This window comes from Bombus pascuorum, chromosome 4, assembly GCF_905332965.1.
Source record: "Bombus pascuorum chromosome 4, iyBomPasc1.1, whole genome shotgun sequence".
NCBI classification, from domain to species: Eukaryota; Metazoa; Arthropoda; class Insecta; order Hymenoptera; family Apidae; genus Bombus; species Bombus pascuorum.
Genome location: NC_083491.1, coordinates 14,635,346 through 14,707,434, shown reverse-complemented (window position 1 = coordinate 14,707,434; position 72,089 = coordinate 14,635,346).

The window sequence follows — 72,089 nt, the reverse complement described above, 5'->3', positions numbered from 1 at the left end:
CGTAATGACGAGTAACGTTATATACTATTACGTACTAACGTATAACGTTATAAACTAATACGTACTAACGTATAACGTTGTATACTATTACGTACTAACGTATAACGTTATATACTATTACGTAATGACGTATAACGCTATATACTATTACGTACTAACGTATAACATTATAAACTAATACGTAATGACGAATAACGTTATATACTATTACGTACTAACGTATAACGTTATATACTATTACGCAATGACGTATAACGTTATATACTATTACGCACTAACGTATAACGTTATATACTAATACGTACTAACGTATAACGTTATATACTATTACGTGCTAACGTATAACGTTATAAACTAATACGTAATGACGTATAACGTTATATACTATTACGTACTAACGTACAACGTTATATACTATTACGTAATGACGTATAACGCTATATACTATTACGTACTAACGTATAACGTTATAAACTAATACGTAATGACGAATAACGTTATATACTATTACGTACTAACGTATAACGTTATAAACTATTACGCAATGACGTATAACGTTATATACTATTACGCAATGACGTATAACGCTATATACTATTACGTACTAACGTATAACGTTATAAATTAATACGTAATGACGTATAACGTTATGTACTATTACGTACTAACGTATAACGTTATAAACTAATACGTACTAACGTATAACGTTATTGAGTATTACCTTATAGCGTATAACGTTATATACTAATACGTAATAACTTAAAACGTTATATACTATTACGTAATAACGTATAACGTTATATACTATTACGTAATGCCGTATAACGTTATACACTATTACGTAAAGACGTATAACGTTATATACTAATACGTAATAACGTATAACGTTGTATACTATTACGTACTAACGTATAACGTTATATACTATTACGTAATGACGTATAACGTTATATACTAATACGTAATGACGTATATCGTTATATACTATTACGTACTAACGTATAACGTTATATACTATTTCGTGCTAACGTGTAACGTTATATACTATTACGTAATGACGTATAACGTTATAAACTAATACGTAATGACATATAACGCTATATACTATTACGTACTAACGCATAACGTTATAAACTAATACGTAATGACGAATAACGTTATATACTATTACGTACTAACGTATAACGTTATATACTATTACGCAATGACGTATAACGTTATAAACTAATACGTAATGACGAATAACGTTATATACTATTACGTACTAACGTATAACGCTATATACTATTACGCAATGACGTATAACGTTATATACTATTACGCACTAACGTATAACGTTATAAACTAATACGTACTAACGTATAACGTTATATACTATTACGTGCTAACGTATAACGTTATATACTATTTCGTGCTAACGTGTAACGTTATATACTATTACGTAATGACGTATAACGTTATAAACTAATACGTAATGACGTATAACGCTATATACTATTACGTACTAACGCATAACGTTATAAACTAATACGTAATGACGAATAACGTTATATACTATTACGTACTAACGTATAACGTTATATACTATTACGCAATGACGTATAACGTTATATACTATTACGCACTAACGTATAACGTTATAAACTAATACGTACTAACGTATAACGTTATATACTATTACGTACTAACGTATAACGTTATATACTAGTACGTAATAACGTATAACGTTGTATAATATTACGCACTAACGTATAACGTTATATACTATTACGTAATGACGTATAACGCTATATACTATTACGTACTAACGTATAACGTTATAAACTAATACGTAATGACGAATAATGTTATATAGTATTACGTACTAACGTATAACGTTATAAACTAATACGTAATGACGAATAACGTTATATACTATTACGTAGTAACGTATAACGTTATAAACTAATACGTAATGACGTATAACGTTATAAACTAATACGTAATGACGTATAACGTTATATACTATTACGTACTAACGTACAACGTTATACACTATTACGTAATGACGTATAACGCTATATACTATTACGTACTAACGTATAACGTTATAAACTAATACGTAATGACGAATAACGTTATATACTATTACGTACTAACGTATAACGTTATAAACTATTACGCAATGACGTATAACGTTATATACTATTACGCAATGACGTATAACGCTATATACTATTACGTACTAACGTATAACGTTATAAACTAATACGTAATGACGTATAACGTTATATACATACTATTACGTACTAACGTATAACGTTATAAACTAATACGTACTAACGAATAACGTTATATACTATTACGTACTAACGTGTAACGTTATATAGTATTACCTGATGACGTATAACGTTATATACTATTACGTACTAACGTATAACGTTATGTACTATTACGTACTAACGTATAACGTTATAAACTAATACGTACTAACGTATAACGTTATTGAGTATTACCTTATAGCGTATAACGTTATATACTAATACGTAGTAACGTAAAACGTTATATACTATTACGTAATAACGTATAACGTTATATACTATTACGTAATGACGTATAACGTTATACACTATTACGTAAAGACGTATAACGTTATATACTAATACGTAATAACGTATAACGTTATATCGTATTACGTGCTAACGTATAACGTTATATACTATTACGTACTAACGTGTAACGTTATATAGTATTACCTGATGACGTATAACGTTATATACTATTACGTACTAACGTATAACGTTATGTACTATTACGTACTAACGTATAACGTTATAAACTAATACGTACTAACGTATAACGTTATTGAGTATTACCTTATAGCGTATAACGTTATATACTAATACGTAATAACGTAAAACGCTATATACTATTACGTAATAACGTATAACGTTATATACTATTACGTAATGACGTATAACGTTATACAGTATTACGTAAAGACGTATAACGTTATATACTAATACGTAATAACGTATAACGTTGTATACTATTACGTACGAACGTATAACGTTATGTACTATTACGTAATGACGTATAACGTTGTATACTAATACGTAATGACGTATATCGTTATATACTATTACGTACTAACGTATAACGTTATATACTATTACGTAATGACGTATAACGCTATATACTATTACGTACTAACGTATAACGTTATAAACTAATACGTAATGACGAATAACGTTATAAACTAATACGTAATGACGAATAATGTTATATAGTATTACGTACTAACGTATAACGTTATAAACTAATACGTAATGACGAATAACGTTATATACTATTACGTAGTAACGTATAACGTTATAAACTAATACGTAATGACGTATAACGTTATAAACTAATACGTAATGACGAGTAACGTTATAAACTAATACGTAATGACGAATAACGTTATATACTATTACGTACTAACGTATATCGTCATATACTATTACGCAATGACGTATAACGTTATATACTATTGCGCACTAACGTATAACGTTATAAACTAATACGTACTAACGTATAACGTTATATACTATTACGTGCTAACGTATAACGTTATAAACTAATACGTAATGACGTATAACGTAATATACTATTACGTACTAACGTACAACGTTATATACTATTACGTAATGACGTATAACGATATATACTATTACGTACTAACGTATAACGTTATAAACTAATACGTAATGACGAATAACGTTATATACTATTACGTACTAACGTATAACGTTATATACTATTACGCAAAGGCGTATAACGTTATATACTATTACGCACTGACGTATAACGTTATAAACTATTTCGTGCTAACGTGTAACGTTATACACTATTACGTAAAGACGTATAACGTTATATACTAATACGTAATAACGTATAACGTTATATACTATTACGTACTAACGTATAACGTTATATATTATTACGTAATGACGTATAACGCTATATACTATTACGTACTAACGTATAACGTTATAAACTAATACGTAATGACGAATAACGTTATATACTATTACGTACTAACGTATAACGTTATATACTATTACGCAATGACGAATAACGTTATATAATATTACGCAATGACGTATAACGCTATATACTATTACGTACTAACGTATAACGTTATAAACTATTACGCAATGACGTATAACGTTATATACTATTACGCAATGACGTATAACGCTATATACTATTACGTACTAACTTATAACATTATAAACTAATACGTAATGACGTATAACGTTATATACTATTACGTACTAACGTATAACGTTATAAACTAATACGTATTAACGAATAACGTTATATACTATTACGTACTAACGTATAATGTCATAAACTAATACGTAATGACGTATAGCGTTATATACTATTACGTAATAACGTGTAACGTTATATACTAATACGTAATAACGTAAAACGTTATATACTATTACGTAATAACGTATAACGTTATATACTATTACGTAATGACGTATAACGTTATATACTAATACGTAATAACGTATAACGTTATATCGTATTACGTGCTAACGTATAACGTTATATACTATTACGTACTAACGTGTAACGTTATATAGTATTACCTGATGACGTATAACGTTATATACTATTACGTACTAACGTATAACGTTATGTACTATTACGTACTAACGTATAACGTTATAAACTAATACGTACTAACGTATGACGTTATTGAGTTTTACCTTATAGCGTATAACGTTATATACTAATACGTAATAACGTAAAACGTTATATACTATTACGTAATAACGTATAACGTTATATACTATTACGTAATGACGTATAACGTTATACACTATTACGTAAAGACGTATAACGTTATATACTAATACGTAATAACGTATAACGTTGTATACTATTACGTACTAACGTATAACGTTATATACTATTACGTAATGACGAATAACGTTATATACTATTACGTAGTAACGTATAACGTTATAAACTAATACGTAATGACGTATAACGTTATAAACTAATACGTAATGACGAGTAACGTTATAAACTAATACGTAATGACGAATAACGTTATATACTATTACGTACTAACGTATAACGTTATATACTATTACGCAATGACGTATAACGTTATATACTATTACGCACTAACGTATAACGTTATAAACTAATACGTACTAACGTATAACGTTATATACTATTACGTGCTAACGTATAACGTTATAAACTAATACGTAATGACGTATAACGTTATATACTATTACGTACTAACGTACAACGTTATATACTATTACGTAATGACGTATAACGCTATATACTATTACGTACTAACGTATAACGTTATAAACTAATACGTAATGACGAATAACGTTATATACTATTACGTACTAACGTATAACGTTATATACTATTACGCAAAGGCGTATAACGTTATATACTATTACGCACTGACGTATAACGTTATAAACTAATACATACTAACGTATAACGTTATATACTATTACGTGCTAACGTATAAAGTTATATACTATTTCGTGCTAACGTGTAACGTTATATACTATTACGTAATGACGTATAACGCTATATACTATTACGTACTAACGTGTAACGTTATATAGTATTACGTACTAACGTATAACGTTATACACTATTACGTAAAGACGTATAACGTTATATACTAATACGTAATAACGTATAACGTTGTATACTATTACGTACTAACGTAGAACGTTATATACTATTACGTAATGACGTATAACGTTATATACTAATACGTAATGACGTATATCGTTATATACTATTACGTACTAACGTATAACGTTATAAACTAATACGTAATGACGAATAATGTTATATAGTATTACGTACTAACGTATAACGTTATAAACTAATACGTAATGACGAATAACGTTATATACTAATACGTAATAACGTATAACGTTATATCGTATTACGTGCTAACGTATAACGTTATATACTATTACGTACTAACGTGTAACGTTATATAGTATTACCTGATGACGTATAACGTTATATACTATTACGTACTAACGTATAACGTTATGTACTATTACGTACTAACGTATAACGTTAGAAACTAATACGTAATGACGAATAAGGTTATATACTATTACGTAATAACGTATAACGTTATATACTATTACGCAAAGGCGTATAACGTTATATACTATTACGCACTAACGTATAACGTTATAAACTAATACATACTAACGTATAACGTTATGTACTATTACGTACTAACGTATAACGTTATAAACTAATACGTACTAACGTATAACGTTATTGAGTATTACCTTATAGCGTATAACGTTATATACTAATACGTAATAACGTAAAACGTTATATACTATTACGTAATAACGTATAACGTTATATACTATTACGTAATGACGTATAACGTTATACAGTATTACGTAAAGACGTATAACGTTATATACTAATACGTAATAACGTATAACGTTGTATACTATTACGTACGAATGTATAACGTTATGTACTATTACGTAATGACGTATAACGTTATATACTAATACGTAATGACGTATATCGTTATATACTATTACGTACTAACGTATAACGTTATATACTATTACGTAATGACGTATAACGCTATATACTATTACGTACCAACGTATAACGTTATAAACTAATACGTAATGACGAATAACGTTATAAACTAATACGTAATGACGAATAATGTTATATACTATTACGTACTAACGTATAACGTTATAAACTAATACGTACTAACGTATAACGTTGTATACTATGACGTACTAACGTATAACGTTATATATTTTTACGTAATGACGTATAACGCTATAAACTATTACGTACTAACGTATAACGTTATAAACTAATACGTAATGACGAATAACGTTATATACTATTACGTACTAACGTATAACGTTATATACTATTACGCAATGACGTATAACGTTATATACTATTACGCACTAACGTATAAAGTTATAAACTAATACGTACTAACGTATAACGTTATATACTATTACGTGCTAACTTATAACGTTATAAACTAATACGTAATGACGTATAACGTTATATACTATTACGTACTAACGTACAACGTTATATACTATTACGTAATGACGTATAACGCTATATACTATTACGTACTAACGTATAACGTTATAAACTAATACGTAATGACGAATAACGTTATATACTATTACGTACTAACGTATAACGTTATATACTATTACGCAAAGGCGTATAACGTTATATACTATTACGCACTGACGTATAACGTTATAAACTAATACATACTAACGTATAACGTTATATACTATTACGTGCTAACGTATAAAGTTATATACTATTTCGTGCTAACGTGTAACGTTATATACTATTACGTAATGACGTATAACGCTATATACTATTACGTACTAACGTGTAACGTTATATAGTATTACGTACTAACGTATAACGTTATACACTATTACGTAAAGACGTATAACGTTATATACTAATACGTAATAACGTATAACGTTGTATACTATTACGTACTAACGTAGAACGTTATATACTATTACGTAATGACGTATAACGTTATATACTAATACGTAATGACGTATATCGTTATATACTATTACGTACTAACGTATAACGTTATAAACTAATACGTAATGACGAATAATGTTATATAGTATTACGTACTAACGTATAACGTTATAAACTAATACGTAATGACGAATAACGTTATATACTAATACGTAATAACGTATAACGTTATATCGTATTACGTGCTAACGTATAACGTTATATACTATTACGTACTAACGTGTAACGTTATATAGTATTACCTGATGACGTATAACGTTATATACTATTACGTACTAACGTATAACGTTATGTACTCTTACGTACTAACGTATAACGTTAGAAACTAATACGTAATGACGAATAAGGTTATATACTATTACGTAATAACGTATAACGTTATATACTATTACGCAAAGGCGTATAACGTTATATACTATTACGCACTAACGTATAACGTTATAAACTAATACATACTAACGTATAACGTTATGTACTATTACGTACTAACGTATAACGTTATAAACTAATACGTACTAACGTATAACGTTATTGAGTATTACCTTATAGCGTATAACGTTATATACTAATACGTAATAACGTAAAACGTTATATACTATTACGTAATAACGTATAACGTTATATACTATTACGTAATGACGTATAACGTTATACAGTATTACGTAAAGACGTATAACGTTATATACTAATACGTAATAACGTATAACGTTGTATACTATTACGTACGAATGTATAACGTTATGTACTATTACGTAATGACGTATAACGTTATATACTAATACGTAATGACGTATATCGTTATATACTATTACGTACTAACGTATAACGTTATATACTATTACGTAATGACGTATAACGCTATATACTATTACGTACCAACGTATAACGTTATAAACTAATACGTAATGACGAATAACGTTATAAACTAATACGTAATGACGAATAATGTTATATACTATTACGTACTAACGTATAACGTTATAAACTAATACGTACTAACGTATAACGTTGTATACTATGACGTACTAACGTATAACGTTATATATTTTTACGTAATGACGTATAACGCTATAAACTATTACGTACTAACGTATAACGTTATAAACTAATACGTAATGACGAATAACGTTATATACTATTACGTACTAACGTATAACGTTATATACTATTACGCAATGACGTATAACGTTATATACTATTACGCACTAACGTATAAAGTTATAAACTAATACGTACTAACGTATAACGTTATATACTATTACGTGCTAACTTATAACGTTATAAACTAATACGTAATGACGTATAACGTTATATACTATTACGTACTAACGTACAACGTTATATACTATTACGTAATGACGTATAACGCTATATACTATTACGTACTAACGTATAACGTTATAAACTAATACGTAATGACGAATAACGTTATATACTATTACGTACTAACGTAGAACGTTATATACTATTACGCAAAGGCGTATAACGTTATATACTATTACGCACTAACGTATAACGTTATAAACTAATACATACTAACGTATAACGTTATATACTATTACGTGCTAACGTATAACGTTATATACTATTTCGTGCTAACGTGTAACGTTATATACTATTACGTAATGACGTATAACGCTATATACTATTACGTACTAACGTGTAACGTTATATAGTATTACGTACTAACGTATAACGTTATACACTATTACGTAAAGACGTATAACGTTATATACTATTACGCAAAGGCGTATAACGTTATATACTATTACGCACTAACGTATAACGTTATAAACTAATACATACTAACGTATAACGTTATATACTATTACGTGCTAACGTATAACGTTATATACTATTTCGTGCTAACGTGTAACGTTATATACTATTACGTAATGACGTATAACGCTATATACTATTACGTACTAACGTGTAACGTTATATAGTATTACGTACTAACGTATAACGTTATACACTATTACGTAAAGACGTATAACGTTATATACTATTACGCAATGACGAATAACGTTATATACAGTAGCGGACAAAAGTTTAAGACGAAATGGAAGAAATAAATAATTGATTTACTTTCCATAAAAAATATAAATACGGTGTTCTACTTTTGGTATTAACTAATTGTACATTTGTTTGTACACTTAGAAAAAAAATTTCATTTTGATATTTTGCTCAATAGCTAAGTTATAAAAAAGGAACGAAATCTGTATAATATTTCGTCGGTCAAAAGTTTAAGACTATACAAAAAATATTAATTTTTGGTTAAAAAATATACACAATTTTTGTTTAAATTCAATATTTTGTTCAATATCCGTTATTTCTTATCCCTTCGGTACATCTTCTTGGCATAGAATCTATTAATTTTTTATATTAATCTACCGTAATATTATTCCAGGCTGTTTCAATCGTAGAGTAAAGTTCATTTAAATTTTTCGGTTTATAACCTTGTACTGTCTTTTTTATGATGCTTCACAAATTCTCGATTGGGTTAATGTCTGGTGATTGCGACGGCCACGGCAGCACGGTGATATTTTCTTCTTGAAAAAACTGTTTCACAACCCGAGCCGTGTGCTTCGGATCATTATCATTTTGAAAAATAAAATCATCACTCATATTGTTGCGTGCAAAAGGTAACATTGTGTTCTTGAGTATGTCCTTGTATTGAAAACGGTCCATAATTCCATTGATACGACATATCGGACCAGGGCCGCTTCGAGAAAAACACGCCCACACCATAACGTTGCCACCACCATGTTTAAGAGTTTTTAAAACGCACTGTGTTTTCAAACTTTCGCCAATTCGACGTCTAACGTACCGTATCCCGTCAGAACAGACGCGATTGAATTTCGATTCGTCAGAAAACAATACCTTTTGCCAATCTTCACTTGTCCAATGCTTATGAGCTTTAGCAAATGCAAGTCGTCTTTTTCGATTCCTAGAACTCAGCAGTGGTTTCTTTTGGGGTTTTCGTCCTCTTAAGTTAAAGTCTTCTAATCTTCTCCTAACAGTTCTAGCACTAATTTGTGTATCGTTTTCATAGTTTATCTCCGCAGCAATATTATTTGCACTACGAAAACGATCCTTTTCGCTCAATCGATGAATCCGGCGATCCATTTTCGGTGTTGTTTTCCGTGGTCTTCCGTTTTTCGGTTGATCGCAATACATGCCTGTCTTTAAAAATTTATACCAAGCTTGTTTACAAGCTGTTTCTGACCTGTTCACTATATTTGCTATTTCGGTGAAGGTTTTACTTTGCTTTCGCAGCCTTACGATTTGTTCCCTTTCGTTTTCAAGTAAATTCTTTGATTTACCCATAGTCTGTTCCTACCTAAATGAATTTTAAGCAATAAAAGGTACACTAAACAATGATTTTGACATTCCAGAATCAAAATGTTCAAAAACTGTACTCGTACTCACGTTTTACACAGATCGTCTTAAACTAATGTCCACTGTTTCCAAGTGCTAGGCGGTAACTAACTGTTGTAACTCCTACATTGTTTGTATTTAACAACTGACTGTCTGAGGTTACGAAGGTCAAACATACAGCTACGTTATTCCAAAGAGACAAACCGAATAGAAGAACAATATGCGTATAAGATGTTTGTAATCCGGTTTACAAATCGTCGTCTTAAACTTTTGTCCGCTACTGTAATATTACGCAATAACGTATAACGTTGTATACTATTACGAACTAACGTATAACGTTATATACTATTACGTAATGACGTATAACGTTATATACTAATACGTAATGACGTATATCGTTATATACTATTACGTACTAACGTATAACGTTATATACTATTACGTAATGACGTATAACGCTATATACTATTACTTACTAACGTATAACGTTATAAACTAATACGTAATGACGAATAACGTTATATACTATTACGTACTAACGTATAACGTTATATACTATTACGCAGTGACGTATAACGATATATACTATTACGCACTAACGTATAACGTTATAAACTAATACGTACTAACGTATAACGTTATATACTATTACGTGCTAACGTATAACGTTATATACTATTTCGTGCTAACGTGTAACGTTATATACTATTACGTAATGACGTATAACGTTATAAACTAATACGTAATGACGTATAACGCTATATACTATTACGTACTAACGTATAACGTTATAAACTAATACGTAATGACGAATAACGTTATATACTATTACGTACTAACGTATAACGTTATATACTATTACGCAATGACGTATAACGTTATATACTATTACGCACTAACGTATAACGTTATAAACTAATACGTACTAACGTATAACGTTATATACTATTACGTGCTAACGTATAACGTTATGAACTAATACGTAATGACGTATAACGCTATATACTATTACGTAATGACGTATAACGCTATATACTATTACGTACTAACGTGTAACGTTATATAGTATTACGTACTAACGTATAACGTTATACACTATTACGTAAAGACGTATAACGTTATATACTATTACGCAAAGGCGTATAACGTTATATACTATTACGCACTAACGTATAACGTTATAAACTAATACATACTAACGTATAACGTTATATACTATTACGTGCTAACGTATAACGTTATATACTATTTCGTGCTAACGTGTAACGTTATATACTATTACGTAATGACGTATAACGTTATAAACTAATACGTAATGACGTATAACGCTATATACTATTACGTACTAACGTATAACGTTATAAACTAATACGTAATGACGAATAACGTTATATACTATTACGTACTAACGTAGAACGTTATATACTATTACGCAAAGGCGTATAACGTTATATACTATTACGCACTAACGTATAACGTTATAAACTAATACATACTAACGTATAACGTTATATACTATTACGTGCTAACGTATAACGTTATATACTATTTCGTGCTAACGTGTAACGTTATATACTATTACGTAATGACGTATAACGCTATATACTATTACGTACTAACGTGTAACGTTATATAGTATTACGTACTAACGTATAACGTTATACACTATTACGTAAAGACGTATAACGTTATATACTATTACGCAAAGGCGTATAACGTTATATACTATTACGCACTAACGTATAACGTTATAAACTAATACATACTAACGTATAACGTTATATACTATTACGTGCTAACGTATAACGTTATATACTATTTCGTGCTAACGTGTAACGTTATATACTATTACGTAATGACGTATAACGCTATATACTATTACGTACTAACGTGTAACGTTATATAGTATTACGTACTAACGTATAACGTTATACACTATTACGTAAAGACGTATAACGTTATATACTATTACGCAATGACGAATAACGTTATATAATATTACGCAATAACGTATAACGTTGTATACTATTACGAACTAACGTATAACGTTATATACTATTACGTAATGACGTATAACGTTATATACTAATACGTAATGACGTATATCGTTATATACTATTACGTACTAACGTATAACGTTATATACTATTACGTAATGACGTATAACGCTATATACTATTACTTACTAACGTATAACGTTATAAACTAATACGTAATGACGAATAACGTTATATACTATTACGTACTAACGTATAACGTTATATACTATTACGCAATGACGTATAACGTTATATACTATTACGCACTAACGTATAACGTTATAAACTAATACGTACTAACGTATAACGTTATATACTATTACGTGCTAACGTATAACGTTATATACTATTTCGTGCTAACGTGTAACGTTATATACTATTACGTAATGACGTATAACGTTATAAACTAATACGTAATGACGTATAACGCTATATACTATTACGTACTAACGTATAACGTTATAAACTAATACGTAATGACGAATAACGTTATATACTATTACGTACTAACGTATAACGTTATATACTATTACGCAATGACGTATAACGTTATATACTATTACGCACTAACGTATAACGTTATAAACTAATACGTACTAACGTATAACGTTATATACTATTACGTGCTAACGTATAACGTTATGAACTAATACGTAATGACGTATAACGCTATATACTATTACGTACTAACGTATAACGTTATAAACTAATACGTAATGACGAATAACGTTATATACTATTACGTACTAACGTATAACGCTATATACTATTACGTACTAACGTATAACGTTATAAACTAATACGTAATGACGAATAACGTTATATACTATTACGTACTAACGTATAACGTTATATACTATTACGTAATGACGTATAACGCTATATACTATTACGTACTAACGTATAACGTTATAAACTAATACGTAATGACGAATAACGTTATAAACTAATACGTAATGACGAATAATGTTATATAGTATTACGTACTAACGTATAACGTTATAAACTAATACGTAATGACGAATTACGTTATATACTATTACGTACTAACGTATAACGTTATATACTATTACGCAATGACGTATAACGTTATATACTATTACGCACTAACGTATAACGTTATAAACTAATACGTACTAACGTATAACGTTATATACTATTACGTGTGAACGTATAAAGTTATATACTATTTCGTGCTAACGTGTAACGTTATATACTATTACGTAATGACGTATAACGTTATAAACTAATACGTATTGACGAGTAACGTTATATACTATTACGTAGTAACGTATAACGTTATAAACTAATACGTACTAACGTATAACGTTATAAACTAATACGTACTAATGTGTAACGTTTTATAGTATTACCTGATGACGTATAACGTTGTATACTATTACGTAATAACGTGTAACGTAATATAGTATTACCTGATGACGTATAACGTTATATACTATTACGTACTAACGTATAACGTTATATACTATTACGCAATGACGTATAACGTTATATACTATTACGCACTAACGTATAACGTTATAAACTAATACGTACTAACGTATAACGTTATATACTATTACGTGCTAACGTATAACGTTATGAACTAATACGTAATGACGTATAACGCTATATACTATTACGTACTAACGTATAACGTTATAAACTAATACGTAATGACGAATAACGTTATATACTATTACGTACTAACGTATAACGCTATATACTATTACGTACTAACGTATAACGTTATAAACTAATACGTAATGACGAATAACGTTATATACTATTACGTACTAACGTATAACGTTATATACTATTACGTAATGACGTATAACGCTATATACTATTACGTACTAACGTATAACGTTATAAACTAATACGTAATGACGAATAACGTTATAAACTAATACGTAATGACGAATAATGTTATATAGTATTACGTACTAACGTATAACGTTATAAACTAATACGTAATGACGAATTACGTTATATACTATTACGTACTAACGTATAACGTTATATACTATTACGCAATGACGTATAACGTTATATACTATTACGCACTAACGTATAACGTTATAAACTAATACGTACTAACGTATAACGTTATATACTATTACGTGTGAACGTATAAAGTTATATACTATTTCGTGCTAACGTGTAACGTTATATACTATTACGTAATGACGTATAACGTTATAAACTAATACGTATTGACGAGTAACGTTATATACTATTACGTAGTAACGTATAACGTTATAAACTAATACGTACTAACGTATAACGTTATAAACTAATACGTACTAATGTGTAACGTTTTATAGTATTACCTGATGACGTATAACGTTGTATACTATTACGTAATAACGTGTAACGTAATATAGTATTACCTGATGACGTATAACGTTATATACTATTACGTACTAACGTATAACGTTATATACTATTACGCAATGACGTATAACGTTATATACTATTACGCAATGACGTATAACGCTATATACTATTACGTACTAAAGTATAACGTTATAAACTAATACGTAATGACGAATAACGTTATATACTATTACGTACTAACGTATAACGTTATAAACTAATACGTAATGACATATAACGTTATAAACTAATACGTAATTACGAGTAACGTTATATACTATTACGTACTAACGTATAACGTTATAAACTAATACGTACTAACGTATAACGTTATAAACTAATACGTACTAATGTGTAACGTTATATAGTATTACCTGATGACGTATAACGTTGTATACTATTACGTAATAACGTGTAACGTAATATAGTATTACCTGATGACGTATAACGTTATATACTATTACGTACTAACGTATAACGTTATATACTATTACGTAAAGACGTATAACGTTATATACTAATACGTAATAACGTACAACGTTATATCGTATTACGTGCTAACGTATTACGTTATATACTATTTCGTGCTAACGTGTAACGTTATATACTATTACGTAATGACGTATAACGTTATACACTATTACGTGAAGACGTATAACGTTATATACTAATACGTAATGACGTATATCGTTATATACTATTACGTACTAACGTATAACGTTATATTATATTACGTAATGACGTATAACGTTATAAACTAATACGTAATGACGAATAACGTTATATACTATTACGTACTAACGTATAACGTTATATACTATTACGCAATGACGTATAACGTTATATACTATTACGCACTAACGTATAACGTTATAAACTAATACGTACTAACGTATAACGTTATATACTATTACGTGCTAACGTATAACGTTATAAACTAATACGTAATGACGAATAACGTTATATACTATTACGTACTAACGTATAACGTTATATACTATTACGCAATGACGTATAACGTTATATACTATTACGCACTAACGTATAACGTTATAAACTAATACGTACTAACGTATAACGTTATATACTATTACGTGCTAACGTATAACGTTATAAACTAATACGTAATGACGTATAACGCTATATACTATTACGTACTAACGTATAACGTTATAAACTAATACGTAATGACGAATAACGTTATATACTATTACGTACTAACGTATAACGCTATATACTATTACGTACTAACGTATAACGTTATAAACTAATACGTAATGACGAATAACGTTATATACTATTACGTACTAACGTATAACGTTATATACTATTACGTAATGACGTATAACGCTATATACTATTACGCACTAACGTATAACGTTATAAACTAATACGTACTAACGTATAACGTTATATACTATTACGTGCGAACGTATAAAGTTATATACTATTTCGTGCTAACGTGTAACGTTATATACTATTACGTAATGACGTATAACGTTATAAACTAATACGTATTGACGAGTAACGTTATATACTATTACGTACTAACGTATAACGTTATAAACTAATACGTACTAACGTATAACGTTATAAACTAAGACGTACTAATGTGTAACGTTATATAGTATTACCTGATGACGTATAACGTTGTATACTATTACGTAATAACGTGTAACGTAATATAGTATTACCTGATGACGTATAACGTTATATACTATTACGTACTAACGTATAACGTTATATACTATTACGCAATGACGTATAACGTTATATACTATTACGCAATGACGTATAACGCTATATACTATTACGTACTAAAGTATAACGTTATAAACTAATACGTAATGACGAATAACGTTATAAACTAATACGTAATTACGAGTAACGTTATATACTATTACGTACTAACGTATAACGTTATAAACTAATACGTACTAACGTATAACGTTATAAACTAATACGTACTAATGTGTAACGTTATATAGTATTACCTGATGACGTATAACGTTGTATACTATTACGTAATAACGTGTAACGTAATATAGTATTACCTGATGACGTATAACGTTATATACTATTACGTACTAACGTATAACGTTATATACTATTACGTAAAGACGTATAACGTTATATACTAATACGTAATAACGTACAACGTTATATCGTATTACGTGCTAACGTATTACGTTATATACTATTTCGTGCTAACGTGTAACGTTATATGCTATTACGTAATGACGTATAACGTTATACACTATTACGTGAAGACGTATAACGTTATATACTAATACGTAATGACGTATATCGTTATATACTATTACGTACTAACGTATAACGTTATATTATATTACGTAATGACGTATAACGCTATATACTATAACGTACTAACGTATAACGTTATAAACTAATACGTACTAATGTGTAACGTTATATAGTATTACCTGATGACGTATAACGTTGTATACTATTACGTAATAACGTGTAACGTAATATAGTATTACCTGATGACGTATAACGTTATATACTATTACGTACTAACGTATAACGTTATATACTATTACGCAATGACGTATAAAGTTATATACTATTACGCAATGACGTATAACGCTATATACTATTACGTACTAACGTATAACGTTATAAACTAATACGTAATGACGAATAACGTTATATACTATTACGTACTAACGTATAACGTTATATACTATTACGCAATGACGTATAACGTTATATACTATTACGCACTAACGTATAACGTTATAAACTAATACGTACTAACGTATAACGTTATATACTATTACGTGCTAACGTATAACGTTATAAACTAATACGTAATGACGTATAACGCTATATACTATTACGTACTAACGTATAACGTTATAAACTAATACGTAATGACGAATAACGTTATATACTATTACGTACTAACGTATAACGCTATATACTATTACGTACTAACGTATAACGTTATAAACTAATACGTAATGACGAATAACGTTATATACTATTACGTACTAACGTATAACGTTATATACTATTACGTAATGACGTATAACGCTATATACTATTACGTACTAACGTATAACGTTATAAACTAATACGTAATGACGAATAACGTTATAAACTAATACGTAATGACGAATAATGTTATATAGTATTACGTACTAACGTATAACGTTATAAACTAATACGTAAGGACGAATTACGTTATATACTATTACGTACTAACGTATAACGTTATATACTATTACGCAATGACGTATAACGTTATATACTATTTCGTGCTAACGTGTAACGTTATATACTATTACGTAATGACGTATAACGTTATAAACTAATACGTATTGACGAGTAACGTTATATACTATTACGTACTAACGTATAACGTTATAAACTAATACGTACTAACGTATAACGTTATAAACTAATACGTACTAATGTGTAACGTTATATAGTATTACCTGATGACGTATAACGTTATAAACTAATACGTACTAATGTGTAACGTTATATAGTATTACCTGATGACGTATAACGTTATATACTATTACGTACTAACGTATAACGTTATGTACTATTACGTACTAACGTATAACGTTATAAACTAATACGTACTAACGTATAACGTTATTGAGTATTACCTTATAGCGTATAACGTTATATACTAATACGTAGTAACGTAAAACGTTATATACTATTACGTAATAACGTATAACGTTATATACTATTACGTAATGACGTATAACGTTATACACTATTACGTAAAGACGTATAACGTTATATACTAATACGTAATAACGTATAACGTTATATCGTATTACGTGCTAACGTATAACGTTATATACTATTACGTACTAACGTGTAACGTTATATAGTATTACCTGATGACGTATAACGTTATATACTATTACGTACTAACGTATAACGTTATGTACTATTACGTACTAACGTATAACGTTATAAACTAATACGTACTAACGTATAACGTTATTGAGTATTACCTTATAGCGTATAACGTTATATACTAATACGTAATAACGTAAAACGCTATATACTATTACGTAATAACGTATAACGTTATATACTATTACGTAATGACGTATAACGTTATACAGTATTACGTAAAGACGTATAACGTTATATACTAATACGTAATAACGTATAACGTTGTATACTATTACGTACGAACGTATAACGTTATGTACTATTACGTAATGACGTATAACGTTGTATACTAATACGTAATGACGTATATCGTTATATACTATTACGTACTAACGTATAACGTTATATACTATTACGTAATGACGTATAACGCTATATACTATTACGTACTAACGTATAACGTTATAAACTAATACGTAATGACGAATAACGTTATAAACTAATACGTAATGACGAATAATGTTATATAGTATTACGTACTAACGTATAACGTTATAAACTAATACGTAATGACGAATAACGTTATATACTATTACGTAGTAACGTATAACGTTATAAACTAATACGTAATGACGTATAACGTTATAAACTAATACGTAATGACGAGTAACGTTATAAACTAATACGTAATGACGAATAACGTTATATACTATTACGTACTAACGTATAACGTTATATACTATTACGCAATGACGTATAACGTTATATACTATTACGCACTAACGTATAACGTTATAAACTAATACGTACTAACGTATAACGTTATATACTATTACGTGCTAACGTATAACGTTATAAACTAATACGTAATGACGTATAACGTTATATACTATTACGTACTAACGTACAACGTTATATACTATTACGTAATGACGTATAACGCTATATACTATTACGTACTAACGTATAACGTTATAAACTAATACGTAATGACGAATAACGTTATATACTATTACGTACTAACGTATAACGTTATATACTATTACGCAAAGGCGTATAACGTTATATACTATTACGCACTGACGTATAACGTTATAAACTAATACATACTAACGTATAACGTTATACACTATTACGTGCTAACGTATAAAGTTATATACTATTTCGTGCTAACGTGTAACGTTATATACTATTACGTAATGACGTATAACGCTATATACTATTACGTACTAACGTGTAACGTTATATAGTATTACGTACTAACGTATAACGTTATACACTATTACGTAAAGACGTATAACGTTATATACTAATACGTAATAACGTATAACGTTATATACTATTACGTACTAACGTATAACGTTATATATTATTACGTAATGACGTATAACGCTATATACTATTACGTACTAACGTATAACGTTATAAACTAATACGTAATGACGAATAACGTTATATACTATTACGTACTAACGTATAACGTTATATACTATTACGCAATGACGAATAACGTTATATAATATTACGCAATGACGTATAACGCTATATACTATTACGTACTAACGTATAACGTTATAAACTATTACGCAATGACGTATAACGTTATATACTATTACGCAATGACGTATAACGCTATATACTATTACGTACTAACGTATAACATTATAAACTAATACGTAATGACGTATAACGTTATATACTATTACGTACTAACGTATAACGTTATAAACTAATACGTAATGACGAATAACGTTATATACTATTACGTAGTAACGTATAACGTTATAAACTAATACGTAATGACGTTTAACGTTATAAACTAATACGTAATGACGAGTAACGTTATAAACTAATACGTAATGACGAATAACGTTATATACTATTACGTACTAACGTATATCGTCATATACTATTACGCAATGACGTATAACGTTATATACTATTGCGCACTAACGTATAACGTTATAAACTAATACGTACTAACGTATAACGTTATATACTATTACGTGCTAACGTATAACGTTATAAACTAATACGTAATGACGTATAACGTAATATACTATTACGTACTAACGTACAACGTTATATACTATTACGTAATGACGTATAACGCTATATACTATTACGTACTAACGTATAACGTTATAAACTAATACGTAATGACGAATAACGTTATATACTATTACGTACTAACGTATAACGTTATATACTATTACGCAAAGGCGTATAACGTTATATACTATTACGCACTGACGTATAACGTTATAAACTATTTCGTGCTAACGTGTAACGTTATATACTATTACGTAATGACGTATAACGCTATATACTATTACGTACTAACCTGTAACGTTATATAGTATTACGTACTAACGTATAACGTTATACACTATTACGTAAAGACGTATAACGTTATATACTAATACGTAATAACGTATAACGTTATATACTATTACGTACTAACGTATAACGTTATATATTATTACGTAATGACGTATAACGCTATATACTATTACGTACTAACGTATAACGTTATAAACTAATACGTAATGACGAATAACGTTATATACTATTACGTACTAACGTATAACGTTATATACTATTACGCAATGACGAATAACGTTATATAATATTACGCAATGACGTATAACGCTATATACTATTACGTACTAACGTATAACGTTATAAACTATTACGCAATGACGTATAACGTTATATACTATTACGCAATGACGTATAACGCTATATACTATTACGTACTAACGTATAACATTATAAACTAATACGTAATGACGTATAACGTTATATACTATTACGTACTAACGTATAACGTTATAAACTAATACGTATTAACGAATAACGTTATATACTATTACGTACTAACGTATAATGTCATAAACTAATACGTAATGACGTATAGCGTTATATACTATTACGTAATAACGTGTAACGTTATATACTAATACGTAATAACGTAAAACGTTATATACTACTACGTAATAACGTATAACGTTATATACTATTACGTAATGACGTATAACGTTATATACTAATACGTAATAACGTATAACGTTATATCGTATTACGTGCTAACGTATAACGTTATATACTATTACGTACTAACGTGTAACGTTATATAGTATTACCTGATGACGTATAACGTTATATACTATTACGTGCTAACGTATAACGTTATGTACTATTACGTACTAACGTATAACGTTATAAACTAATACGTACTAACGTATGACGCTATTGAGTTTTACCTTATAGCGTATAACGTTATATACTAATACGTAATAACGTAAAACGTTATATACTATTACGTAATAACGTATAACGTTATATACTAATACGTAATAACGTATAACGTTGTATACTATTACGTACTAACGTATAACGTTATATACTATTACGTAATGACGAATAACGTTATATACTATTACGTAGTAACGTATAACGTTATAAACTAATACGTAATGACGTATAACGTTATAAACTAATACGTAATGACGAGTAACGTTATAAACTAATACGTAATGACGAATAACGTTATATACTATTACGTACTAACGTATAACGTTATATACTATTACGCAATGACGTATAACGTTATATACTATTACGCACTAACGTATAACGTTATAAACTAATACGTACTAACGTATAACGTTATATACTATTACGTGCTAACGTATAACGTTATAAACTAATACGTAATGACGTATAACGTTATATACTATTACGTACTAACGTACAACGTTATATACTATTACGTAATGACGTATAACGCTATATACTATTACGTACTAACGTATAACGTTATAAACTAATACGTAATGACGAATAACGTTATATACTATTACGTACTAACGTATAACGTTATATACTATTACGCAAAGGCGTATAACGTTATATACTATTACGCACTGACGTATAACGTTATAAACTAATACATACTAACGTATAACGTTATACACTATTACGTGCTAACGTATAAAGTTATATACTATTTCGTGCTAACGTGTAACGTTATATACTATTACGTAATGACGTATAACGCTATATACTATTACGTACTAACGTGTAACGTTATATAGTATTACGTACTAACGTATAACGTTATACACTATTACGTAAAGACGTATAACGTTATATACTAATACGTAATAACGTATAACGTTATATACTATTACGTACTAACGTATAACGTTATATATTATTACGTAATGACGTATAACGCTATATACTATTACGTACTAACGTATAACGTTATAAACTAATACGTAATGACGAATAACGTTATATACTATTACGTACTAACGTATAACGTTATATACTATTACGCAATGACGAATAACGTTATATAATATTACGCAATGACGTATAACGCTATATACTATTACGTACTAACGTATAACGTTATAAACTATTACGCAATGACGTATAACGTTATATACTATTACGCAATGACGTATAACGCTATATACTATTACGTACTAACGTATAACATTATAAACTAATACGTAATGACGTATAACGTTATATACTATTACGTACTAACGTATAACGTTATAAACTAATACGTATTAACGAATAACGTTATATACTATTACGTACTAACGTATAATGTTATAAACTAATACGTAATGACGTATAGCGTTATATACTATTACGTAATAACGTGTGACGTTATATACTATTACGTAATGACGTATAACGCTATATACTATTACGTACTAACGTATAACGTTATAAACTAATACGTAATGACGAATAACGTTATAAACTAATACGTAATGACGAATAATGTTATATAGTATTACGTACTAACGTATAACGTTATAAACTAATACGTAATGACGAATAACGTTATATACTATTACGTAGTAACGTATAACGTTATAAACTAATACGTAATGACGTATAACGTTATAAACTAATACGTAATGACGAGTAACGTTATAAACTAATACGTAATGACGAATAACGTTATATACTATTACGTACTAACGTATATCGTCATATACTATTACGCAATGACGTATAACGTTATATACTATTGCGCACTAACGTATAACGTTATAAACTAATACGTACTAACGTATAACGTTATATACTATTACGTGCTAACGTATAACGTTATAAACTAATACGTAATGACGTATAACGTAATATACTATTACGTACTAACGTACAACGTTATATACTATTACGTAATGACGTATAACGCTATATACTATTACGTACTAACGTATAACGTTATAAACTAATACGTAATGACGAATAACGTTATATACTATTACGTACTAACGTATAACGTTATATACTATTACGCAAAGGCGTATAACGTTATATACTATTACGCACTGACGTATAACGTTATAAACTATTTCGTGCTAACGTGTAACGTTATATACTATTACGTAATGACGTATAACGCTATATACTATTACGTACTAACCTGTAACGTTATATAGTATTACGTACTAACGTATAACGTTATACACTATTACGTAAAGACGTATAACGTTATATACTAATACGTAGTAACGTATAACGTTATAAACTAATACGTAATGACGAATAACGTTATATACTATTACGTAGTAACGTATAACGTTATAAACTAATACGTAATGACGTATAACGTTATAAACTAATACGTAATGACGAGTAACGTTATAAACTAATACGTAATGACGAATAACGTTATATACTATTACGTACTAACGTATAACGTTATATACTATTACGCAATGACGTATAACGTTATATACTATTACGCACTAACGTATAACGTTATAAACTAATACGTACTAACGTATAACGTTATATACTATTACGTGCTAACGTATAACGTTATAAACTAATACGTAATGACGTATAACGTTATATACTATTACGTACTAACGTACAACGTTATATACTATTACGTAATGACGTATAACGCTATATACTATTACGTACTAACGTATAACGTTATAAACTAATACGTAATGACGAATAACGTTATATACTATTACGTACAAACGTATAACGTTATATACTATTACGCAAAGGCGTATAACGTTATATACTATTACGCACTGACGTATAACGTTATAAACTAATACATACTAACGTATAAGGTTATACACTATTACGTGCTAACGTATAAAGTTATATACTATTTCGTGCTAACGTGTAACGTTATATACTATTACGTAATGACGTATAACGCTATATACTATTACGTACTAACGTATAACGTTATAAACTAATACGTAATGACGAATAACGTTATATACTATTACGTACTAACGTATAACGTTATATACTATTACGCAATGACGAATAACGTTATATACTATTACGTACTAACGTATAACGTTATATATTATTACGTAATGACGTATAACGCTATATACTATTACGTACTAACGTATAACGTTATAAACTAATACGTAATGACGAATAACGTTATATACTATTACGTACTAACGTATAACGTTATATACTATTACGCAATGACGAATAACGTTATATAATATTACGCAATGACGTATAACGCTATATACTATTACGTACTAACGTATAACGTTATAAACTATTACGCAATGACGTATAACGTTATATACTATTACGCAATGACGTATAACGCTATATACTATTACGTACTAACGTATAACATTATAAACTAATACGTAATGACGTATAACGTTATATACTATTACGTACTAACGTATAACGTTATAAACTAATACGTAATGACGAATAACGTTATATACTATTACGTAGTAACGTATAACGTTATAAACTAATACGTAATGACGTATAACGTTATAAACTAATACGTAATGACGAGTAACGTTATAAACTAATACGTAATGACGAATAACGTTATATACTATTACGTACTAACGTATATCGTCATATACTATTACGCAATGACGTATAACGTTATATACTATTGCGCACTAACGTATAACGTTATAAACTAATACGTACTAACGTATAACGTTATATACTATTACGTGCTAACGTATAACGTTATAAACTAATACGTAATGACGTATAACGTAATATACTATTACGTACTAACGTACAACGTTATATACTATTACGTAATGACGTATAACGCTATATACTATTACGTACTAACGTATAACGTTATAAACTAATACGTAATGACGAATAACGTTATATACTATTACGTACTAACGTATAACGTTATATACTATTACGCAAAGGCGTATAACGTTATATACTATTACGCACTGACGTATAACGTTATAAACTATTTCGTGCTAACGTGTAACGTTATATACTATTACGTAATGACGTATAACGCTATATACTATTACGTACTAACCTGTAACGTTATATATTATTACGTAATGACGTATAACGCTATATACTATTACGTACTAACGTATAACGTTATATACTATTACGTAATGACGTATAACGCTATATACTATTACGTACTAACGTATAACGTTATAAACTAATACGTAATGACGAATAACGTTATATACTATTACGTACTAACGTATAACGTTATATACTATTACGCAATGACGAATAACGTTATATACTATTACGTACTAACGTATAACGTTATATATTATTACGTAATGACGTATAACGCTATATACTATTACGTACTAACGTATAACGTTATAAACTAATACGTAATGACGAGTAACGTTATATACTAATACGTAATAACGTATAACGTTATATACTATTACGTACTAACGTATAACGTTATATATTATTACGTAATGACGTATAACGCTATATACTATTACGTACTAACGTATAACGTTATAAACTAATACGTAATGACGAATAACGTTATATACTATTACGTACTAACGTATAACGTTATATACTATTACGCAATGACGAATAACGTTATATAATATTACGCAATGACGTATAACGCTATATACTATTACGTACTAACGTATAACGTTATAAACTATTACGCAATGACGTATAACGTTATATACTATTACGCAATGACGTATAACGCTATATACTATTACGTACTAACGTATAACATTATAAACTAATACGTAATGACGTATAACGTTATATACTATTACGTACTAACGTATAACGTTATAAACTAATACGTATTAACGAATAACGTTATATACTATTACGTACTAACGTATAATGTCATAAACTAATACGTAATGACGTATAGCGTTATATACTATTACGTAATAACGTGTAACGTTATATACTAATACGTAATAACGTAAAACGTTATATACTATTACGTAATAACGTATAACGTTATATACTATTACGTAATGACGTATAACGTTATATACTAATACGTAATAACGTATAACGTTATATCGTATTACGTGCTAACGTATAACGTTATATACTATTACGTACTAACGTGTAACGTTATATAGTATTACCTGATGACGTATAACGTTATATACTATTACGTACTAACGTATAACGTTATGTACTATTACGTACTAACGTATAACGTTATAAACTAATACGTACTAACGTATGACGCTATTGAGTTTTACCTTATAGCGTATAACGTTATATACTAATACGTAATAACGTAAAACGTTATATACTATTACGTAATAACGTATAACGTTATATACTAATACGTAATAACGTATAACGTTGTATACTATTACGTACTAACGTATAACGTTATATACTATTACGTAATGACGAATAACGTTATATACTATTACGTAGTAACGTATAACGTTATAAACTAATACGTAATGACGTATAACGTTATAAACTAATACGTAATGACGAGTAACGTTATAAACTAATACGTAATGACGAATAACGTTATATACTATTACGTACTAACGTATAACGTTATATACTATTACGCAATGACGTATAACGTTATATACTATTACGCACTAACGTATAACGTTATAAACTAATACGTACTAACGTATAACGTTATATACTATTACGTGCTAACGTATAACGTTATAAACTAATACGTAATGACGTATAACGTTATATACTATTACGTACTAACGTACAACGTTATATACTATTACGTAATGACGTATAACGCTATATACTATTACGTACTAACGTATAACGTTATAAACTAATACGTAATGACGAATAACGTTATATACTATTACGTACTAACGTATAACGTTATATACTATTACGCAAAGGCGTATAACGTTATATACTATTACGCACTGACGTATAACGTTATAAACTAATACATACTAACGTATAACGTTATACACTATTACGTGCTAACGTATAAAGTTATATACTATTTCGTGCTAACGTGTAACGTTATATACTATTACGTAATGACGTATAACGCTATATACTATTACGTACTAACGTGTAACGTTATATAGTATTTCGTACTAACGTATAACGTTATACACTATTACGTAAAGACGTATAACGTTATATACTAATACGTAATAACGTATAACGTTATATACTATTACGTACTAACGTATAACGTTATATATTATTACGTAATGACGTATAACGCTATATACTATTACGTACTAACGTATAACGTTATAAACTAATACGTAATGACGAATAACGTTATATACTATTACGTACTAACGTATAACGTTATATACTATTACGCAATGACGAATAACGTTATATAATATTACGCAATGACGTATAACGCTATATACTATTACGTACTAACGTATAACGTTATAAACTATTACGCAATGACGTATAACGTTATATACTATTACGCAATGACGTATAACGCTATATACTATTACGTACTAACGTATAACATTATAAACTAATACGTAATGACGTATAACGTTATATACTATTACGTACTAACGTATAACGTTATAAACTAATACGTATTAACGAATAACGTTATATACTATTACGTACTAACGTATAATGTTATAAACTAATACGTAATGACGTATAGCGTTATATACTATTACGTAAAAACGTGTGACGTTATATACTATTACGTAATGACGTATAACGCTATATACTATTACGTACTAACGTATAACGTTATAAACTAATACGTAATGACGAATAACGTTATAAACTAATACGTAATGACGAATAATGTTATATAGTATTACGTACTAACGTATAACGTTATAAACTAATACGTAATGACGAATAACGTTATATACTATTACGTAGTAACGTATAACGTTATAAACTAATACGTAATGACGTATAACGTTATAAACTAATACGTAATGACGAGTAACGTTATAAACTAATACGTAATGACGAATAACGTTATATACTATTACGTACTAACGTATATCGTCATATACTATTACGCAATGACGTATAACGTTATATACTATTGCGCACTAACGTATAACGTTATAAACTAATACGTACTAACGTATAACGTTATATACTATTACGTGCTAACGTATAACGTTATAAACTAATACGTAATGACGTATAACGTAATATACTATTACGTACTAACGTACAACGTTATATACTATTACGTAATGACGTATAACGCTATATACTATTACGTACTAACGTATAACGTTATAAACTAATACGTAATGACGAATAACGTTATATACTATTACGTACTAACGTATAACGTTAAATACTATTACGCAAAGGCGTATAACGTTATATACTATTACGCACTGACGTATAACGTTATAAACTATTTCGTGCTAACGTGTAACGTTATATACTATTACGTAATGACGTATAACGCTATATACTATTACGTACTAACCTGTAACGTTATATAGTATTACGTACTAACGTATAACGTTATACACTATTACGTAAAGACGTATAACGTTATATACTAATACGTAATAACGTATAACGTTATATACTATTACGTACTAACGTATAACGTTATATATTATTACGTAATGACGTATAACGCTATATACTATTACGTACTAACGTATAACGTTATAAACTAATACGTAATGACGAATAACGTTATATACTATTACGTACTAACGTATAACGTTATATACTATTACGCAATGACGAATAACGTTATATAACATTACGCAATGACGTATAACGCTATATACTATTACGTACTAACGTATAACGTTATAAACTATTACGCAATGACGTATAACGTTATATACTATTACGCAATGACGTATAACGCTATATACTATTACGTACTAACGTATAACATTATAAACTAATACGTAATGACGTATAACGTTATATACTATTACGTACTAACGTATAACGTTATAAACTAATACGTATTAACGAATAACGTTATATACTATTACGTACTAACGTATAATGTCATAAACTAATACGTAATGACGTATAGCGTTATATACTATTACGTAATAACGTGTAACGTTATATACTAATACGTAATAACGTAAAACGTTATATACTATTACGTAATAACGTATAACGTTATATACTATTACGTAATGACGTATAACGTTATATACTAATACGTAATAACCTATAACGTTATATCGTATTACGTGCTAACGTATAACGTTATATACTATTACGTACTAACGTGTAACGTTATATAGTATTACCTGATGACGTATAACGTTATATACTATTACGTACTAACGTATAACGTTATGTACTATTACGTACTAACGTATAACGTTATAAACTAATACGTACTAACGTATGACGCTATTGAGTTTTACCTTATAGCGTATAACGTTATATACTAATACGTAATAACGTAAAACGTTATATACTATTACGTAATAACGTATAACGTTATATACTAATACGTAATAACGTATAACGTTGTATACTATTACGTACTAACGTATAACGTTATATACTATTACGTAATGACGAATAACGTTATATACTATTACGTAGTAACGTATAACGTTATAAACTAATACGTAATGACGTATAACGTTATAAACTAATACGTAATGACGAGTAACGTTATAAACTAATACGTAATGACGAATAACGTTATATACTATTACGTACTAACGTATAACGTTATATACTATTACGCAATGACGTATAACGTTATATACTATTACGCACTAACGTATAACGTTATAAACTAATACGTACTAACGTATAACGTTATATACTATTACGTGCTAACGTATAACGTTATAAACTAATACGTAATGACGTATAACGTTATATACTATTACGTACTAACGTACAACGTTATATACTATTACGTAATGACGTATAACGCTATATACTATTACGTACTAACGTATAACGTTATAAACTAATACGTAATGACGAATAACGTTATATAGTATTACGTACAAACGTATAACGTTATATACTATTACGCAAAGGCGTATAACGTTATATACTATTACGCACTGACGTATAACGTTATAAACTAATACATACTAACGTATAACGTTATACACTATTACGTGCTAACGTATAAAGTTATATACTATTTCGTGCTAACGTGTAACGTTATATACTATTACGTAATGACGTATAACGCTATATACTATTACGTGCTAACGTGTAACGTTATATAGTATTACGTACTAACGTATAACGTTATACACTATTACGTAAAGACGTATAACGTTATATACTAATACGTAATAACGTATAACGTTATATACTATTACGTACTAACGTATAACGTTATATATTATTACGTAATGACGTATAACGCTATATACTATTACGTACTAACGTATAACGTTATAAACTAATACGTAATGACGAATAACGTTATATACTATTACGTACTAACGTATAACGTTATATACTATTACGCAATGACGAATAACGTTATATAATATTACGCAATGACGTATAACGCTATATACTATTACGTACTAACGTATAACGTTATAAACTATTACGCAATGACGTATAACGTTATATACTATTACGCAATGACGTATAACGCTATATACTATTACGTACTAACGTATAACATTATAAACTAATACGTAATGACGTATAACGTTATATACTATTACGTACTAACGTATAACGTTATAAACTAATACGTATTAACGAATAACGTTATATACTATTACGTACTAACGTATAATGTTATAAACTAATACGTAATGACGTATAGCGTTATATACTATTACGTAATAACGTGTGACGTTATATACTAATACGTAATAACGTAAAACGTTATATACTATTACGTAATAACGTATAACGTTATATACTATTACGTAATGACGTATAACGTTATATACTAATACGTAATAACGTATAACGTTATATCGTATTACGTGCTAACGTATAACGTTATATACTATTACGTACTAACGTGTAACGTTATATAGTATTACCTGATGACGTATAACGTTATATACTATTACGTACTAACGTATAACGTTATGTACTATTACGTACTAACGTATAACGTTATAAACTAATACGTACTAACGTATGACGTTATTGAGTATTACCTTATAGCGTATAACGTTATATACTAATACGTAATAACGTAAAACGTTATATACTATTACGTAATAACGTATAACGTTATATACTATTACGTAATGACGTATAACGTTATACACTATTACGTAAAGACGTATAACGTTATATACTAATACGTAATAACGTATAACGTTGTATACTATTACGTACTAACGTAGAATGTTATATACTATTACGTAATGACGTATAACGTTATATACTAATACGTAATGACGTATATCGTTATATACTATTACGTACTAACGTATAACGTTATAAACTAATACGTAATGACGAATAATGTTATATAGTATTACGTACTAACGTATAACGTTATAAACTAATACGTAATGACGAATAACGTTATATACTAATACGTAATAACGTATAACGTTATATCGTATTACGTGCTAACGTATAACGTTATATACTATTACGTACTAACGTGTAACGTTATATAGTATTACCTGATGACGTATAACGTTATATACTATTACGTACTAACGTATAACGTTATGTACTATTACGTACTAACGTATAACGTTAGAAACTAATACGTAATGACGAATAAGGTTATATACTATTACGTAATAACGTATAACGTTATATACTATTACGCAAAGGCGTATAACGTTATATACTATTACGCACTAACGTATAACGTTATAAACTAATACATACTAACGTATAACGTTATGTACTATTACGTACTAACGTATAACGTTATAAACTAATACGTACTAACGTATAACGTTATTGAGTATTACCTTATAGCGTATAACGTTATATACTAATACGTAATAACGTAAAACGTTATATACTATTACGTAATAACGTATAACGTTATATACTATTACGTAATGACGTATAACGTTATACAGTATTACGTAAAGACGTATAACGTTATATACTAATACGTAATAACGTATAACGTTGTATACTATTACGTACGAATGTATAACGTTATGTACTATTACGTAATGACGTATAACGTTATATACTAATACGTAATGACGTATATCGTTATATACTATTACGTACTAACGTATAACGTTATATACTATTACGTAATGACGTATAACGCTATATACTATTACGTACTAACGTATAACGTTATAAACTAATACGTAATGACGAATAACGTTATAAACTAATACGTAATGACGAATAATGTTATATACTATTACGTACTAACGTATAACGTTATAAACTAATACGTACTAACGTATAACGTTGTATACTATGACGTACTAACGTATAACGTTATATACTATTACGTAATGACGTATAACGCTATATACTATTACGTACTAACGTATAACGTTATAAACTAATACGTAATGACGAATAACGTTATATACTATTACGTACTAACGTATAACGTTATATACTATTACGCAATGACGTATAACGTTATATACTATTACGCACTAACGTATAAAGTTATAAACTAATACGTACTAACGTATAACGTTATATACTATTACGTGCTAACTTATAACGTTATAAACTAATACGTAATGACGTATAACGTTATATACTATTACGTACTAACGTACAACGTTATATACTATTACGTAATGACGTATAACGCTATATACTATTACGTACTAACGTATAACGTTATAAACTAATACGTTATGACGAATAACGTTATATACTATTACGTACTAACGTAGAACGTTATATACTATTACGCAAAGGCGTATAACGTTATATACTATTACGCACTAACGTATAACGTTATAAACTAATACATACTAACGTATAACGTTATATACTATTACGCAATGACGTATAACGTTATATACTATTACGCACTAACGTATAAAGTTATAAACTAATACGTACTAACGTATAACGTTATATACTATTACGTGCTAACTTATAACGTTATAAACTAATACGTAATGACGTATAACGTTATATACTATTACGTACTAACGTACAACGTTATATACTATTACGTAATGACGTATAACGCTATATACTATTACGTACTAACGTATAACGTTATAAACTAATACGTTATGACGAATAACGTTATATACTATTACGTACTAACGTAGAACGTTATATACTATTACGCAAAGGCGTATAACGTTATATACTATTACGCACTAACGTATAACGTTATAAACTAATACATACTAACGTATAACGTTATATACTATTACGTGCTAACGTATAACGTTATATACTATTTCGTGCTAACGTGTAACGTTATATACTATTACGTAATGACGTATAACGCTATATACTATTACGTACTAACGTGTAACGTTATATAGTATTACGTACTAACGTATAACGTTATACACTATTACGTAAAGACGTATAACGTTATATACTATTACGCAAAGGCGTATAACGTTATATACTATTACGCACTAACGTATAACGTTATAAACTAATACATACTAACGTATAACGTTATATACTATTACGTGCTAACGTATAACGTTATATACTATTTCGTGCTAACGTGTAACGTTATATACTATTACGTAATGACGTATAACGCTATATACTATTACGTACTAACGTGTAACGTTATATAGTATTACGTACTAACGTATAACGTTATACACTATTACGTAAAGACGTATAACGTTATATACTATTACGCAATGACGAATAACGTTATATAATATTACGCAATAACGTATAACGTTGTATACTATTACGAACTAACGTATAACGTTATATACTATTACGTAATGACGTATAACGTTATATACTAATACGTAATGACGTATATCGTTATATACTATTACGTACTAACGTATAACGTTATAAACTAATACGTAATGACGTATAACGTTATATACTATTACGTACTAACGTATAACGTTATATACTATTACGCAATGACGTATAACGTTATATACTATTACGCACTAACGTATAACGTTATAAACTAATACGTACTAACGTATAACGTTATATACTATTACGTGCTAACGTATAACGTTATGAACTAATACGTAATGACGTATAACGCTATATACTATTACGTACTAACGTATAACGTTATAAACTAATACGTAATGACGAATAACGTTATATACTATTACGTACTAACGTATAACACTATATACTATTACGTACTAACGTATAACGTTATAAACTAATACGTAATGACGAATAACGTTATATACTATTACGTACTAACGTATAACGTTATATACTATTACGTAATGACGTATAACGCTATATACTATTACGTACTAACGTATAACGTTATAAACTAATACGTAATGACGAATAACGTTATAAACTAATACGTAATGACGAATAATGTTATATAGTATTACGTACTAACGTATAACGTTATAAACTAATACGTAATGACGAATTACGTTATATACTACAACGTACTAACGTATAACGTTATATACTATTACGCAATGACGTATAACGTTATATACTATTACGCACTAACGTATAACGTTATAAACTAATACGTACTAACGTATAACGTTATATACTATTACGTGCGAACGTATAAAGTTATATACTATTTCGTGCTAACGTGTAACGTTATATACTATTACGTAATGACGTATAACGTTATAAACTAATACGTATTGACGAGTAACGTTATATACTATTACGTACTAACGTATAACGTTATAAACTAATACGTACTAACGTATAACGTTATATACTATTACGTGCGAACGTATAAAGTTATATACTATTTCGTGCTAACGTGTAACGTTATATACTATTACGTACTAACGTATAACGTTATAAACTAATACGTTATGACGAATAACGTTATATACTATTACGTACTAACGTAGAACGTTATATACTATTACGCAAAGGCGTCTAACGTTATATACTATTACGCACTAACGTATAACGTTATAAACTAATACATACTAACGTATAACGTTATATACTATTACGTGCTAACGTATAACGTTATATACTATTTCGTGCTAACGTGTAACGTTATATACTATTACGTAATGACGTATAACGCTATATACTATTACGTACTAACGTGTAACGTTATATAGTATTACGTACTAACGTATAACGTTATACACTATTACGTAAAGACGTATAACGTTATATACTATTACGCAAAGGCGTATAACGCTATATACTATTACGTACTAACGTATAACGTTATAAACTAATACGTAATGACGAATAACGTTATAAACTAATACGTAATGACGAATAATGTTATATACTATTACGTACTAACGTATAACGTTATAAACTAATACGTACTAACGTATAACGTTGTATACTATGACGTACTAACGTATAACGTTATATACTATTACGTAATGACGTATAACGCTATATACTATTACGTACTAACGTATAACGTTATAAACTAATACGTAATGACGAATAACGTTATATACTATTACGTACTAACGTATAACGTTATATACTATTACGCAATGACGTATAACGTTATATACTATTACGCACTAACGTATAAAGTTATAAACTAATACGTACTAACGTATAACGTTATATACTATTACGTGCTAACTTATAACGTTATAAACTAATACGTAATGACGTATAACGTTATATACTATTACGTACTAACGTACAACGTTATATACTATTACGTAATGACGTATAACGCTATATACTATTACGTACTAACGTATAACGTTATAAACTAATACGTTATGACGAATAACGTTATATACTATTACGTACTAACGTAGAACGTTATATACTATTACGCAAAGGCGTATAACGTTATATACTATTACGCACTAACGTATAACGTTATAAACTAATACATACTAACGTATAACGTTATATACTATTACGTGCTAACGTATAACGTTATATACTATTTCGTGCTAACGTGTAACGTTATATACTATTACGTAATGACGTATAACGCTATATACTATTACGTACTAACGTGTAACGTTATATAGTATTACGTACTAACGTATAACGTTATACACTATTACGTAAAGACGTATAACGTTATATACTATTACGCAAAGGCGTATAACGTTATATACTATTACGCACTAACGTATAACGTTATAAACTAATACATACTAACGTATAACGTTATATACTATTACGTGCTAACGTATAACGTTATATACTATTTCGTTCTAACGTGTAACGTTATATACTATTACGTAATGACGTATAACGCTATATACTATTACGTACTAACGTGTAACGTTATATAGTATTACGTACTAACGTATAACGTTATACACTATTACGTAAAGACGTATAACGTTATATACTATTACGCAATGACGAATAACGTTATATAATATTACGCAATAACGTATAACGTTGTATACTATTACGAACTAACGTATAACGTTATATACTATTACGTAATGACGTATAACGTTATATACTAATACGTAATGACGTATATCGTTATATACTATTACGTACTAACGTATAACGTTATAAACTAATACGTAATGACGTATAACGTTATATACTATTACGTACTAACGTATAACGTTATATACTATTACGCAATGACGTATAACGTTATATACTATTACGCACTAACGTATAACGTTATAAACTAATACGTACTAACGTATAACGTTATATACTATTACGTGCTAACGTATAACGTTATGAACTAATACGTAATGACGTATAACGCTATATACTATTACGTACTAACGTATAACGTTATAAACTAATACGTAATGACGAATAACGTTATATACTATTACGTACTAACGTATAACACTATATACTATTACGTACTAACGTATAACGTTATAAACTAATACGTAATGACGAATAACGTTATATACTATTACGTACTAACGTATAACGTTATATACTATTACGTAATGACGTATAACGCTATATACTATTACGTACTAACGTATAACGTTATAAACTAATACGTAATGACGAATAACGTTATAAACTAATACGTAATGACGAATAATGTTATATAGTATTACGTACTAACGTATAACGTTATAAACTAATACGTAATGACGAATTACGTTATATACTACAACGTACTAACGTATAACGTTATATACTATTACGCAATGACGTATAACGTTATATACTATTACGCACTAACGTATAACGTTATAAACTAATACGTACTAACGTATAACGTTATATACTATTACGTGCGAACGTATAAAGTTATATACTATTTCGTGCTAACGTGTAACGTTATATACTATTACGTAATGACGTATAACGTTATAAACTAATACGTATTGACGAGTAACGTTATATACTATTACGTACTAACGTATAACGTTATAAACTAATACGTACTAACGTATAACGTTATATACTATTACGTGCGAACGTATAAAGTTATATACTATTTCGTGCTAACGTGTAACGTTATATACTATTACGTACTAACGTATAACGTTATAAACTAATACGTTATGACGAATAACGTTATATACTATTACGTACTAACGTAGAACGTTATATACTATTACGCAAAGGCGTATAACGTTATATACTATTACGCACTAACGTATAACGTTATAAACTAATACATACTAACGTATAACGTTATATACTATTACGTGCTAACGTATAACGTTATATACTATTTCGTGCTAACGTGTAACGTTATATACTATTACGTAATGACGTATAACGCTATATACTATTACGTACTAACGTGTAACGTTATATAGTATTACGTACTAACGTATAACGTTATACACTATTACGTAAAGACGTATAACGTTATATACTATTACGCAAAGGCGTATAACGTTATATACTATTACGCACTAACGTATAACGTTATAAACTAATACATACTAACGTATAACGTTATATACTATTACGTGCTAACGTATAACGCTATATACTATTACGTACTAACGTATAACGTTATAAACTAATACGTAATGACGAATAACGTTATATACTATTACGTACTAACGTATAACGTTATATACTATTACGTAATGACGTATAACGCTATATACTATAACGTACTAACGTATAACGTTATAAACTAATACGTAATGTTCGAATAACGTTATAAACTAATACGTACTGACGAATAACGTTATATAGTATTACGTACTAACGTATAACGTTATAAACTAATACGTAATGACGAATAACGTTATATACTATTACGTACTAACGTATAACGTTATAAACTAATACGTAATGACGTATAACGTTATAAACTAATACGTAATGACGAGTTACGTTATAAACTAATACGTAATGACGAATAACGTTATATACTATTACGTACTAACGTATATCGTTATATACTATTACGCAATGACGTATAACGTTATATACTATTACGCACTAACGTATAACGTTATAAACTAATACGTACTAACGTATTACGTTATATACTATTACGTGCTAACGTATAACGTTATAAACTAATACGTAATGACGTATAACGTTATATACTATTACGTACTAACGTACAACGTTATATACTATTACGTAATGACGTATAACGCTATATACTATTACGTACTAACGTATAACGTTATAAACTAATACATACTAACGTATAACGTTATATACTATTACGTGCTAACGTGTAACGTTATATACTATTACGTAATGACGTATAACGCTATATACTATTACGTACTAACGTGTAACGTTATATAGTATTACGTACTAACGTATAACGTTATACACTATTACGTAAAGACGTATAACGTTATATACTAATACGTAATAACGTATAACGTTATATACTATTACGTACTAACGTATAACGTTATATATTATTACGTAATGACGTATAACGCTATATACTATTACGTACTAACGTATAACGTTATAAACTAATACGTAATGACGAATAACGTTATATACTATTACGTACTAACGTATAACGTTATATACTATTACGCAATGACGAATAACGTTATATAATATTACGCAATGACGTATAACGCTATATACTATTACGTACTAACGTATAACGTTATAAACTATTACGCAATGACGTATAACGTTATATACTATTACGCAATGACGTATAACGCTATATACTATTACGTACTAACGTATAACATTATAAACTAATACGTAATGACGTATAACGTTATATACTATTACGTACTAACGTATAACATTATAAACTAATACGTATTAACGAATAACGTTATATACTATTACGTACTAACGTATAATGTTATAAACTAATATGTAATGACGTATAGCGTTATATACTATTACGCAATGACGTATAACGTTATATACTATTACGCAATGACGTAAAACGCTATATACTATTACGTAATAACGTATAACGTTATATACTATTACGTAATGACGTATAACGTTATATACTACTACGTACTAACGTATAACGTTATAAACTAATACGTATTAACGAATAACGTTATATACTATTACGTACTAACGTGTAACGTTATATAGTATTACCTGATGACGTATAACGTTATATACTATTACGTACTAACGTATAACGTTATGTACTATTACGTACTAACGTATAACGTTATAAACTAATACGTACTAACGTATGACGTTATTGAGTATTACCTGATGACGTATAACGTTGTATACTATTACGTAATAACGTGTAACGTAATATAGTATTACCTGATGACGTATAACGTTATATACTATTACGTACTAACGTATAACGTTATATACTATTACGCAATGACGTATAACGTTATATACTATTACGCAATGACGTATAACGCTATATACTATTACGTACTAAAGTATAACGTTATAAACTAATACGTAATGACGAATAACGTTATATACTATTACGTACTAACGTATAACGTTATATACTATTACGTAATGACGTATAACGCTATATACTATAACGTACTAACGTATAACGTTATAAACTAATACGTAATGTTCGAATAACGTTATAAACTAATACGTACTGACGAATAACGTTATATAGTATTACGTACTAACGTATAACGTTATAAACTAATACGTAATGACGAATAACGTTATATACTATTACGTACTAACGTATAACGTTATAAACTAATACGTAATGACGTATAACGTTATAAACTAATACGTAATGACGAGTTACGTTATAAACTAATACGTAATGACGAATAACGTTATATACTATTACGTACTAACGTATATCGTTATATACTATTACGCAATGACGTATAACGTTATATACTATTACGCACTAACGTATAACGTTATAAACTAATACGTACTAACGTATTACGTTATATACTATTACGTGCTAACGTATAACGTTATAAACTAATACGTAATGACGTATAACGTTATATACTATTACGTACTAACGTACAACGTTATATACTATTACGTAATGACGTATAACGCTATATACTATTACGTACTAACGTATAACGTTATAAACTAATACATACTAACGTATAACGTTATATACTATTACGTGCTAACGTGTAACGTTATATACTATTACGTAATGACGTATAACGCTATATACTATTACGTACTAACGTGTAACGTTATATAGTATTACGTACTAACGTATAACGTTATACACTATTACGTAAAGACGTATAACGTTATATACTAATACGTAATAACGTATAACGTTATATACTATTACGTACTAACGTATAACGTTATATATTATTACGTAATGACGTATAACGCTATATACTATTACGTACTAACGTATAACGTTATAAACTAATACGTAATGACGAATAACGTTATATACTATTACGTACTAACGTATAACGTTATATACTATTACGCAATGACGAATAACGTTATATAATATTACGCAATGACGTATAACGCTATATACTATTACGTACTAACGTATAACGTTATAAACTATTACGCAATGACGTATAACGTTATATACTATTACGCAATGACGTATAACGCTATATACTATTACGTACTAACGTATAACATTATAAACTAATACGTAATGACGTATAACGTTATATACTATTACGTACTAACGTATAACATTATAAACTAATACGTATTAACGAATAACGTTATATACTATTACGTACTAACGTATAATGTTATAAACTAATATGTAATGACGTATAGCGTTATATACTATTACGCAATGACGTATAACGTTATATACTATTACGCAATGACGTAAAACGCTATATACTATTACGTAATAACGTATAACGTTATATACTATTACGTAATGACGTATAACGTTATATACTACTACGTACTAACGTATAACGTTATAAACTAATACGTATTAACGAATAACGTTATATACTATTACGTACTAACGTGTAACGTTATATAGTATTACCTGATGACGTATAACGTTATATACTATTACGTACTAACGTATAACGTTATGTACTATTACGTACTAACGTATAACGTTATAAACTAATACGTACTAACGTATGACGTTATTGAGTATTACCTGATGACGTATAACGTTGTATACTATTACGTAATAACGTGTAACGTAATATAGTATTACCTGATGACGTATAACGTTATATACTATTACGTACTAACGTATAACGTTATATACTATTACGCAATGACGTATAACGTTATATACTATTACGCAATGACGTATAACGCTATATACTATTACGTACTAAAGTATAACGTTATAAACTAATACGTAATGACGAATAACGTTATATACTATTACGTACTAACGTATAACGTTATAAACTAATACGTAATGACATATAACGTTATAAACTAATACGTAATTACGAGTAACGTTATATACTATTACGTACTAACGTATAACGTTATAAACTAATACGTACTAACGTATAACGTTATACACCATTACGTAAAGACGTATAACGTTATATACTAATACGTAATAACGTATAACGTTGTATACTATTACGTACTAACGTATAACGTTATATACTATTACGTAATGACGTATAACGCTATATACTATTACGTACTAACGTATAACGTTATAAACTAATACGTAATGACGAATAACGTTATATAGTATTACGTACTAACGTATAACGTTATATACTATTACGTAAAGACGTGTAACGTTATATACTAATACGTAATAACGTACAACGTTATATCGTATTACGTGCTAACGTATAACGTTATATACTATTTCGTGCTAACGTGTAACGTTATATACTATTACGTAATGACGTATAACGTTATACACTATTACGTGAAGACGTATAACGTTATATACTAATACGTAATGACGTATATCGTTATATACTATTACGTACTAACGTATAACGTTATATTATATTACGTAATGACGAATAACGCTATATACTATAACGTACTAACGTATAACGTTATAAACTAATACGTAATGATGAATAACGTTATATACTATTACGTACTAACGTATAACGTTATATACTATTACGCAATGACGTATAACGTTATATACTATTACGCACTAACGTATAACGTTATAAACTAATACGTACTAACGTATAACGTTATATACTATTACGTGCTAACGTATAACGTTATAAACTAATACGTAATGACGTATAACGTTATATACTATTACGTACTAACGTACAACGTTATATACTATTACGTAATGACGTATAACGCTATATACTATTACGTACTAACGTATAACGTTATAAACTAATACGTACTAACGTATAACGTTGTATACTATTACGTACTAACGTATAACGTTATATACTAATACGTAATGACGTATAACGCTATATACTATAACGTACTAACGTATAACGTTATAAACTAATACGTAATGTTCGAATAACGTTATAAACTATTACGTACTGACGAATAACGTTATATAGTATTACGTACTAACGTATAACGTTATAAACTAATACGTAATGACGAATAACGTTATATACTATTACGTACTAACGTATAACGTTATAAACTAATACGTAATGACGTATAACGTTATAAACTAATACGTAATGACGAGTTACGTTATAAACTAATACGTAATGACGAATAACGTTATATACTATTACGTACTAACGTATATCGTTATATACTATTACGCAATGACGTATAACGTTATATACTATTACGCACTAACGTATAACGTTATAAACTAATACGTACTAACGTATTACGTTATATACTATTACGTGCTAACGTATAACGTTATAAACTAATACGTAATGACGTATAACGTTATATACTATTACGTACTAACGTACAACGTTATATACTATTACGTAATGACGTATAACGCTATATACTATTACGTACTAACGTATAACGTTATAAACTAATACGTAATGACGAATAACGTTATATACTATTACGTACTAACGTATAACGTTATATACTATTACGCAAAGGCGTATAACGTTATATACTATTACGCACTAACGTATAACGTTATAAACTAATACATACTAACGTATAACGTTATATACTATTACGTGCTAACGTGTAACGTTATATACTATTACGTAATGACGTATAACGCTATATACTATTACGTACTAACGTGTAACGTTATAAACTAATACGTAATGACGAATAACGTTATAAACTAATACGTAATGACGAATAATGTTATATAGTATTACGTACTAACGTATAACGTTATAAACTAATACGTAATGACGAATAACGTTATATACTATTACGTAGTAACGTATAACGTTATAAACTAATACGTAATGACGTCTAACGTTATAAACTAATACGTAATGACGAGTTACGTTATAAACTAATACGTAATGACGAATAACGTTATATACTATTACGTACTAACGTATATCGTTATATACTATTACGCAATGACGTATAACGTTATATACTATTACGCACTAACGTATAACGTTATAAACTAATACGTACTAACGTATAACGTTATATACTATTACGTGCTAACGTATAACGTTATAAACTAATACGTAATGACGTATAACGTTATATACTATTACGTACTAACGTATAACGTTATATACTATTACGCAATGACGAATAACGTTATATAATATTACGCAATGACGTATAACGCTATATACTATTACGTACTAACGTATAACGTTATAAACTATTACGCAATGACGTATAACGTTATATACTATTACGCAATGACGTATAACGCTATATACTATTACGTACTAACGTATAACATTATAAACTAATACGTAATGACGTATAAAGTTATATACTATTACGTGCTAACGTATAACGTTATAAACTAATACGTATTAACGAATAACGTTATATACTATTACGTACTAACGTATAATGTTATAAACTAATATGTAATGACGTATAGCGTTATATACTATTACGTAATAACGTGTAACGTTATATACTAATACGTAATAACGTAAAACGTTATATACTATTACGTAATAACGTATAACGTTATATACTATTACGTAATGACGTATAACGTTATATACTAATACGTAATAACGTATAACGTTATATCGTATTACGTGCTAACGTATAACGTTATATACTATTACGTACTAACGTGTAACGTTATATAGTATTACCTGATGACGTATAACGTTATATACTATTACGTACTAACGTATAACGTTATGTACTATTACGTACTAACGTATAACGTTATAAACTAATACGTACTAACGTATGACGTTATTGAGTATTACCTTATAGCGTATAACGTTATATACTAATACGTAATAACGTAAAACGTTATATACTATTACGTAATAACGTATAACGTTATATACTATTACGTAATGACGTATAACGTTATACACTATTACGTAAAGACGTATAACGTTATATACTAATACGTAATAACGTATAACGTTGTATACTATTACGTACTAACGTATAACGTTATATACTATTACGTAATGACGTATAACGTTATATAATAATACGTAATGACGTATATCGTTATATACTATTACGTACTAACGTATAACGTTATAAACTAATACGTAATGACGAATAATGTTATATAGTATTACGTACTAACGTATAACGTTATAAACTAATACGTAATGACGAATAACGTTATATACTATTACGTACTAACGTATAACGTTATAAACTATTACGCAATGACGTATAACGTTATATACTATTACGCAATGACGTATAACGCTATATACTATTACGTACTAACGTATAACGTTATAAACTAATACGTAATGACGTATAACGTTATATACTACTACGTACTAACGTATAACGTTATAAACTAATACGTATTAACGAATAACGTTATATACTATTACGTACTAACGTGTAACGTTATATAGTATTACCTGATGACGTATAACGTTATATACTATTACGTACTAACGTATAACGTTATGTACTATTACGTACTAACGTATAACGTTATAAACTAATACGTACTAACGTATAACGTTATTGAGTATTACCTTATAGCGTATAACGTTATATACTAATACGTAATAACGTAAAACGTTATATACTATTACGTAATAACGTATAACGTTATATACTATTACGTAATGACGTATAACGTTATACACTATTACGTAAAGACGTATAACGTTATATACTAATACGTAATAACGTATAACGTTATATCGTATTACGTGCTAACGTATAACGTTATATACTATTACGTACTAACGTGTAACGTTATATAGTATTACCTGATGACGTATAACGTTATATACTATTACGTACTAACGTATAACGTTATGTACTATTACGTACTAACGTATAACGTTATAAACTAATACGTACTAACGTATAACGTTATTGAGTATTACCTTATAGCGTATAACGTTATATACTAATACGTAATAACGTAAAACGTTATATACTATTACGTACTAACGTATAACGTTATAAACTATTACGCAATGACGTATGACATTATATACTATTACGCAATGACGTATAACGCTATATTCTATTACGTACTAACGTATAACGTTATCAACTAATACGTAATGACGTATAACGTTATATACTACTACGTACTAACGTATAACGTTATAAACTAATACGTATTAACGAATAACGTTATATACTATTACGTACTAACGTATAACGTTATATACTATTACGTAATGACGTATAACGTTATATACTAATACGTAATGACGTATATCGTTATATAATATTACGTACTAACGTATAACGTTATAAACTAATACGTAATGACGAATAATGTTATATAGTATTACGTACTAACGTATAACGTTATAAACTAATACGTAATGACGAATAACGTTATATACTATTACGTACTAACGTATAACGTTATAAACTATTACGCAATGACGTATAACGTTATATACTATTACGCAATGACGTATAACGCTATATACTATTACGTACTAACGTATAACGTTATAAACTAATACGTAATGACGTATAACGTTATATACTACTACGTACTAACGTATAACGTTATAAACTAATACGTATTAACGAATAACGTTATATACTATTACGTACTAACGTGTAACGTTATATAGTATTACCTGATGACGTATAACGTTATATACTATTACGTACTAACGTATAACGTTATGTACTATTACGTACTAACGTATAACGTTATAAACTAATACGTACTAACGTATAACGTTATTGAGTATTACCTGATGACGTATAACGTTGTATACTATTACGTAATAACGTGTAACGTAATATAGTATTACCTGATGACGTATAACGTTATATACTATTACGTACTAACGTATAACGTTATATACTATTACGCAATGACGTATAACGTTATATACTATTACGCAATGACGTATAACGCTATATACTATTACGTACTAAAGTATAACGTTATAAACTAATACGTAATGACGAATAACGTTATATACTATTACGTACTAACGTATAACGTTATAAACTAATACGTAATGACATATAACGTTATAAACTAATACGTAATTACGAGTAACGTTATATACTATTACGTACTAACGTATAACGTTATAAACTAATACGTACTAACGTATAACGTTATACACCATTACGTAAAGACGTATAACGTTATATACTAATACGTAATAACGTATAACGTTGTATACTATTACGTACTAACGTATAACGTTATATACTATTACGTAATGACGTATAACGCTATATACTATTACGTACTAACGTATAACGTTATAAACTAATACGTAATGACGAATAACGTTATATAGTATTACGTACTAACGTATAACGTTATATACTATTACGTAAAGACGTGTAACGTTATATACTAATACGTAATAACGTACAACGTTATATCGTATTACGTGCTAACGTATAACGTTATATACTATTTCGTGCTAACGTGTAACGTTATATACTATTACGTAATGACGTATAACGTTATACACTATTACGTGAAGACGTATAACGTTATATACTAATACGTAATGACGTATATCGTTATATACTATTACGTACTAACGTATAACGTTATATTATATTACGTAATGACGAATAACGCTATATACTATAACGTACTAACGTATAACGTTATAAACTAATACGTAATGATGAATAACGTTATATACTATTACGTACTAACGTATAACGTTATATACTATTACGCAATGACGTATAACGTTATATACTATTACGCACTAACGTATAACGTTATAAACTAATACGTACTAACGTATAACGTTATATACTATTACGTGCTAACGTATAACGTTATAAACTAATACGTAATGACGTATAACGTTATATACTATTACGTACTAACGTACAACGTTATATACTATTACGTAATGACGTATAACGCTATATACTATTACGTACTAACGTATAACGTTATAAACTAATACGTACTAACGTATAACGTTGTATACTATTACGTACTAACGTATAACGTTATATACTAATACGTAATGACGTATAACGCTATATACTATTACGTACTAACGTATAACGTTATAAACTAATACGTAATGACGAATAACGTTATATACTATTACGTACTAACGTATAACGTTATATACTATTACGTAATGACGTATAACGCTATATACTATTACGTACTAACGTATAACGTTATAAACTAATACGTAATGACGAATAACGTTATAAACTAATACGTAATGACGAATAATGTTATATAGTATTACGTACTAACGTATAACGTTATAAACTAATACGTAATGACGAATAACGTTATATACTATTACGTAGTAACGTATAACGTTATAAACTAATACGTAATGACGTCTAACGTTATAAACTAATACGTAATGACGAGTTACGTTATAAACTAATACGTAATGACGAATAACGTTATATACTATTACGTACTAACGTATATCGTTATATACTATTACGCAATGACGTATAACGTTATATACTATTACGCACTAACGTATAACGTTATAAACTAATACGTACTAACGTATAACGTTATATACTATTACGTGCTAACGTATAACGTTATAAACTAATACGTAATGACGTATAACGTTATATACTATTACGTACTAACGTACAACGTTATATACTATTACGTAATGACGTATAACGCTATATACTATTACGTACTAACGTATAACGTTATAAACTAATACGTAATGACGAATAACGTTATATACTATTACGTACTAACGTATAACGTTATATACTATTACGCAAAGGCGTATAACGTTATATACTATTACGCACTAACGTATAACGTTATAAACTAATACATAATAACGTATAACGTTATATACTATTACGTGCTAACGTGTAACGTTATATACTATTACGTAATGACGTATAACGCTATATACTATTACGTACTAACGTGTAACGTTATATAGTATTACGTACTAACGTATAACGTTATACACTATTACGTAAAGACGTATAACGTTATATACTAATACGTAATAACGTATAACGTTATATACTATTACGTACTAACGTATAACGTTATATATTATTACGTAATGACGTATAACGCTATATACTATTACGTACTAACGTATAACGTTATAAACTAATACGTAATGACGAATAACGTTATATACTATTACGTACTAACGTATAACGTTATATACTATTACGCAATGACGAATAACGTTATATAATATTACGCAATGACGTATAACGCTATATACTATTACGTACTAACGTATAACGTTATAAACTATTACGCAATGACGTATAACGTTATATACTATTACGCAATGACGTATAACGCTATATACTATTACGTACTAACGTATAACATTATAAACTAATACGTAATGACGTATAAAGTTATATACTATTACGTGCTAACGTATAACGTTATAAACTAATACGTATTAACGAATAACGTTATATACTATTACGTACTAACGTATAATGTTATAAACTAATATGTAATGACGTATAGCGTTATATACTATTACGTAATAACGTGTAACGTTATATACTAATACGTAATAACGTAAAACGTTATATACTATTACGTAATAACGTATAACGTTATATACTATTACGTAATGACGTATAACGTTATATACTAATACGTAATAACGTATAACGTTATATCGTATTACGTGCTAACGTATAACGTTATATACTATTACGTACTAACGTGTAACGTTATATAGTATTACCTGATGACGTATAACGTTATATACTATTACGTACTAACGTATAACGTTATGTACTATTACGTACTAACGTATAACGTTATAAACTAATACGTACTAACGTATGACGTTATTGAGTATTACCTTATAGCGTATAACGTTATATACTAATACGTAATAACGTAAAACGTTATATACTATTACGTAATAACGTATAACGTTATATACTATTACGTAATGACGTATAACGTTATACACTATTACGTAAAGACGTATAACGTTATATACTAATACGTAATAACGTATAACGTTGTATACTATTACGTACTAACGTATAACGTTATATACTATTACGTAATGACGTATAACGTTATATACTAATACGTAATGACGAATAACGTTATATACTATTACGTACTAACGTATAACGTTATAAACTATTACGCAATGACGTATAACGTTATATACTATTACGCAATGACGTATAACGCTATATACTATTACGTACTAACGTATAACGTTATAAACTAATACGTAATGACGTATAACGTTATATACTACTACGTACTAACGTATAACGTTATAAACTAATACGTATTAACGAATAACGTTATATACTATTACGTACTAACGTGTAACGTTATATAGTATTACCTGATGACGTATAACGTTATATACTATTACGTACTAACGTATAACGTTATGTACTATTACGTACTAACGTATAACGTTATAAACTAATACGTACTAACGTATAACGTTATTGAGTATTACCTTATAGCGTATAACGTTATATACTAATACGTAATAACGTAAAACGTTATATACTATTACGTAATAACGTATAACGTTATATACTATTACGTAATGACGTATAACGTTATACACTATTACGTAAAGACGTATAACGTTATATACTAATACGTAATAACGTATAACGTTATATCGTATTACGTGCTAACGTATAACGTTATATACTATTACGTACTAACGTGTAACGTTATATAGTATTACCTGATGACGTATAACGTTATATACTATTACGTACTAACGTATAACGTTATGTACTATTACGTACTAACGTATAACGTTATAAACTAATACGTACTAACGTATAACGTTATTGAGTATTACCTTATAGCGTATAACGTTATATACTAATACGTAATAACGTAAAACGTTATATACTATTACGTACTAACGTATAACGTTATAAACTATTACGCAATGACGTATGACATTATATACTATTACGCAATGACGTATAACGCTATATTCTATTACGTACTAACGTATAACGTTATCAACTAATACGTAATGACGTATAACGTTATATACTACTACGTACTAACGTATAACGTTATAAACTAATACGTATTAAGAATAACGTTATATACTATTACGTACTAACGTGTAACGTTATATAGTATTACCTGATGACGTATAACGTTATATACTATTACGTACTAACGTATAACGTGATGTACTATTACGTACTAACGTATAACGTTATAAACTAATACGTACTAACGTATAACGTTATTGAGTATTACCTGATGACGTATAACGTTGTATACTATGACGTAATAACGTGTAACGTAATATAGTATTACCTGATGACGTATAACGTTATATACAATTACGTACTAACGTATAACGTTATATTATATTACGTAATGACGAATAACGCTATATACTATAACGTACTAACGTATAACGTTATAAACTAATACGTAATGATGAATAACGTTATATACTATTACGTACTAACGTATAACGTTATATACTATTACGCAATGACGTATAACGTTATATACTATTACGCACTAACGTATAACGTTATAAACTAATACGTACTAACGTATAACGTTATATACTATTACGTGCTAACGTATAACGTTATAAACTAATACGTAATGACGTATAACGTTATATACTATTACGTACTAACGTACAACGTTATATACTATTACGTAATGACGTATAACGCTATATACTATTACGTACTAACGTATAACGTTATAAACTAATACGTACTAACGTATAACGTTGTATACTATTACGTACTAACGTATAACGTTATATACTAATACGTAATGACGTATAACGCTATATACTATTACGTACTAACGTATAACGTTCTAAACTAATACGTAATGACGAATAACGTTATATACTATTACGTACTAACGTATAACGTTATATACTATTACGTAATGACGTATAACGCTATATACTATTACGTACTAACGTAGAACGTTATAAACTAATACGTAATGACGAATAACGTTATAAACTAATACGTAATGACGAATAATGTTATATAGTATTACGTACTAACGTATAACGTTATAAACTAATACGTAATGACGAATAACGTTATATACTATTACGTAGTAACGTATAACGTTATAAACTAATACGTAATGACGTCTAACGTTATAAACTAATACGTAATGACGAGTTACGTTATAAACTAATACGTAATGACGAATAACGTTATATACTATTACGTACTAACGTATATCGTTATATACTATTACGCAATGACGTATAACGTTATATACTATTACGCACTAACGTATAACGTTATAAACTAATACGTACTAACGTATAACGTTATATACTATTACGTGCTAACGTATAACGTTATAAACTAATACGTAATGACGTATAACGTTATATACTATTACGTACTAACGTACAACGTTATATACTATTACGTAATGACGTATAACGCTATATACTATTACGTACTAACGTATAACGTTATAAACTAATACGTAATGACGAATAACGTTATATACTATTACGTACTAACGTATAACGTTATATACTATTACGCAAAGGCGTATAACGTTATATACCATTACGCACTAACGTATAACGTTATAAACTAATACATACTAACGTATAACGTTATATACTATTACGTGCTAACGTGTAACGTTATATACTATTACGTAATGACGTATAACGCTATATACTATTACGTACTAACGTGTAACGTTATATAGTATTACGTACTAACGTATAACGTTATACACTATTACGTAAAGACGTATAACGTTATATACTAATACGTAATAACGTATAACGTTATATACTATTACGTACTAACGTATAACGTTATATATTATTACGTAATGACGTATAACGCTATATACTATTACGTACTAACGTATAACGTTATAAACTAATACGTAATGACGAATAACGTTATATACTATTACGTACTAACGTATAACGTTATATACTATTACGCAATGACGAATAACGTTATATAATATTACGCAATGACGTATAACGCTATATACTATTACGTACTAACGTATAACGTTATAAACTATTACGCAATGACGTATAACGTTATATACTATTACGCAATGACGTATAACGCTATATACTATTACGTACTAACGTATAACATTATAAACTAATACGTAATGACGTATAAAGTTATATACTATTACGTGCTAACGTATAACGTTATAAACTAATACGTATTAACGAATAACGTTATATACTATTACGTACTAACGTATAATGTTATAAACTAATATGTAATGACGTATAGCGTTATATACTATTACGTAATAACGTGTAACGTTATATACTAATACGTAATAACGTAAAACGTTATATACTATTACGTAATAACGTATAACGTTATATACTATTACGTAATGACGTATAACGTTATATACTAATACGTAATAACGTATAACGTTATATCGTATTACGTGCTAACGTATAACGTTATATACTATTACGTACTAACGTGTAACGTTATATAGTATTACCTGATGACGTATAACGTTATATACTATTACGTACTAACGTATAACGTTATATACTATTACGTAATAACGTATAACGTTATATCGTATTACGTGCTAACGTATAACGTTATATACTATTACGTACTAACGTGTAACGTTATATAGTATTACCTGATGACGTATAACGTTATATACTATTACGTACTAACGTATAACGTTATATACTATTACGTAATGACGTATAACGCTATATACTATTACGTACTAACGTATAACGTTATAAACTAATACGTAATGACGAATAACGTTATATAGTATTACGTACTAACGTATAACGTTATATACTATTACGTAAAGACGTATAACGTTATATACTAATACGTAATAACGTACAACGTTATATCGTATTACGTGCTAACGTATAACGTTATATACTATTTCGTGCTAACGTGTAACGTTATATACTATTACGTAATGACGTATAACGTTATACACTATTACGTGAAGACGTATAACGTTATATACTAATACGTAATGACCTATATCGTTATATACTATTACGTACTAACGAATAACGTTATATTATATTACGTAATGACGTATAACGCTATATACTATAACGTACTAACGTATAACGTTATAAACTAATACGTAGTGATGAATAACGTTATATACTATTACGTACTAACATATAACGTTATATACTATTACGCAATGACGTATAACGTTATATACTATTACGCACTAACGTATAACGTTATAAACTAATACGTACTAACGTATAACGTTATATACTATTACGTGCTAACGTATAACGTTATAAACTAATACGTAATGACGTATAACGTTATATACTATTACGTACTAACGTACAACGTTATATACTATTACGTAATGACGTATAACGCTATATACTATTACGTACTAACGTATAACGTTATAAACTAATACGTACTAACGTATAACGTTGTATACTATTACGTACTAACGTATAACGTTATATACTAATACGTAATGACGTATAACGCTATATACTATTACGTACTAACGTATAACGTTATAAACTAATACGTAATGACGAATAACGTTATATACTATTACGTACTAACGTATAACGTTATATACTATTACGTAATGACGTATAACGCTATATACTATTACGTACTAACGTATAACGTTATAAACTAATACGTAATGACGAATAACGTTATAAACTAATACGTAATGACGAATAATGTTATATAGTATTACGTACTAACGTATAACGTTATAAACTAATACGTAATGACGAATAACGTTATATACTATTACGTAGTAACGTATAACGTTATAAACTAATACGTAATGACGTATAACGTTATAAACTAATACGTAATGACGAGTTACGTTATAAACTAATACGTAATGACGAATAACGTTATATACTATTACGTACTAACGTATAACGTTATATACTATTACGCAATGACGTATAACGCTATATACTATTACGTACTAACGTGTAACGTTATATAGTATTACGTACTAACGTATAACGTTATACACTATTACGTAAAGACGTATAACGTTATATACTAATACGTAATAACGTATAACGTTATATACTATTACGTACTAACGTATAACGTTATATATTATTACGTAATGACGTATAACGCTATATACTATTACGTACTAACGTATAACGTTATAAACTAATACGTAATGACGAATAACGTTATATACTATTACGTACTAACGTATAACGTTATATACTATTACGCAATGACGAATAACGTTATATAATATTACGCAATGACGTATAACGCTATATACTATTACGTACTAACGTATAACGTTATAAACTATTACGCAATGACGTATAACGTTATATACTATTACGCAATGACGTATAACGCTATATACTATTACGTACTAACGTATAACATTATAAACTAATACGTAATGACGTATAAAGTTATATACTATTACGTGCTAACGTATAACGTTATAAACTAATACGTATTAACGAATAACGTTATATACTATTACGTACTAACGTATAATGTTATAAACTAATATGTAATGACGTATAGCGTTATATACTATTACGTAATAACGTGTAACGTTATATACTAATACGTAATAACGTAAAACGTTATATACTATTACGTAATAACGTATAACGTTATATACTATTACGTAATGACGTATAACGTTATATACTAATACGTAATAACGTATAACGTTATATCGTATTACGTGCTAACGTATAACGTTATATACTATTACGTACTAACGTGTAACGTTATATAGTATTACCTGATGACGTATAACGTTATATACTATTACGTACTAACGTATAACGTTATATACTATTACGTAATAACGTATAACGTTATATCGTATTACGTGCTAACGTATAACGTTATATACTATTACGTACTAACGTGTAACGTTATATAGTATTACCTGATGACGTATAACGTTATATACTATTACGTACTAACGTATAACGTTATATACTATTACGTAATGACGTATAACGCTATATACTATTACGTACTAACGTATAACGTTATAAACTAATACGTAATGACGAATAACGTTATATAGTATTACGTACTAACGTATAACGTTATATACTATTACGTAAAGACGTATAACGTTATATACTAATACGTAATAACGTACAACGTTATATCGTATTACGTGCTAACGTATAACGTTATATACTATTTCGTGCTAACGTGTAACGTTATATACTATTACGTAATGACGTATAACGTTATACACTATTACGTGAAGACGTATAACGTTATATACTAATACGTAATGACCTATATCGTTATATACTATTACGTACTAACGAATAACGTTATATTATATTACGTAATGACGTATAACGCTATATACTATAACGTACTAACGTATAACGTTATAAACTAATACGTAGTGATGAATAACGTTATATACTATTACGTACTAACATATAACGTTATATACTATTACGCAATGACGTATAACGTTATATACTATTACGCACTAACGTATAACGTTATAAACTAATACGTACTAACGTATAACGTTATATACTATTACGTGCTAACGTATAACGTTATAAACTAATACGTAATGACGTATAACGTTATATACTATTACGTACTAACGTACAACGTTATATACTATTACGTAATGACGTATAACGCTATATACTATTACGTACTAACGTATAACGTTATAAACTAATACGTACTAACGTATAACGTTGTATACTATTACGTACTAACGTATAACGTTATATACTAATACGTAATGACGTATAACGCTATATACTATTACGTACTAACGTATAACGTTATAAACTAATACGTAATGACGAATAACGTTATATACTATTACGTACTAACGTATAACGTTATATACTATTACGTAATGACGTATAACGCTATATACTATTACGTACTAACGTATAACGTTATAAACTAATACGTAATGACGAATAACGTTATAAACTAATACGTAATGACGAATAATGTTATATAGTATTACGTACTAACGTATAACGTTATAAACTAATACGTAATGACGAATAACGTTATATACTATTACGTAGTAACGTATAACGTTATAAACTAATACGTAATGACGTATAACGTTATAAACTAATACGTAATGACGAGTTACGTTATAAACTAATACGTAATGACGAATAACGTTATATACTATTACGTACTAACGTATAACGTTATATACTATTACGCAATGACGTATAACGTTATATACTATTACGCACTAACGTATAATGTTATAAACTAATACGTACTAACGTATAACGTTATATACTATTACGTGCTAACGTATAACGTTATAAACTAATACGTAATGACGTATAACGTTATATACTATTACGTACTAACGTACAACGTTATATACTATTACGTAATGACGTATAACGCTATATACTATTACGTACTAACGTATAACGTTATAAACTAATACGTAATGACGTATAACGTTATATACTACTACGTACTAACGTATAACGTTATAAACTAATACGTATTAACGAATAACGTTATATACTATTACGTACTAACGTGTAACGTTATATAGTATTACCTGATGACGTATAACGTTATATACTATTACGTACTAACGTATAACGTTAGGTACTATTACGTACTAACGTATAACGTTATAAACTAATACGTACTAACGTATAACGTTATTGAGTATTACCTTATAGCGTATAACGTTATATACTAATACGTAATAACGTAAAACGTTATATACTATTACGTAATAACGTATAACGTTATATACTATTACGTAATGACGTATAACGTTATACACTATTACGTAAAGACGTATAACGTTATATACTAATACGTAATAACGTATAACGTTATATCGTATTACGTGCTAACGTATAACGTTATATACTATTACGTACTAACGTGTAACGTTATATAGTATTACCTGATGACGTATAACGTTATATACTATTACGTACTAACGTATAACGTTATGTACTATTACGTACTAACGTATAACGTTATAAACTAATACGTACTAACGTATAACGTTATTGAGTATTACCTTATAGCGTATAACGTTATATACTAATACGTAATAACGTAAAACGTTATATACTATTACGTAATAACGTATAACGTTATATACTATTACGTAATGACGTATAACGTTATACAGTATTACGTAAAGACGTATAACGTTATATACTAATACGTAATAACGTATAACGTTGTATACTATTACGTACGAACGTATAACGTTATGTACTATTCCGTAATGACGTATAACGTTATATACTAACACGTAATGACGTATATCGTTATATACTATTACGTACTAACGTATAACGTTATATACTATTACGTAATGACGTATAACGCTATATACTATTACGTACTAACGTATAACGTTATATACTATTACGTAAAGACGTATAACGTTATATACTAATACGTAATAACGTACAACGTTATATCGTATTACGTGCTAACGTATAACGTTATATACTATTTCGTGCTAACGTGTAACGTTATATACTATTACGTAATGACGTATAACGTTATACACTATTACGTGAAGACGTATAACGTTATATACTAATACGTAATGACGTATATCGTTATATACTATTACGTACTAACGTATAACGTTATATTATATTACGTAATGACGTATAACGCTATATACTATAACGTACTAACGTATAACGTTATAAACTAATACGTAATGATGAATAACGTTATATACTATTACGTACTAACGTACAACGTTATATACTATTACGTAATGACGTATAACGCTATATACTATTACGTACTAACGTATAACGTTATAAACTAATACGTACTAACGTATAACGTTGTATACTATTACGTACTAACGTATAACGTTATATACTAATACGTAATGACGTATAACGCTATATACTATTACGTACTAACGTATAACGTTATAAACTAATACGTAATGACGAATAACGTTATATACTATTACGTACTAACGTATAACGTTATAAACTAATACGTAATGACATATAACGTTATAAACTAATACGTAATTACGAGTAACGTTATATACTATTACGTACTAACGTATAACGTTATAAACTAGTACGTACTAACGTGTAACGTTATATACTATTACGTAATGACGTATAACGTTATAAACTAATACGTATTGACGAGTAACGTTATATACTATTACGCACTAACGTATATCGTTATATACTATTACGCAATGACGTATAACGTTATATACTATTACGCACTAACGTATAACGTTATAAACTAATACGTAATGACGAATAACGTTATATACTATTACGCAATGACGTATAACGTTATATACTATTACGCACTAACGTATAACGTTTTAAACTAATACGTACTAACGTATAACGTTATATACTATTACGTGCGAACGTATAACGTTATATACTATTTCGTGCTAACGTGTAACGTTATATACTATTACGTAATGACGTATAACGTTATAAACTAATACGTATTGACGAGTAACGTTATATACTATTACGCACTAACGTATAACGTTATAAACTAATACGTACTAACGTATAACGTTATAAACTAATACGTACTAATGTGTAACGTTATATAGTATTACCTGATGACGTATAACGTTGTATACTATTACGTAATAACGTGTAACGTAATATAGTATTACCTGATGACGTATAACGTTATATACTATTACGTACTAACGTATAACGTTATATACTATTACGCAATGACGTATAACGTTATATACTATTACGCAATGACGTATAACGCTATATACTATTACGTACTAAAGTATAACGTTATAAACTAATACGTAATGACGAATAACGTTATATACTATTACGTACTAACGTATAACGTTATAAACTAATACGTAATGACATATAACGTTATAAACTAATACGTAATTACGAGTAACGTTATATACTATTACGTACTAACGTATAACGTTATAAACTAGTACGTACTAACGTATAACGTTATACACCATTACGTAAAGACGTATAACGTTATATACTAATACGTAATAACGTATAACGTTGTATACTATTACGTACTAACGTATAACGTTATATACTATTACGTAATGACGTATAACGCTATATACTATTACGTACTAACGTATAACGTTATAAACTAATACGTAATGACGAATAACGTTATATAGTATTACGTACTAGCGTATAACGTTATATACTAATACGTAATAACGTATAACGTTGTATACTATTACGTACTAACGTATAACGTTATATACTATTACGTGCTAACGTATAACGTTATATACTATTTCGTGCTAACGTGTAACGTTATATACTATTACGTAATGACGTATAACGTTAAACACTATTACGTGAAGACATATAACGTTATATACTAATACGTAATGACGTATATCGTTATATACTATTACGTACTAACGTATAACGTTATATTATATTACGTAATGACGTATAACGCAATATACTATAACGTACTAACGTATAACGTTATAAACTAATACGTAATGATGAATAACGTTATATACTATTACGTACTAACGTATAACGTTATAAACTAATACGTAATGACGTATAACGTTATATACTATTACGTACTAACGTACAACGTTATATACTATTACGTAATGACGTATAACGCTATATACTATTACGTACTAACGTATAACGTTATAAACTAATACGTACTAACGTATAACGTTGTATACTATTACGTACTAACGTATAACGTTATATACTAATACGTAATGACGTATAACGCTATATACTATTACGTACTAACGTATAACGTTATAAACTAATACGTAATGACGAATAACGTTATATACTATTACGTACTAACGTATAACGTTATATACTATTACGTAATGACGTATAACGTTATAAACTAATACGTAATGACGAGTAACGTTATAAACTAATACGTAATGACGAATAACGTTATAAACTAATACGTAATGACGAATAATGTTATATAGTATTACGTACTAACGTATAACGTTATAAACTAATACGTAATGACGAATAACGTTATATACTATTACGTAGTAACGTATAACGTTATAAACTAATACGTAATGACGTATAACGTTATAAACTAATACGTAATGACGAGTAACGTTATAAACTAATACGTAATGACGAATAACGTTATATACTATTACGTACTAACGTATAACGTTATAAACTAATACGTAATGATGAATAACGTTATATACTATTACGTACTAACGTATAACGTTATAAACTAATACGTAATGACGAATAACGTTATAAACTAATACGTAATGACGTATAACGTTATATACTATTACGTACTAACGTACAACGTTATATACTATTACGTAATGATGTATAACGCTATATACTATTACGTACTAACGTATAACGTTATAAACTAATACGTACTAACGTATAACGTTGTATACTATTTCGTGCTAACGTGTAACGTTATATACTATTACGTAATGACGTATAACGTTATACACTATTACGTGAAGACGTATAACGTTATATACTAATACGTAATGACGTATATCGTTATATACTATTACGTACTAACGTATAACGTTATATTATATTACGTAATGACGTATAACGCTATATACTATAACGTACTAACGTATAACGTTATAAACTAATACGTAATGATGAATAACGTTATATACTATTACGTACTAACGTATAACGTTATAAACTAATACGTAATGACGAATAACGTTATAAACTAATACGTAATGACGAATAATGTTATATAGTATTACGTACTAACGTATAACGTTATATTATATTACGTAATGACGTATAACGTTATAAACTAATACGTAATGACGAGTAACGTTATAAACTAATACGTAATGACGAATAACGTTATATACTATTACGTACTAACGTATATCGTTATATACTATTACGCAATGACGTATAACGTTATATACTACTACGCACTAACGTATAACGTTATAAACTAATACGTACTAACGTATAACGTTATATACTATTACGTGCTAACGTATAACGTTATAAACTAATACGTAATGACGTATAACGTTATATACTATTACGTACTAACGTACAACGTTATATACTATTACGTAATGACGTATAACGCTATATACTATTACGTACTAACGTATAACGTTATAAACTAATACGTAATGACGAATAACGTTATATACTATTACGTACTAACGTATAACGTTATATACTATTACGTACTAACGTATAACGTTATATACTATTACGCAAAGGCGTATAACGTTATATACTATTACGCACTAACGTATAACGTTATAAACTAATACATACTAACGTATAACGTTATATACTATTACGTGCTAACGTATAAAGTTATATACTATTTCGTGCTAACGTGTAACGTTATATACTATTACGTAATGACGTATAACGCTATATACTATTACGTACTAACGTGTAACGTTATATAGTATTACGTACTAACGTATAACGTTATACACTATTACGTAAAGACGTATAACGTTATATACTAATACGTAATAACGTAAAACGTTATATACTATTACGTACTAACGTATAACGTTATATATTATTACGTAATGACGTATAACGCTATATACTATTACGTACTAACGTATAACGTTATAAACTAATACGTAATGACGAATAACGTTATATACTATTACGTACTAACGTATAACGTTATATACTATTACGCAATGACGAATAACGTTATATAATATTACGCAATGACGTATAACGCTATATACTATTACGTACTAACGTATAACGTTATAAACTATTACGCAATGACGTATAACGTTATATACTATTACGCAATGACGTATAACGCTATATACTATTACGTACTAACGTATAACATTATAAACTAATACGTAATGACGTATAACGTTATATACTATTACGTACTAACGTATAACGTTATAAACTAATACGTATTAACGAATAACGTTATATACTATTACGTACTAACGTATAATGTTATAAACTAATACGTAATGACGTATAGCGTTATATACTATTACGTAATAACGTGTAACGTTATATACTAATACGTAATAACGTAAAACGTTATATACTATTACGTAATAACGTATAACGTTATATACTATTACGTAATGACGTATAACGTTATATACTAATACGTAATAACGTATAACGTTATATCGTATTACGTGCTAACGTATAACGTTATATACTATTACGTACTAACGTGTAACGTTATATAGTATTACCTGATGACGTATAACGTTATATACTATTACGTACTAACGTATAACGTTATGTACTATTACGTACTAACGTATAACGTTATAAACTAATACGTACTAACGTATGACGTTATTGAGTATTACCTTATAGCGTATAACGTTATATACTAATACGTAATAACGTAAAACGTTATATACTATTACGTAATAACGTATAACGTTATATACTATTACGTATTGACGTATAACGTTATACACTATTACGTAAAGACTTATAACGTTATATACTAATACGTAATAACGTATAACGTTGTATACTATTACGTACAAACGTATAACGTTATATACTATTACGTAATGACGTATAACGTTATATACTAATACGTAATGACGTATATCGTTATATACTATTACGTACTAACGTATAACGTTATAAACTAATACGTAATGACGAATAATGTTATATAGTATTACGTACTAACGTATAACGTTATAAACTAATACGTAATGACGAATAACGTTATATACTATTACGTACTAACGTATAACGTTATAAACTATTACGCAATGACGTATAACGTTATATACTGTTACGCAATGACGTATAACGCTATATACTATTACGTACTAACGTATAACGTTATAAACTAATACGTAATGACGTATAACGTTATATACTATTACGTACTAACGTATAACGTTATAAACTAATACGTATTAACGAATAACGTTATATACTATTACGTACTAACGTGTAACGTTATATAGCATTACCTGATGACGTATAACGTTATATACTATTACGTACTAACGTATAACGTTATGTACTATTACGTACTAACGTATAACGTTATAAACTAATACGTACTAACGTATAACGTTATTGAGTATTACCTTATAGCGTATAACGTTATATACTAATACGTAATAACGTAAAACGTTATATACTATTACGTACTAACGTATAACGTTATAAACTAATACGTAATGACGAATAACGTTATATACTATTACGTACTAACGTATAACGTTATATACTATTACGCAAAGGCGTATAACGTTATATACTATTACGCACTAACGTATAACGTTATAAACTAATAAGTACTAACGTATAACGTTGTATACTATTACGTACTAACGTATAACGTTATATACTAATACGTAATGACGTGTAACGCTATATACTATTACGTACTAACGTATAACGTTATAAACTAATACGTAATGACGAATAACGTTATATACTATTACGTACTAACGTATAACGTTATATACTATTACGCAATGACGTATAACGTTATATACTATTACGCATTAACGTATAACGTTATAAACTAATACGTACTAACGTATAACGTTATATACTATTACGTGCGAACGTATAACGTTATATACTATTTCGTGCTAACGTGTAACGTTATATACTATTACGTAATGACGTATAACGTTATAAACTAATACGTATTGACGAGTAACGTTATATACTATTACGTACTAACGTATAACGTTATAAACTAATACGTACTAACGTATAACGTTATAAACTAATACGTACTAATGTGTAACGTTATATAGTATTACCTGATGACGTATAACGTTGTATACTATTACGTAATAACGTGTAACGTAATATAGTATTACCTGATGACGTATAACGTTATATACTATTACGTACTAACGTATAACGTTATATACTATTACGCAATGACGTATAACGTTATATACTATTACGCAATGACGTATAACGCTATATACTATTACGTACTAAAGTATAACGTTATATACTATTACGTAATGACGTATAACGCTATATACTATTACGTACTAACGTATAACGTTATAAACTAATACGTATTAACGTATAACGTTGTATACTATTACGTACTAACGTATAACGTTATATACTAACACGTAATGACGTATAACGCTATATACTATTACGTACTAACGTATAACGTTATAAACTAATACGTAATGACGAATAACGTTATATACTATTACGTACTAACGTATAACGTTATATACTATTACGCAATGACGTATAACGTTATATACTATTACGCACTAACGTATAACGTTATAAACTAATACGTACTAACGTATAACGTTATATACTATTACGTGCTAACGTATAACGTTATATACTATTTCGTGCTAACGTGTAACGTTATATACTATTACGCAATGACGTATAACGTTATATACTATTACGCACTAACGTATAACGTTATAAACTAATACGTACTAACGTATAACGTTATATACTATTACGTGCTAACGTATAACGTTATATACTATTTCGTGCTAACGTGTAACGTTATATACTATTACGCAATGACGTATAACGCTATATACTATTACGTACTAAAGTATAACGTTATAAACTAATACGTAATGACGAATAACGTTATATACTATTACGTAGTAACGTATAACGTTATAAACTAATACGTAATGACGTATAACGTTATAAACTAATACGTAATGACGAGTAACGTTATATACTATTACGTACTAACGTATAACGTTATAAACTAATAAGTACTAACGTATAACGTTGTATACTATTACGTACTAACGTATAACGTTATATACTAATACGTAATGACGTGTAACGCTATATACTATTACGTACTAACGTATAACGTTATAAACTAATACGTAATGACGAATAACGTTATATACTATTACGTACTAACGTATAACGTTATATACTATTACGCAATGACGTATAACGTTATATACTGTTACGCACTAACGTATAACGTTATAAACTAATACGTACTAACGTATAACGTTACATACTATTACGTGCGAACGTATAACGTTATATACTATTTCGTGCTAACGTGTAACGTTATATACTATTACGTAATGACGTATAACGTTATAAACTAATACGTATTGACGAGTAACGTTATATACTATTACGTACTAACGTATAACGTTATAAACTAATACGTACTAACGTATAACGTTATAAACTAATACGTACTAATGTGTAACGTTATATAGTATTACCTGATGACGTATAACGTTGTATACTATTACGTAATAACGTGTAACGTAATATAGTATTACCTGATGACGTATAACGTTATATACTATTACGTACTAACGTATAACGTTATATACTATTACGCAATGACGTATAACGTTATATACTATTACGCAATGACGTATAACGCTATATACTATTACGTACTAAAGTATAACGTTATATACTATTACGTAATGACGTATAACGCTATATACTATTACGTACTAACGTATAACGTTATAAACTAATACGTACTAACGTATAACGTTGTATACTATTACGTACTAACGTATAACGTTATATACTAATACGTAATGACGTATAACGCTATATACTATTACGTACTAACGTATAACGTTATAAACTAATACGAAATGACGAATAACGTTATATACTATTACGTACTAACGTATAACGTTATATACTATTACGCAATGTCGTATAACGTTATATACTAGTACGCACTAACGTATAACGTTATAAACTAATACGTACTAACGTATAACGTTATATACTATTACGTGCTAACGTATAACGTTATATACTATTTCGTGCTAACGTGTAACGTTATATACTATTACGTAATGACGTATAACGTTATAAACTAATACGTAATGACGAGTAACGTTATATACTATTACGTACTAACGTATAACGTGATATACTATTACGCAATGACGTATAACGCTATATACTATTACGTACTAACGTATAACGTTATAAACTATTACGCAATGACGTATAACGTTATATACTATTACGCAATGACGTATAACGCTATATACTATTACGTACTAACTTATAACGTTATAAACTAATACGTAATGACGTATAACGTTATATACTATTACGTACTAACGTATAACGTTATATACTATTACGTAATGACGTATAACGCAATATACTATTACGTACTAACGTATAACGTTATAAACTAATACGTAATGACGAATAATGTTATATAGTATTACGTACTAACGTATAACGTTATATAGTATTACGTAAAGACGTATAACGTTATATACTATTACGTACTAACGTATAACGTTATATCCTATTACGTAATAACCTATAACGTTATATACTATTACGTACTATCGTATTACTTTATATATTATTACGTAATGACGTATAACGCTATATACTATTACGTACTAACGTATAACGTTATAAACTAATACGTAATGACGAATAACGTTATATACTATTACGTACTAACGTATAACGTTATAAACTATTACGTAATGACGTATAACGTTATATACTATTACGCAATGACGTATAACGTTATATACTATTACGCAATGACGTATAACGCTATATACTATTACGTACTAACGTATAACATTATATACTAATACGGAATGACGTATATCGTTATATACTATTACGTACTAACGTATAACGTTATATACTAATACGTAATGACGTATAACATTATAAACTAATACGTAATGACGAATAACGTTATGTACTATTACGTACTAACGTATAACGTTATAAACTAATACGTACTAACGTATAACGTTATTGAGTATTACCTTATAGCGTATAACGTTATATACTAATACGTAATAACGTAAAACGTTATATACTATTACGTAATAACGTATAACGTTATATACTAATACGTAATGACGTATATCGTTATATACTATTACGTACTAACGTATAACGTTATATACTGTTACGTAATGACGTATAACGCTATATACTATTACGTACTAACGTATAACGTTATAAACTAATACGTAATGACGAATAACGTTATATACTATTACGTACTAACGTTTAACGTTATATACTATTACGCAATGACGTATAACGTTATATACTATTACGCACTAACGTATAACGTTATAAACTAATACGTAATGACGAATAACGTTATGTACTATTACGTACTAACGTATAACGTTATAAACTAATACGTACTAACGTATAACGTTATTGAGTATTACCTTATAGCGTATAACATTATATACTAATACGTAATAACGTAAAACGTTATATACTATTACGTAATAACGTATAACGTTATATACTATTACGTAATGACGTATAACGTTATACACAATTACGTAAAGACGTATAACGTTATATACTATTACGTAATGACGTATAACGCTATATACTATTACGTACTATCGTATAACGTTATAAACTAATACGTAATGACGTATAACGTTATATACTATTACGCAATGACGTATAACGCTATATACTATTACGTACTAACGTATAACGTTATAAACTAATACGTAATGACGTATAACGTTATATACTATTACGTACTAACGTATAACGTTATAAACTAATACGTAATGACGAATAACGTTATGTACTATTACGTACTAACGTATAACGTTATAAACTAATACGTACTAACGTATAACGTTATTGAGTATTACCTTATAGCGTATAACGTTATATATGTACTAATACGTAATAATGTAAAACGTTATATATTATTACGTAATAACGTATAACGTTATATACTATTACGTAATGACGTATAACGTTATATACTATTACGTACTAACGTATAACGTTATAAACTAATACGTAATGACGTATAACGTTATATACTATTACGCAATGACGTATAACGCTATATACTATTACGTACTAACATATAACGTTATAAACTAATACGTAATGACGTATAACGTTATATACTATTACGTACTAACGTATAACGTTATAAACTAATACGTACTAACGAATAACGTTGTATACTATTTCGTGTTAACGGGTAACGTTATATACTATTACGTAATGACGTATAACGCTATATACTATTACGTACTAACGTGTAACGTTATATAGTATTACGTACTAACGTATAACGTTACACACTATTACGTAAAGACGTATAACGTTATATACTAATACGTAATAACGTATAACGTATAACGTTATATATTATTACGTAATGACGTATAACGCTATATACTATTACGTACTAACGTATAACGTTATAAACTAATACGTAATGACGAATAACGTTATATACTATTACGTACTAACGTATAACGTTATATACTATTACGCAATGACGTATAACGTTATATACTATTACGCAATGACGTATAACGCTATATACTATTACGTACTTACGTATAACGTTATAAACTATTACGCAATGACGTATAACGTTATATACTATTACGCAATGACGTATAACGCTATATACTATTACGTACTAACGTATAATGTTATAAACTAATACGTTATGACGTATAACGTTATATACTATTACGTAATAACGTGTAACGTTATATACTAATACGTAATAACGTAAAACGTTATATACTATTACGTAATAACGTATAACGTTATATACTATTACGTAATGACGTATAACGTTATATACTAATACGTAATAACGTAATACGTAATAACGTTATATCGTATTACGTGCTAACGTATAACGTTATATACTATTACGTACTAACGTGTAACGTTATATAGTATTACCTGATGACGTATAACGTTATATACTATTACGTACTAACGTATAACGTTATGTACTATTACGTAGTAACGTATAACGTTATAAACTAATACGTACTAACCTATAACGTTATTGAGTATTACCTTATAGCGTATAACGTTATATACTAATACGTAATAACGTAAAACGTTATATACTATTACGTAATAACGTATAACGTTATATTCTATTACGTAATGACGTATAACGTTATACACTATTACGTAAAGACGTATAACGTTATATACTAATACGTAATAACGTATAACGTTGTATACTATTACGTAATGACGTATAACGCTATATACTATTACGTACTAACGTATAACGTTATAAACTAATACGTAATGACGAATAACGTTATATACTATTACGTACTAACGTTTAACGTTATATACTATTACGCAATGACGTATAACGTTATATACTATTACGCACTAACGTATAACGTTATAAACTAATACCTAATGACGAATAACGTTATGTACTATTACGTACTAACGTATAACGTTATAAACTAATACGTACTAACGTATAACGTTATTGAGTATTACCTTACAGCGTATAACGTTATATACTAATACGTAATAACGTAAAACGTTATATACTATTACGTAATAACGTATAACGTTATATACTATTACGTAATGACGTATAACGTTATACACTATTACGTAAAGACGTATAACGTTATATACTATTACGTAATGACGTATAACGCTATATACTATTACGTACTATCGTATAACGTTATAAACTAATACGTAATGACGTATAACGTTATATACTATTACGCAATGACGTATAACGCTATAT